Below are 72,089 nucleotides of genomic sequence, written 5' to 3' on the forward strand. Positions count from 1 at the left end.
CACACCATACATAATTTTGTGCACCTCTATCAGGTCTCCCCTTTGCCTCCTTTTTCCCATGGTAACAAATCCCAGCAGTTGACCCTTCCCTCATAGGAAAGATGCTCCAGTCCCTTGATCATTTTAGTTGCCCTTTTCTGCATTTTTCCAGCTCTATAAAATCCTTTTTAGGTGTGGTGAACAGAACTGTACGCAGCATTCTAAGTGCAGCTGCACAATAGATTTGTATAAAGGCAATATGATACTGGCAGTTTTGTTCTTAATTCCTTTTCTAATTATGCCTAACATGAAGTTTGCCTTCTTTACAGTGGGTGCACACTGGACTGACATTTTCATCGAGCTCTCCACCACAACCCCAAGATCTCTTTCTTGGTTGGTCACCACCAGTTCATATCCCATCAGGTTATACTTAAAGTTGGGGTTTTTTGTCCCAATGTGCATCACTTTACACTTGCTAACATTGAACTGCATCTGCCATTTTGAGATGGGCAAAAGGGGTGGGAAGAAGCATTTCAACATTTTTAGAATGGGGAAAAAACTGCACAAAAGAAGAGAAAACACCAAACAATTGGTAGTTGGGGAAAGGGATTTGAAGTTCCCCACCCCTGCAATACACCATATTGCCTGTAACAAATTCACATGTACTTGCTGTGACATGAGAGCCAACTCTCCATGGTGCAATCCATGCAGTGTTATGAACTATGCAGGCAGGGGCAATGTGGGGCTTCTTCCCACATAAACATTACCAAGGAAAAAGGGCAACTTTTGCACGGGGAAGAAGTTTTTTCTGGCTCCACCCACATAGACACATTCCTAGAATTATGTAGGATCACACAGCTAGGAAGTGGATCCAACTTTGTTGTGGCTATGTATGAACTGACCTTGAGACAAGCACTGATCCCCTATAAAACCAGAATTAACTGACTGAACAGTACCAGTACCTGGCAGATTAATTCACAAAATGTACACAACTTTCTGAGGTGCAATTATCACATGTGTGACAGCGCCTCGCCTCGGAGAGGACTGATGTCCAAGGAAGCTTATCTTTGCCAGAAAAGGTCACATCACCTTGTGAAAAGAATTTTCTTATCCTGCAATAAATCTACACACAGCAGCTCAAAATAGTGAACACAACTTTAAATGTTACATCTCCACAATTGAAGGCATCCACTGGAAACACAGTTTTAAAATACTATTTTTTTTAATTTGATCAATCTAAATCAATTAAATTTGCAGCTTTAAAAAGAAGATGGGAATACCAAGTACTTGGCCTTTGGGATCGGAAAATATTGTGAAGAACAAAGCATAGCTTGTTTCAAGTTTTTAAAGGGCTATTAGTGGTTAGTGTATTTTGATGGACTGAAAATCTAGCACAATACATCTTTGTGAAACACCCTATGTAGCTTACTTTGAATATTTCTACATATATGGTTGTCATTTTCTTTATGACAATACTCTTAGGTTAACAACTGCATGATAGCTAGCAGAGATTCAGTAGATGAAGTTTTTACTTTCAAGATGATGCGATGGGAAAAGCTTCCTTTTAGAGATCTGTCATACTTCTCAGAGGATCTGCCAAAGAAAAGAAAGCTGGCAACAACCATAGTATAAACTTTGGGTGCAACAGAACCATTAAACCTACCAGAAATTTGCCATTGATTTCAATGGGATTATTGCATAATTAAATATAGGCATTTCCTTCTTGCTTAGTTATTTTGGACTGTAAGGGAAAAAGCATACATGTAGTTGCCTTGGTTTTGCATATTTATTTTTAGTTATTATTTTAATTGCTACTTTTCATGGTTGCTTAGTTTTGATAGTCTATTGATAGGCTCAAACGATTAAATTGTAATAACCAATATTATATGTTGGTTAACATTGTAATTATAACCTGGATGATTGTTATCCTAGTTACTCTTTTTTGTAGCACTTTTGCTGGCTAGTGGCAAGCTCGCGACGGGTATGTTATTGTCTCATCTGTTTGCGAATGGCCCATGCGGCTAATATGCAATGAAGTTATTTTCAATACTTTTTTAATGTATATTTATTTTGAAATGTATCATTTCCCTCTTTTTTGTAAGTCACTCTGCCTACAAGAATAAGATTTGGCTGGATTAGGCATTTATCTGCACATTCCTACTCCACTTAAATCCTAATTCTACATTGGCCAGGCATTAAAAACAATAAAACATTGCCACTTTTTAACATGGCAAAAATAGGTGGTCCAACAAATCCACTGTTGGAGGCAAAATGAGTAGGGCACTAAGAGGCTCAGCGCAACCATGAAGACTCATTACAGGCATCTAATATTAAACTTAGGGCACAATCCCATGCACGTTTATACTGAAAAAAGTCCTACAGTTCTCAGCATGTCCTAACCAGTCGTGCTGATTGGGCATGCTACGAGTTCAAGCACTTTTTTCTGTATAAACATGCCTAGAATTGCACCTATGGTAATTAAAGCAGCAGTCCTATGCAGATTTCCTAAGGAGCTGCACAAAATGCAAAGATAGCCACGTTGGCCAGAAGCAAAATCCAGAAATCTCTATTAGGATAATACCTTTATTAGGCGAACCAAAAGGCCACAAAAATCGCAGTGAACCCTGTTCTTCAGTGGGACTTATTTCCAATCCTAGCTACAGCTGACTTTCCTGTGTAGCTATTTCAGTTAGCAGTGTGGGCATGACATACAAAATACTATCTATATGTGTATGTATTATATACACACGCGCGCGTATATATACGTGAACCACTCTTTCCTATTTCTAAGCATAGTTGCTGTTGTTCTTTGCCGCCCACAGAAGGCCTCATTTTTGAAACTGGAGGAAGACATTTCTTTTATTACCCGAGAGAGAGAGAGAGAGAGAGAAGGAAGGGAGGAGGCGTCGCCGCGTTTTCTGCTGATTAGAAGTAGCAAAACAGAAATAATCTTCGCCTTCCCACAAGCGCAGCAGGGGTTGGCAGGAGGTGGACTGTCAGGATCCCAGGCGAGATCGACCAGGCCCACACAGTGGGAGCAACGCCTTCGGGAGTGGAGCCAAAGCTCCGGCTCCTCCTCAAAGCTGCCCCTCCGGACGCCCCGGCTTTCCCTGCAGCCTCCGCGGCTCGGCGGAAGCTGCTTTGGCCCGCGTCAGGTGTCCTCGTCGCCAAACCGAGCCCACTGCCGGCTTAGAGGATGCGCGGAAGGCGGAGACTGGCAGCCAGGGGAGGGAGAAGATGGCGGTGTCTGAGTGAGTAGAGAGCCGGGGAAGCTGGCGGCGCGGGCGGGATAGAGAAGCGAAAGAGGCGGGCGTGGGGCTTGGGAGTGGGGCTGGCCAAGTGCGTGCAGGGGCGGGGGGCGGGATGGAGTCGAGGCCCGGGTTTGGGTAGGGCGAGGCAGCCTCGGCGTCGCCGCTGGGTCGGATGCAGCAGCAGCAGCTGGGGTAAGGGCTACGGCTGTGGGGCTCCGTGACAGAGGGGACTGGCCTCCTTCCTTTTCCGGCTTATGGGGCAGGAGTCGAGCAACTCCTAAAGCGAAATTCAGGGGAGTAATTATCATGCCATTGTCTAGACTAGCACTTTTCCAAGTATGCCCCGGGCTTTCTAGCTGTGAGTCACGGCCGCTGCGGCGAAGCAGGAGACAGTATGACTACTTATTTTTTATATTAACATCCCGCCTTTACACCAAGGAGCTCAAAGTGGCATACAGGGTGCCCTGCACCTTTATCCTCATAACAACCCTGTGAGGTAGGTAGGCGGAGAGATAGTGACTAGCCCGAGGTCACCCAGTCAGCTTCGTGGCTGAACAGGGCTTTGAATCTGGGCCTGGTCCAACATTTTAACTACTACGCCACACTGAGCTGCATACCAGACCAACCCTCTTCCAGTAAGACTGTTGAGGCACCTTTAGTTTCACTATCAGTACTTATTAGATCTATTTTACACTGTACATGTTTCCAATGACTTATATGTATTCTCTCATATAGTCAGTATGGGTAATATCTGAAAAACTATAATTACAATTTTGAGAGAGTCAAGCTTGTTTAAAATTATATTTGCAGTCGGCATCCACTTATTGTCACCAATGGACTTATGAAATTGACAATTTTCCATAGAAAAACTCCAATTTGGAAAATTTTCCATGGAAAGTTTTCCACTCCACATCACTAGGTGGAAGCATATTTAAGGAATTCTGCTCAGACAGCCATTGGCCATATGAAAAGGGCTTAAAAACATAATGTACAGCAGATCTGTCAATAAGAACATAGGAAGAGCTATGCTGGAGCAGGCCAAGGGTCCATCTAATCCAGCATTCTGTTCACACAGACAGACTTGTTTTTTGTCATCTGGATTTTGTTAAAACTGTCACTATGTTTACAAATGTGTAATAAAGCATTCTGCATAGAAATAGGAAGGCATGGGGGCAAAACTAGGAAAATCCCAGAAAAAAATGGAAAAACATTTATTTTCCAGAAATCTCTGGGAAAAAGTTTTAATCCGCCCACCCATTTTTTTCTGTCTGCCCAGGGCTTCACATCTCTAATTCTGCATTCCAAATTGAGCATTTCTTTTAAGAATTCCTCCATTTTTCAAGGCCACGAGTTGTACAGTATTTTCACAATGCATCTTCACAATAGTTTTATTAATGCAGTAGATCTCTTCCTCACCTTACTTTGCCCATCTACTATAATATATGTGATACTAGTCCATTGTGCCTATGGATATTAATTTGCTAATGAACTTTTGGATCAGTGTCAATATATGTCTAATAAGCATGCTGTCACAGTGGCATATGAATTTTAATTACTTGGATTTCCTGGTTACCAGACGGTAACATGCAGCCAAGGGAATGGCTCACAAATGTTCATGTGCCACTCTGCTCCTGTGAAAAAGGTTAATGATGCATTTATATCGGGTTAGGCAAGCTTGACCAGCATGCAGTTTTTATGTTCTTTATGGATTTCTGTAGTCCTTTTCAGGAGATGAAGGCTTTATGGTGTTGTGTGTTTGAATTACTTAAGTTGGGGTAACCCTGCTTATATGCAAATACAAACGTACATTACAAATGTTTCTACACAAATGTTACTTTGCTGGTGACTTCCAGACAACCCTCAGAGAGAGCCCTCACAGGAATAGTTCTGTTGTATTGTGATACAATATCCCTTCCAGGATTTGTTGATTTATATGGGAACAGATGAAATATTTTTCCATAGCGCAAATGCTTTGTAGGTTATAGAGTATCCTTCCCCAACCTACTGCCCTCTAGATGTTTTGCGCTGTGACTCCTATTAGCCCAGCCAGCTTGGCCAGTGGTTAGGAATCCTGGGAGTTGTATTCCAAAACTTCTGGAGGGCACCAGGTTGGAGAATGAGCGCTATAGAGCAAAAGAACATCAGGGTCCCAGTCCATATGGTTGACTGCCCGATGCAATGGGCATCATTCTTCATATGCATTCAGAGGTAATCTCTATAAACTGGGGTTCCAGCTCTCATCATCCCCAGCCAGCGGCACAGGAGGATTCCTATAATTAGCAATGGCAGGGTGCATGGAGTATACCTAGCACAATGACAGGAAGCCAGACTAAAGGTTGAGATGCCTCCATTGGATGCCCAATGTTCTGTCCTTGGCACATGAGAGGATCCTGCAAACGTGAACAAAGGATCCTGCCCATTGTTTTTTTTTAAACTGTGGCATTTATATTCTACATAGAAATCACAAGATGTGGTGATGGCCACCAATTTGGATGGCTTTAAAAGGGGGTTGGATAAATTCTGTAGGAGAAGGGTATCAATGGCTGCTAGTCCTGATGGCTAAGTGCAACTTCCAGTATCAGAGGCAGTAAGCCTGTATACAGCAGTTGTTGGGGATCATGGGTGGAGGGTGTTGTTGCACCATGACCTGCTTGTGGTTCCCTGGTCGACAGCTGATTGGCCACTATGTGAACAGAGTGCTGGATTATATGGACCGTTGGTCTGATCTAGCATGGCTTTTCTTATGTTCTGTGCTGTTTGAAATTAACTGTTCATTGAACAAGAAGGCCTTATTCACACACATGAGGAAGTGGGGATGGTTTCAGTAACTACGGAGAGGGGATGGGTAATGGAACCTGGACAAGTGGGCCCGCCACACAACTGGGAACCATATGGCACGGTGTAGTTCTGCTACCTGTAGTTACCTGTAACTCCTCCGCATGGTTTAACCATGCATCCCAGCATCCTTCATGGCATGTCCAGGCTCCCAGCAGCCACACTGTTGTGAAAAAAAATGGCCATGCAGTTATAGAGAAAGTCTATGGATGGTTTTTTTGCCGGCAGAACAGAGCATTCTAACCACAGGAATCCCGTCAGATGACATGGGAACCACCCTAGAAGCCTGCTAACCAACTGCAAAAGTTGATAGTGGCCGTGGGTAGTTGAGCCACCATTGATTGTGTTTTTCAGCTGCCCACGGTGGCTTAGTGTTATGTCTGAACAGGCCCATAGTTGAGATACGAGGGTAGCAAGGCCTGAAATGTATCCTCTTCAGCAGTGTATTATAATGTAAGTTTATCATCACCAGGGTGGGGCAAAGCTTGAATAAACAGCGCATAACTTGGTTACCTAAGACACCCTGATTCCATTTTAAAAAGTTTACTGATCCTCATAGAATCATAGAATAATAGAGTTAGAAGGGGCCTATAAGTCCATCAAGTCCACCCCCCTGCTCAATGCAGGAATCCACCTTAAAGCGTACGTGACAGGTGGTTGTCTATGATTATAGAGATGGGGGAATGAAAACTAGCAAAGTCTGCTAAGACCTTGGCATGGTATAACGTTTGGGTTGATCAATGGATTCAAGTTATCAACTCCTGTCTCTTCTGGCGCACAGCTTTGGCATACATTTGTTTGCTGTCCTTGTTCTCTGCTGTCCTAGCCCTGCCTGCCAGTGAAGCAAACATGCAAATGTTGCAATTCATATGAATTACACAAAGAATGTAACCCTCCCTGCTGCACTCTCCTGGTTTAGAGGTACAGAATTACGTTGGGTAATTGCATTTAGCTGCTGCTGCTGCTTCTCCTTTTGTCTCATTATATATGGAAAGGGCAGAAACATGAAATGCAGCCTTGTTTATATCTGCTTTGGCCCTCAAAAGAAATGTAGTGTTGGTGAAAACGTGGCTTAGATTTCTGACGAGGAGTATTGAAATTGTTAGAATTTCTATATACTTGATTCTTGAGATTCTGTGATACATGACAGAATAGTTTGGATCCAGCCTACTCCTGATTTCCATGGTATTACCAAATCGATCCTAATTGTAGTGGGTTACAAACTGAGATAAATGTGAGTCACTTTCCTTTTTTCTTTCTAACAGAAGAGTAGAAGCTGAAATAAATACAGCTGCATCAGATTATTATCTCAGTGTGTCAGAGCTCACCTTTCAGGTAGGCTTGGATTAGCAGCCTATCTGCTGGTAATAAATGTTCCCGAAGAGAAACTTTAGAAGGCTATTGCCATTCCAGGTTTTTTCTCTTCCTCCTCACCCAAGTTAACTCGTCTTTTCATAAGTAGACAGTATACCCTCTAAGCAGGCTCAAGGCCAGTTTCTAGTTAGGAAGTGAAGGAATTGGGAATAACAATTTGGCAAGGCGTGTTCAGCAACCATATATAAATAAAGTATTAGGATCTTTAAAGCTAGACCAAAAATAATTTGAAATAAATACATGATTAATTTGCACTCATATCTAGAAGAGATACTTTTTATAAAGTGTTGTTTTCTCCCCCTTATCATTGGTGAGTGTGACTTTAAAAACTGGTTTTACATTTTAAAATGTTTTTGTGAAAGGTTTGTGATGTTAGTTGAGGTTTAAGATGTATTTCCTCAACATTCCTTCATACACTTATCACTATAGAAGGGTTAGGCGATCTGGTGTCCTCCAAATGTTTTGAGCTGCAGCACCCATCAGCTCTAGCCAGTGTGACCAATCATAAGAGATAATGGGAGTTGTAGTCCAAAACATCTAGAGATAGCTGCCCTTGGAATATAGCATGAAACTGGAAGCACAGAATATGCATAGGGGGGAAAACACTAAGTTATGCAGCTCCCCATACCCCCACCCCACCCCACCCCAAACTTTGAAAATCAAAAAGCTCTCTGTGCAATAGCATAATTCATGCCTCAAAGCTGCTACCCTCCATGGTAGAATAGAAAGGAAGTATTTCAGTATGTGTGTGCATGCGTACACATACTGTAGGGCTTAAAAGAGTATCAAAAGCACTTCCTAGAACTGACTTTTTGGATCAGACTAAAGATGTAGATATTTCCAACATCCTCTTTCCAACACTGGCTGTCCAGATGCCCTCAAGCGGGGCAGGAGAGGTAACAGCCACCACCACTGCCTCTCTTTTGTGCTCAGTATATGGTTCCAGCCCTTCAGAAAACAAAAGTTGTTGTGAATGTTCAGGTTTATTGTATACAGCTAAAATTTCTTGGCAGTTTTCACAGAGTTTCTAAGCTTAATTCTAACCACCTGCTTTCTTTGTTCTCAAAACCAGGAGAAGTCAGTTATGTGAGCCTCAGCCTGGCCACATAATATTGAAACTTGTATTTTGAAATCCTAAGCCTTCAAAAAGCATTGCTTCTTGCGTATCTTATTCCTCTTTTGTATTTTTCTTTCTTCAGTGCTTCCTTCTTCAAGTCTTTTCCCTCCATTCTCCCCATATTTCTTTCCTCAAGTCTTCCCAATCAATTGACTATAAATGCTCCAAAATGTCATTAGTAATATGTTCATAGTTGCAAGTGAAAGCTGGACTGCGAAAGAAGCCATTGAAAATGTTTTGACAATGGATGCATTCTTTCAGAACCTGCATGCTAGTCTGGCAACACCCATGTCACTCCGCCTATCAGCTCTCACATACATACCTGGTGCACAGAGATTCTAAAAAGATTCAGAGAAATTGTGCAGAGGCTTTCTGGGTTATGGATGGTGGTTGAAGATTATATGAAGCTGCTCTTAGCACAGGCAGATCTCATCTCTGAAGTACATAAATGCAGCCCGCAGAAGGCTGTAGCAGTTGCACTACTGACTGCAAGCTTGTTTGCTTTTTGCTGTGCTCATTTTGCAGTCCTGTTGATTGCGGAAGCGGCAGTGCTCAATAGCTGCAGACAGTTCAATGAGCATCTGCTGAGTAAGAGGAGGTGTAGGGGAAACAAGCAGTCTCTTGCTGCTACATCTCTTCCACTTGCTCATGAATAAGAACTATCAAAAGATGCAAACGATTGTCCGTCCGTCCCCCTTTAACGTTCCAGGTGACTAAGCTGTCAGTCAAAATACTTGTTATACACAATATGGCACTAAATCCATGTAAAACAAGGGTTTTGATTGGCAGGTTGGAAAAGAGGTGTCTGGGAAGGGAATTCTGCCATTCAGATCTAGATGGTGTGTAGGGAGAGCTGGAATTTTCTTGAGTACTTGGTATATCATATAGCCAAACTTGACCTATGGCTATCATGTGATTATTTGGATGGCTTTTTTAAAAAAAATCCCGGTATCCCCACCCTTGCAATTTATATAGGCTATGTTTGTAATTGGCCCAGACTGACCTTGCCATAGCAATTGCTTTTCTGGATAGGTTTTCCATAGTAGATCCTCATAACTTGCAGTTTTCTTCACAATTCAGCAGTCATGTATGCCTAGGTAACCACAGGCATATTGTGCTTCTTTGATATAAAGCCACAAATTGAGTTTTAAGATTGTACTACTGGCTTTTATAAGATTTTGTAGCATGTGGCCCCTGTTTACAATGGCCCCTGATTCTAGAACCTCACACAGTACCCATAGTTCAGAAATTTACGACAACCCAGAGTATGAGTTGAATTCTGGGTTGTTGAATTGTGGGTTTTTATTCCATATGAACCATGCAGTATGGTTTAACTATAGGTTGTTAACCACTAACAACCCTGAGTTCACAACTCCACAACAAACCATGGGTTGTCTTTCTGACCTGGTTTGTATGACATGGGCAGGTCATCATGTATTATTTAAACCATGATGAGCTGCAGTGTATGCCATTCGTGTCCAGCCACTATTTTCAATACACAACATCTGGTTGGAGGTTGCACTGTGTTGGGTGAACTTAAACATTGTTGGTTATTCGAGGGTTAAACTACCCTCATTAAACAACCTTTGCATAATGTTCACTTAGTGGTACAGTTATGTGAACGTTGTTTAACCCTTGAATCACCCATGATGGCTGGATTCACATGACACAGTGCAATCCCCTTTTGCCCCGATCAGGACTTCCATTTTTCAAAATGGCATCTACGCATCTGACATGAACTGACTATGTTGTTCGATTTGCTCCCCCTGCCCACCTACTGGGTTATTTGTGGTTAGCAACCTCTAGTTAAACCATAGTGCAGGATCTGCACGTAACAGCAATCCTCAGTTCAACAAAACCCCTCGATTCAACAACAGCCTATACTTTAGGTTGTCGTAACGTGAAACACACCATTGTCTCTAATTCCTTTTTAAAAATGTGTCATAACTTTGTGCGTGTGTGAAATTTATCATTTTACATAGTGCTCTAAGTGCTAAATACAGTTGTTCTTTTTATGCCTTACATCATTTTTTAAAAATGGTTGCTTTTGAGTTGGATGTTTTTGTTCCCTTGTAGGTGAGGGCTGCTTTTGTTAGACATTTTAAAACTGAACATGAATTCTTGAATGTATTTAGAGCTGTAGAATTTCCAGAATTATATTTTCGCTCTAACTCTGGAAAAAAATGGGAATTTGGGAGAAAATGGAATTCAATACAATATTTACTTCCTTATGAAACCTAATCTTCTTTTAGTACCTTAGAATGTTAAGGCTGCTATTCTATAGCCCCCCTGGGAGGGCAAAGCAGGGACCATGGGATATATCAGACATCCCTCTCTAGAAACGGCCCTTCATCAGAGGAGACTGACCTCAGATACTCCCTCCCAGCCCCTGCTGGAAGTTCTTTACCCCCCCCCCCCCCAATGTTGAAGCTCTAATAAGGCAGCTGGCTCATCTGGATGCTGGGAATAGGGCTAAAATGCTCATCCATGCCCCTTCCTCACATTAGTCCTACTCATGTGCAAGCCAATGCAGAACTAGAAATTTACTGTATTAAAATAAATGAAAATTGGGAATTCTTAGTGTCACAACTAAAGGCTTGTGTGTTGCACACAAGGAAATATAAAGTCACCATTGTCTTAAGTTGGTGCTACACGCATCCTTATATCTTTCTAAGATTATCTAAGGCAGGCGGAGGCAACCTAGTACCCTCCAGATGTTTTGAACTACAATTCCCATAAACTCCACCCAGCATCACCAATAGTCAGGGATTGTGGAAGTTGCAGTTGAAAACAACTGGTAGGTACCAGGTTGCCTACCCTAGCTCTATGAGTTGGTGAGTGAAACACGGATTACCAGGTTGTTAGCAGTATATTCCTAGTCAGCATCTTTAAAAACTGAAACGGGATGAATAGTAACAGAGGGCTGGATCCAGACTCAGTCATATTTAGACGAGACCCACTGTAATCAGTGTGACTTAAGCTAGTCATGAGAACCTCCATGCTGTTTTATTTTTAAGGAACATTTAAATATGTGTTATGTAATTATTACTTTCTTTTTTTGAATAGGATTTGGAGTACATCCTGAAATAAGAGGAATAGGATTGCTTCAACCTTCTTGCTCCTTCTCCTCCTTAGGCTCCAAATATCTGTGCTGAATGTTGCTGGAAGTACGTGAGGCCATGGCAGATGATGATGTGCAACCATCCATACCAAAAAAGTGTGGCCCATACATTTCTTCAGTTACCAGCCACGGCCTGAACTTGTTGCTCCGTGGGGTAGTCCTCTTTTTAATTGGAGTCTTCCTCGCATTAGTATTAAACTTGCTACAGATCCAGAGGAATGTCACCTTGTTTCCACCTGATGTGATTACAAGTATCTTCTCTTCAGCTTGGTGGGTGCCACTTGGCTGTGGAACAGCATCAGGTATGTCAGCAAACCTGGAGGATCATTAGGAAAAACGTTGTGGGCTCGATCAATCCACCAAGGACTTTAGGGCCTATGCACAGAGTCCCCATTCATCGTGTGTGTGTGTATGTGTGTGTGCGTGTATACCAGCAACGTATGTGGTGTGGCACATGCTCTATACCAGGTATTGTCACCCTGTCCTCTCTTTCTACTCAGCCAAGGAGCATGAGCTTGACTGAGAGACCAGGCTGGACACAAACATGGAAGGTGAACAGAGATCTCACATAACAGCCTGATGTGCTGAGAACTTGAACTGCACCTTGGAGGATGGATGGGGATTCCTCCACATGCACATGCTATACCCACAGTGGATTGGATTGGTAGTACTATTCCAGACCCACCCACCCCCCACCCCAATAACTACTGCTACTAGAGAACCCATGAAATCTTGATTGATATGATAGCACAGATTTTTTTCAGAGGAAGGGAAAAGATCTCCAGGCATATTCAGTTGTCACTATTAGTATGGAGCCAACTAGAAATGATGTTAATCACATGATTGGCCCTTGCCTGCTTATTTTTTCTTTACCAAATAGCAGCCACAAAGATTCCCAGTCCTAATGGGGATTGGGGGGAGAGAGCTTTAACACCTTGCTTCTGATCTAGATCCTGCGACTGTAATTCAGTAAAAAAAAAAAAAAAAAGCAAGCAAGGGCCAATCACAAGCTTGGCACATCTAATTTGGTCCTTAACATCTGTAGTTTTGTTGTATGTCAGTAATGAAAGTTCTTTCACTCTGGTTTTTAGATGCATAGTTTTAAAAGAAAGGTGTCCTATAAAAAGGTTAGATTATTGCCAGCCATGTTCATTGCTGGGCAAGCCTTGAACTCACCCACCCCCGCGCCCTAGGAAACAGCTGGATTGACTCTGCTCGATTGAGGAATCTTCATTAGTGAACTCAATTTACATACAATGCTCCAACTTCCATTTTAAATCTGATATGTAGTTAATATGGGTGCAAATCCCTAAATGGTGTGTTGCATTTCTTCTATGAGTGAAAATCATGGTATAATTAATCTCATCTTGTTTGAGGTAAATAGCTGTAAGTCGGTAAAGTAGCACAGGGGGAGGCAAACAACAGGCTTGCAGGATCTACTTGTTTTTTTACTAGAACCCCAAGGTCTACCAAATGGAGCCAGATGTAAAATAGTGTCTCAGGAGGGTAGGGAACATACTTTTAAAATTGAGGAACAAGGGTATTTCTGAGCACATGCTAAGCTCAGGGATTGGCTTTCAGTACCAGAACTGAGCTCACAGGCCAATTACATAAGAATCTAATCTTGTTTTTTCCACCAAGCTTTCTTCCATCTCAGTAGCCTAATTTAAGAGGTGAAGCGGGCCCTTTTTGTTGTGGCTGCTGCTGTTAAAAAAAATGGAAGTCAGAAATTGAAATCAAAGATCTACCAGTAGATCTCAATTTAATGTTAGTGATATATGGCAGAAATTTTAACGGAAAATTCTCCAGGCCTTAATTTTTCCATGGAAAAATGTTCCGTTTCATAAATTTATTAGTAACAATGAATGAATGCCATCTGCACATACAATATAAGGCAACCTTGGCAGTTTCAGAGTTGTATTTAATATTTTTCAGGTGGTTATCCGTAGGAAGTATGTGAGGGAAAACATATATGTCATTGAAATACCTATATGGAACTGATATTCACAGTGAAACTGAAGGTGTCCCAACAACCTCAGTGGGAGAGAGTTGAAGGTTCAGTTCACTCAACACTTTTCTCTACTCAGTGGGGAAAACTCCACTCAATGGTGGAGTTTGTAGGAGGCACTCACCACACAATATGTTTGTTTGTTTATTTATTACATTTATATACTGCCCCAGAGCTGAAGCTCTCTTAGCGGTTTACAAAAGTTAAAAACAGTAAACATTAAAAAGTATACAAAATTTAAAAACCATCAGAAACATAAAAACAACAGTATCCATTTAAAAATAACAGGTCTGGGGTCCGTTAGAAAACAAACATAGCGTTGTTAAATGCCTGAGAAAAGAGAAAAGTCTTGACTTTTCCAACTCCACCGTTGTGTAGGTGTGGCCTTCCATGGAGTGGAGTAAAATCAACGCAAGCATTTAACAGTTCCTCCGCTCTCTCTCCTCCCCCAATCCTCCCAATGGTATCCCATCAGCCATTGCTGAAAAAAACCCAACACCAATCCCAGCAGCTTTCCTATAGCAGTACTCTCTCCTTTCCCTGCTCTTGCCAGGGAACTGTATGGCCACTGGGAAACTCCACTCAAGTCTACAGGAAATTCCACGGAGCCCTCCAGACAACATGGAACACAATGATGGTGCAGGAACTCTCCTCTGCACAGTGTGGAGATTCAGGTTGGAGTGTTTTACCAAAAAAAACCTCCACCATGGGGTGCAGTTTTCCCTCCAGACAACATTTTTCTCTATGGTAGTGTAACAACTCTACAGTGGAGTTGTTACACCACTGTTGAGAAAAGTGTGCGAAATGAGCTGAACTCTGTTGAAGTAGATGAATGGTTGCAAGCAAATCATACACAGCTCTTTGGGTTGTTAAAATGAATTAGTATGTTAACAGTTTTCAGTAACCTTTGTTTTCTAAAATTTGAATAATTTAAGGGAGGTACATGCTTTTGACTGTACAATTTTTTTTACAAGTATTCCAATCAAAATGTATACATAATGTAACATTCAAATCATTTTAAATATGCCTTAATGTTTCCACCTCATTTATTTCAGGTCAAATGTTTGTGATAAAAATACATGGGGTCCTTTTTTAACTTTTGTTTACCAAATAAATTAAACATGTTAAATTCAATAACTCTCTAGGAAATCAAAACTTTCCAATGCAAATTACCCTAATTTGCATAGGAAATTTTTCCAGTTCAAAATTTTCTGGGAAACCCCATCGCTATCTAATATCTGCCCACTCTGAAGATAGGGTACAACCCTCTCCTCCCTTTGCACCCCCAACGAAAAAGAAGCAGCTTTAGCCAATATTTTAATTAATTTAATTGCTATATACAACCTTTTATCAGTAGGAATGAATGTCTTGGCAGTGGAGTCAGGGAATAGCACTGAGGGATAATTCTATTGAAAGTAAACCCGATAATAAGGCAATATTTTCTTTGTCAGGTTCTAGTACAGGTCAATAAGCCAATCTATTGTCTAGCAAACATCTTTTTTATTTTTTGCTATAGATAATCTTTAAGACTCGGTATCTTGCTTTATCTAATTCCTTCCCTTTATGTACCTTTTCATGGAGTTAATACTTCACAGATGTCACAGAGGACTTGGATTTGAAAGGAATTGCCTGCGTAACTTGTCTGAAGGTGTTAGTTTTTCTTTTCTCGTGGGGGTACACTTGGAATATTTTGGTCACAGCTATAGACACATTTCATCTCTAAACTGCCTGTCTATCATAATTCCCTTTTCCTGTAGCCAATCTTTCTTGAGTATACTACCCTGACTTTGCTTCAATTTTTGCTTCAATTTGCAGTTTTAGCAGTTCTTGTGGGTCTAGATTCACATGGTTTGATTGTTTCATGCATGCATCTCTCTCTCAACAAGCTATTAGTGCCAAACAAATGCCATTTCTGTCATGTATTATCTAAACAAAAACTATAAGGAAAGTACAGAGTATGCATACTTTGCTGTGCCCAATTGTAAGCAAATGCCAGCTGTATGACTTCTACGTTCTCGTAGAACATCACTTGACATGGTAGTAAGATTTACAACAGTGGTAATAGGAACCTGTGGCTATGGACACCCTTCCTAGCATTAGTTAATACTATTGTAATCCCCCCCCCAATAAAATGTATAATTAACTACAGTGTTGCTTGATTAGTTAATAGTACTAGTCTTATAACTGTGGTCAAATGATTGTCTATATGAGGCCGCTATGATAGCTGCATGTTCAGAGGTCAAGGAGAGGTAGAGAAAAGGGGAGATGCCCTGTAATGCAGGTTTTGGAGATGTTTGAACTGGAAGTTTCAGGGGGTGAAATCCAGTGCCATAAATTCTGGACCTCTTAAAATGTTTATTTTTAGTAAACAATATTTTAAAAAGTAGTATTAACATCTATAATAATTTGATGTGCTGTACAAATACTCGCTCCCCACAGCCAGAATTAGTTGAAATGAATATTTCATTAGGGGGGGAAATCAATTAAGCTCAATTAATGTGGTTTCAATTTTGTTTTCAAAGAAATTCAAACCTTTACTTAGTAATTATTTTTATTTGAATATTTGTAAATATTTTAAAACATGTCAGTTCAATAGCATACATTTCCCTTACAGTGCTTATATTTCAAGGGGGGAAATGAAAGCACTGAAAACAGTTAACGTACTAATTTTAGCATGCCTAAACTTTTGCCTGTTATTTTTTTAGATTCTTATTTAATTTATTATTCAAGTTTATATACCATTTTCCATAAAGGCATCAAAGTGGTGAGAATAAAATGCAGCATAAAATTACAGCTTTGAACTTTCCCTATATAATTGATTCTGTATTGGAAACCATTCATTACATTGGGCCTGTTCAGACATCACGCTAAGCCATGGTGAGGCCGCTAACTGTTTTGCAGCAAATGGTTAGTGAGTGTGTTTAAGCCATGGGTATATAAACACACTTCGGAATGGTTCACATGGCACACTAAGTCATTGTTCACACGGCACACTAAACCATAATGTTTAGCTCAAAATGCTTAAGCATCGTGGATTAGCTTGCCATCTGAACAGGGTCACAGCTAACTAATATTATGAATCTATGAATTTTTTGAAATGGACAACTTTCTGAAGAAAAATAGTACTGATGTACTTCAGTTCTTATAGGAGTATTTTCACATGGTATATAATTGCAGTGCACAGCTTAAGCTCCTTGCAGAAATAGTTCCCCTGTGGACTGAAAATTGACAGTATTGTAGGGCAACTCTTAGGAAATCCTATACATTTTCATGTGTATACATTTGCATTCCACCACTCCTTCGGGTTTCTCTTCCTGCAGAAAGGCCTGTTCATGTGCCTTTGAGTCCAGTGGAAGCAGTCACCATATGTCAATGGTGGCCAAAACGTGCCTGAAGGAAATTAAACAGCTGTAGAATAAGGATTAAGTCGTAAGGAAAGGGTAGGAATAAATGGACAATGGTAATAGTCAAAAAACAAGGTGGGGGGGCAGGGAGAGAGCGTCAAAAGATTACAGATAGGGGAATAAGTCCCATTAAAGTCAGCAGAATTTGCTTCTTTGTCAACTTGCATCAGATTGCACCATAAGAAAATTCTAAACTGGGAAGTTTAAATCCCTAGCAGACTAAAGAACTTCAGATTTCCCGAAATGATTTCTCCAAACCAGACAATAGCAAATAAAAAGAAAATCAATGTTCATTAAGTGCACCCCCGAAATCAATTTTGAATGACACATTTTGCAGATCTCTAATTGTATCTTTTGTTTGTTTGTTTGTTTTACAGCTGTGATTGGGTTATTGTACCCCTGCATGGATAGACATCTGGGAGAACCACATAAATTTAAGAGGGAATGGTCAAGTGTGATGCGATGTGTAGCGGTCTTTGTGGGTATAAATCATGCCAGTGCTGTATCCTTCTCTACAGTAATGAAGTTAAGGGTAGTATCTGAACTTCATATGATATCAAAAGTAAACAGCAGCTGCCCTACTCATTTTGTTGGTGTTGCACACATGGAGCATTTCCTGATGCGGCAGTAAATGTATTAATTGCTCTTCCATTGTTAACTCAGGGTGATCATATGAGCTGTGCTAAACCAGAGTAAAGGCCTACTAATCCAGCATTCCACAGCAGCCAGTCAGATGCCCATGGGAAGCTCAGAGTAGGATTATGAGCATACATAACACCCTCCTTCTTGCGTTCTCCAGCCACTGGTATATAGAGGCATGCTACCTCTGTTACTGGAGGTAATATATAGCCACCGTGGCTAGTAGCCATTGATAGCTTTATCCTCCATGAATTTTTCTAATCCCCATTTACAAATTGGCAGCCACCACTACATCTTGTAGCTATGTGTTGTGTGAAGAAGTGCTTACTTTTGTCTGTCCTGACAAATACGTAATAAACAATAAAAATGCAACACAGACTGGGACATGTTGGTCATAAATCAACACCCCAGCAATAAAATACTAAGAATTAAAATGCTTGTGAAACAAGAATTCATACTAATAGACTGTAAGCAGAAATAGTTGCTGTGATGTGGGTGTCCCTAGGGAAGCAATTTTACAAAATAAGCACCAACCTTGGATAATTCCATAGCCATTTTTTAAAAATAAATAAATAAATAATAATTATTATTAATAATAATAATACTGAAATGTTGCACTGCTGGTCTAGTCCTGAAAGTTCTGTGAATGGTTGATCAGGTGAGGACATCAGTTAACCTTGAATTATAGAGAGCTGAAGTGTCAGGAAAATCAGTGTTGGATAATGCTTGCTGGCTCACTCTTTTAGGTAAAACACCAAAACCAGTGTTTCACTGATCTTCTGAAACTGATCCTTAACAATACTCACAGAAAGTGGATTTTGCCAACAATATCCAGTTATCCCTCACACTTGCTGCGCTTTCAATTGGGCTATGGTGGACATTCGATAGATCTCGAAGTGGTTTTGGCCTGGGAATAGGAATTGCATTTCTAGCCACATTGGTGACTCAGCTTCTGGTCTACAATGGATTTTATCAGTAAGTGTGTTTTATGTAGAGTAAAATTACGTTTATTTAAATAAGGTATTAAAGGTGGTATCTGATATATAAAAATCTTTCGACCTCTTCTCAAGAATGGTGAAGCAAATATACATCTGATTGGGATGAATGTGAGTTAACTACGTGTAAGATTGCAACCCAGATGGGAGAAAGACATTGCATCTGTCGGTCTGTTGCCTTTGAGGCTGCATGCTTCTATGCTTACCTGCTATGTTTCAAATGGAAAGGAAAAAAGTGGAAGAGTAGTTCAAACACTATGGATAAAGCAGGGTTCCACGGTTTTGCCCCCAACTTTGTAGTTCGTGGGTCAGGATTGATCTTGCAATTGCCCTTTGAAGAAAGAAGCTTGGGAGGAAAGCTGTGCAGTTGTTTTGGAAGTTAAATTGCCAGCGAGCTCAAGAGTGCCTTGGCAGCATCAGTACAAAACAGTGAGCCCCCCCCACCTTAAGAACCTAAACCTTCCCATCTCCAACCTTGGAGCTAGGGAGGGAATCTTCCCTGACCTCACATGGGAGGGCAGGCTTCTAAGCGACCACACATTTTGGGCTGGTTTCCAAGGCTAGCTAAAAATGGTGGACTCCTGGACATAAGGTGTCTTGCACATCCCAACAGAACATCTGCCACTCATTCAGCTATGTTAGTTCTTCCCATCCCAGCCACTGCAGTACAAGTAGAAGCACTGCTTGTATACCATATGATGGATCTTCTGAAAAGCGGCAGTGTGCAATGAACTATGCTCCAATTTCCAGGAATGTGTTTCAGCTGCATTCGCACAAGTTGTTACTTTTATCAGTGTAGTTTTGAGTGAATTAATGGAATCAAGGTGCCGGAGACTTGTTACCACACGTCCTTTTTCACACATGTATATGAACTTGCATGTGTATGCATGTCACAACAAACAGAAGAATGATGTGCACACGGTTTGATGAAGGAGGGGGAAAGCTTCTTTAAGTGGGGGAAATTATTTCAGAATCAACTGTTTAGAGTAAATATTACGTGCTTTAATTGATCACAAATAACTTAACAGAAGAGAAGAACGTTAGTTTACAAACCCTTTAGCACATGAAACAGTACACTAGTTCTAATAGTCCTAACAAAGATGGAGGCAGGGGACTTGTATTTGCCAAATAAGGAGTGAGGAGCGAGCTATGAAAATAGCAAGGCAGGGTTTGGAAGGGAGCTCAGGTGTTGGTGACATGGATTGGGTTTGTACGACACAACAAGCCACCCTGGCAAATAAGCCATGCACTGTAGTTTGTCATCAGAATATTCCACAAAGTCTGACAGACAAATCAGGCTGACCATGGGATCTCCTCCTCCTCTTCCTCCTCTCTCGTTCCTCCTGCCAGCTCCTATAGGTATCCCAGGGGACTTGGCAGCAGAACCCATCTTGTCTGCCAGGGAAATGTGCCCCTGGTAACTGACATACAAGGTAACTGACAAGATGAGATTGTATATAGGCTGATTTGACAGCCTTTGATAGTTGACAGGTGTGGGAAAAGGGTCAAGATCAAGGTGATTCCCAGGGTTTGTAAGTATTGTCCTGATCCTTGGGTTCAAATCCCCCCTTGCACCAGTATCCAGCTAGTCTTTTTCACATAGATCTACAAGCCAAGGCCATTTTCTCACCCATTCGAACTAACAACAGCTATCTTTGACAGCTCTCAAAGGTTTTTGCCATTAGCGCGGAAGGGAGCAAAGAGGAAATGGCGTGTAGATCTCTTTGTTCAGAGGATGCAGTTTCTGTAAGGCACCTAGCTTTGGTGGAACACCTCAATGAGCACCGATAGGTGGCCTATATGGAACCTTGTTGGAGAGAGACGATGGATGCCTTACCAGAGGGTGACGCTCTAGCTGGGTACAAAGCAACATAGCCACAAAGTGATTCAAGTCCGAGAGAGAAGAACTTTAGCCTTGGAAATATGGTAAAGGGACCATAGCAGGAAGAGTGTTGATCTTGGAATGGTGTGATGGAGCAAGAACAAGCTCTGAGCGACCAAGCTCAAGGGCAGTTATAGCCTTCAAAACAAAGTGTACAGAGAGGTCATTGGCTTTGAGGCTGGGTGGGATAGAACAAAGGGATCGGTAGTTTGACTCTGGGGAATGAAAGGAAACCTCTGGCTACTTGATTAAATTCAAACTAGCTGCCTGGGCATCAGAAAAACCATGCCTCTGGCAGACAGGTAGAAGTATACAGAATAAGTGGTGTTACAGGAGGTGGTTTAACCAGCAAATCTATCTTGAGGTCGGAACACTTCAGGATTGCCCAAAGTAATGACTTGGCAGTCAGGTAGGCTTTTGTGTGTATCTGGAGTCCATGGGAATAAGTCCTTTTGATGTAGAGGACATCTGATTTAGCAGACTGCCTGACTTACTATGAAACTCTCTGGGTATTAAGATCTGCGGGAGAGGCCCTTTTGAGGGTGCCATTACCTACAGAGGCCTTTTTGTTGGTCATGCGCAAAAAGGCTTTCTCCTATGTTGCACTCAAAACTATGGAATGTTTCTTATGCATTGTGTCAAGCCTAATAAATAAGACTCTTATCTCTTCCTAGATACACATATCCTGACTTTCTTTACGTGCGTTCCTGGTTACCCTGTATATTTTTTGCTGGTGGAATAACTATGGGAAACATTGGCAGGCAGTTGGCAATGGTAAGGTAGTTTATAGTACTGTGTTTGTTGTGTACTTGTGAATAATTTAGCCTGTTCTTAGGTCCACAACACTTTCTTCATGGGCCATATTCAGATAATTGTATTGCTAGTCAGGAAGCTCAACTTATGATAGCATAAATGGTCTCCACTCCTGTCAAAAGTGTTCTCCAGTTACTTGATGTAATTCATCACTTCATGCAGTAAAAAGCTCAGTGCCTGAAGACAAACCAGCCGAATCTTGAATAACCTCTTGGCTTACTAAAAACTAAGCATGTTCAAAGCATTTCTCATGCATACATAATCCTTTAACAGGAGTGGGGAACCTCCGGCTCGTGTGACCTGCCCAACCAAGCCATGGCTTGGCCTTGCCTCCCTCCCCCATGCAGCAGTTAGGCTTCTTCAAAACAAAACAAAAACAAAAACTTGTTGTGCAGAGATGGGGAGATTTTGGGGGAGGGTCACAGCTGTGGAGCAATGGGTTAACCCTTTCCATTTGCTTTGACCTCTTCCTGTACATTGCAGTGACCTCCCCCTGTTTGGCAATTAGGGCTTCAAATGGGAGGCTTTTTCCCCATATATTTCCTGGGAGGCTACTTCAGTGAGGGCATGCTGGGGGCTGATTTGGGGGGATCTGTATGGCTCCAGTGGGAGGCTTCTTTTGGTAGCATAATTGCTGTATGGGGGAAGACTTAATTATCTTTCCATGTGTGGCGACCCTGCCATTTTTTCTTTAACCCTAATTACTTTTTGCTTTGGCACACATTGGGCCTCCAAAGGTTAGTCAGAAGAGAATGCAGCTATGGGTTGAAAAAGGTTTCCCACCATAATTTTATTTGTACTATTATGAACATCCCTTTCAGAAGTATGTAGTGTGATTTGCCTTTGTTCATGGGAACACATTGTAGGAGCTTTCTCTCCTATGCCACCCTCCTCTTTGCATAATGTTCCCGTGCCAAACCAGACTTATTTTTTTAACCCTTCCCTTCTGGCTGCATTTCTTTCTTTTTTTTGTTTACTTTGACAATTTGAGGAATTTGGTGTCTTAGATTGTCTGAGGTATAATAGCTATTCACTCCATATTCCTGTACAGCACAGGTGGGCAGATTTCAGGTTTGTGGGCGCTAGAGTGAGGTTCGCTAAGCACATGAACTTTCTGAACTAAGCCAGTCCAAACTGTGCTGTTAGATCATGCTCAGCAAAGGAGTGTACATTTAAAATTAAGTAACAGGATGCCTTTGAGCACATACTGTATCCTTTCATACACAAACATCTACTCCTTTAAGTCAGTTCATCTTTACCCCAAGGCCATGACCTGGGGTTCCTAAGCAGTCTCCCATCCAAGCACTGACCAGACCTGAACCTGCTTAGCTGTGGCACAGTGGCTGCAGTGTGTGCCATTACACCATGCTCTGGCATCTTCTTGTCTGCTCCTCCCGCCTCCTGCCAGCCCTTCACAACTTTCTTCTTTTCATCAGCTTAATTTTAGTAAGGGATGGGGCTTTTCTGATATTATTTTTAGACATCCAGGAATTAGAAACTCTTGCTGATCTACTGCAAATTTACTAGTAAATCTGCCTTCTGCCACTTCTGCTGTACAGATTACACATAGGTCGCCTACCAGTTCTAAAGTTCATAGAGGTATTGTTCATAGGAATAATGTGAAGAGCTGGCCTTTTGGAAAAAGGGAAGCTGAGCTGCTCAGCCCATCTATTTGCAATGCTTCACAATTTTACGGTTTTGTGTTCATGTTTGCATATCAATCTCAAAGACACTTATGCTTAATTTCTCTGTTTATTTTGTAGTATGAATGCAAAGTTATTGCAGAAAAGTCTCATCAAGACTGAAAAGAGCAAAGCCTACCTTTCTCACAGAAGGATAAATGACAGACGGGGAAGAGCGCACACCAAGGAGTACTTGATTATAAATTGCCAAACAGCCATCTCCCTTTCCTGTTTCTTCTTCTGCTCTCATCCCTATACCCATGGCCTGTTCAATCTGCAAAAGGCACACTGTTTACTGCAATCTGTGATTGCTTCATCTGTAGGTCACTTGAAAATCTTGGCATCTTAGGATGCGATCAGTGTGAAAGTGCATTAAAATGCAATGTGCTGGACAGGATGCTGGCTTATGGATAGGAGCCTTTACTTTCTGAACTAAGCTAGGGTTGCCCTATGCCACCCTCCTCTTTGCATAATGTTCCCGTGCCAAACCAGACTTTTTTTTTTAACCCTTCCCTTCTGGCTGCATTTCTTTTTTTTTGTTTACTTTGACAATTTGAGGAATTTGGTGTTCTTAGATTGTCACCACGTTATTAGTTTTCTGGCCAGAGTGATGTAGAAGTGGCCTGAAATTAAATTAAATGAAAAATATAATCCCATGCTGCGACTACAGTAGGTAAACAATAAATAAATCCACAGGTCAGTTGCACATTAGGTACAGCCAGCTTGAACTGTCATGGCACACTTGCATCGTGGGTTGATTGCACATTGGATGTAAAACCAACTTGCAATGTCTTTGCCTGCAGTGTGTTAAGGGTGGTGCGCCTCTGTAAATAGGTACATCCTGTTGTAGGACTCTATTCTACACCAGCCTCAATAGAGCTGTGATTGCAAATATGACCTGAATGAAGTGCTAAGTCATTTGTGGATGATATAGCCTCATTCTGAAAATAGGAAATCCAAACTTCTTTAAGTTTGTTGAAATAAGCCTCAATCTATTTGTATCAAGTTTCACTCTTAATCCATACACATAAGCTTGGGTATTTGCATGCATTCTGATGACAGAAGGCACAATCTGTTGTGATGTTCTCCTATATAGGCCCCATGGAAACGAATAAATGGGAGTGTTCTTGTAGAATTGCCATATGAATAAGAGAGGATCTCAGTGGATTATGCGTGGTCAAACAGACTAAGACCAGATTATGATGTGGCCTCAACACACTATTATATAGCTGACTCTTGAGACTGGGGGATCATTGGGTTGAGGTGAGAGGGAATAGCTTCCTGGTGATGAAGCCCAGGAATTGCTGATATAAATAGAAGCATAAGTTGAATCTATTCTAAAATTGGCCAATTTCATTGCATCTATCGTGTTCATTTAGCCCAAGTAAGCTACTGCTTTTCTTTTAAAAACATAATTCCTTTTTATAAAAGATTCTGTGAGATGTTTTAGAAAATATGCTACATTCAGTTGAAGAGGCTGAAGTTGGTCCAAAGAACAAATATGTTTAGATAAACTGTTTTATTTTTCTTTAGTAATGTATATGTTGTGTTCATTTAAAAGTGGAACAGGCAAGCTAAACAGCATTTTTGAGGCTTGCACACTAATACATGAAGAATATGCAATGAAAGATTTCAACAAAAAAGCTTTTAGAAGGAAAATGTGCAATCAGTAAGGCTTAAAAAAGCAAATAATATGCAAAATGCCAGTAGCTCCAACTTTCCACTACCTGTTGAAACAGTGTACCATTGCACTGCAATGTTTCGAACCTGGTTGTAATGTTATTAGACTGAATATTAGAAATCACTTAAGTATTAGTGGGTCTCCTGATATGTCCCTCCCCTCAGTGAAATGCATAGCACAATGTATATGTAGATGGTTTAATTTTAAAACATCTCCTTTAATAGAGTGAATGTCATCTAATGTCACTCCATAAAGCATATGGAGATGCTTTAAAATTAAACAGAACTAAGTATTCTGGTTCTGATTCAGCATAGCTCATAACTATATCTCTGATTCTGCTGATTCATATTTATGAGTCAACCTAATTGTTTAAAGTATTTGTCTGAGCTTATTCAAATTGTAGCTTGAGAATATTTTGGAGGCTTGGATCTGGCAATTTGGCCCTCACACAAGAATTTAGGGATTAAATCAGAGCACTACTGTGAAAAGGACAAATAAAGGTGTATGTGTGTAAAGGTAAAAGAGCTGCACTGGAGATTGCTAACTTACCATTTTCAGGGCATTGATTGTGTCCTCCACGGCCTTCTCATTTGATGGGTAGGGCTTGAAATGAATCATCAAAGAGCTAGTGTGTGAAGTTATAAAAGATACCATCTTCAGCTTTGTGTTTCTAGCGTAGGCAACTCTTGTGGTAGCAAGCTGCTTTAGAGTGAATCAGGCTTCTGATTTGCTCCAGAGTTTACTGGATCTAGTTGGCATGCAATGTGAATGGAATCATGAAGTCAAGAGGGCCGTTGGCAGCTCAGCTTATAGTGTGGCATATCTTAGCTGTGATGATGGCTGCCCATGGTTTTGGTAATTGAAAGTTATGAATACCACTGTATTCTGTAACAGACTCAGTAAACTTTGGGGGACTTGACTGATTGCCATTTCAAGACTGACTTGCTTTTGTATCGCATGGTCTTTGCACCCAATTGTAAAGAAGGGCTTCGTTGATCTTGCTGAAGGAGTCCAAGACAGTTTAAATGTCATGCTAAATCTTAAACACATGAAGACATAGCTCTCAACCTTTGCATATTAACTTGAAGATGGAGATTGACACCTTTGTATATTAATCTACTCACCGGGCATCATTGTGAGCTGTGTTTTGCTGTGCATCAGTGGTAACACATGGTCGTTTTAAAAATGCCACTTAGAATATTCTGTATGACTCTTCAATTTTTAAGTCAATGATGCAAAGTCTATCTATCATTCCAAAGTCATTTTGGTTATCTACTGTTTTCTGTTAAGTTGTTTTTATTTAAGAAAACTTGCGTTGATTTTATGTATCTACCAGCCAGTACTGGAAGCTTGAGAGGAGAGCTTTGTAATGGGAATGCCTTAATTACAGTGGTGGGAAGAGGCAGCTACTGTATAATGTGTAATTATAATATTAGACTGTCTTCAAAATGTTCTATAGAGGATGAATAAGGTATATTTTAGATAAAACTTTATAAGCACTATAAACTCTTCACTAGTTGTGAATTGTAAAGGTTGATGATGTTTACTTCTTCAAATTGCTGTTAAAAGCAAAATATGTATTAAATATAATTATAACATTGAACTGGTTTCTCTTTCATTTTCCAAGGAGCAATATTTCATAATTATATCATAGTGATCCTATTTCAAAGATCAAATTAGAATGTTGGCTGTTGAGCCACATAATGGCCATGGAACACCTGTAAAAATGTTATAAGAAAACAAACCTATTATTACTCATAAATCAGCAATTGCAGTGAGTCAAAATGATTTTGGCAGGACTGAGCTCTTAAGATCTGAATCTTCCATCTACAGATAGGGTAGAGGGCTGGAGAGAGTAAAACCAAAATAAAAACTTGAAAAGGGATATTTTTATTCTTCCCTTCTGAAAGCAGCAGGGGCTGTGATTCAGTTAACTGAATCACTACTTCCTCATGGCATTGGTGCCACTACTCATCCGTGTAGCTCCTACACACCACTTCACTAACTCGGGAAAATGTTATGCTGCTTAAAATATTGATGGCAGTTATAGCCTTATACCTCATTCTCCATATGGAAGTGCCATGATGCCACGTTGGTTGCATGCACCAGTCCTGTTAGCTTAAAGCTCCATGTTATCTACATGTGTCTGGCTGTCTGAAGCAAGCTATGAACTGGCTTTAGTTGCTAATACAGCTAAAAGCGAACAACATTACCATTCTGGCTGATATTGAACTTGAAAGATTGCATATCTCTTTACCAGTGGCCCGTTAGACAATGTTTTTGCATACCTGAAGGCCAGTGCCATTCTGGCACAACATCTTAGTAGGGGTGCTTTTGAGAAATGATTTCCATAATGGAACGGATGTGGAAATAGCACATCAGAATTCAAAATGTGATCCATCCACAATGGCTTCCTTAGTGGCTGCTTCCTGAAGTGAGCATCCACACAGGTGGATGCTATTGGCCTGCCCAGTGTTGGGAAATAGCTGGGTACAACCAGCGGCAGAAAAGGGGAACTAAAATGATCAAGCGGCTGGAACATCTTCCCTGTGACGGAAGTTTACAACAAGGTGGGGTTCTTTAGTTTGGAAAAAAGGAGGCTAAATACACCTTATTAGAGGTGTATGAAATTATGCATGGTGTGGAGAAGGAGACACTTAATACTAGAACCTGGGGTCATCCCATGAAGCTGATTGGTGGGAGATTAAAAACAAAGTACTTCTTCAAACACCGCATAATTAAACAAATTGGACACCACAAGATGTAGTGATGGCCACCAATTTGGATGGATTTAAAGGGGGATTAGATAAATTCTTGGAGGAGAAGGCTCTCAACCGCTGCTATTTATTTATTACATTTCTATACCGCCCAATAGCCGAAGCTCTCTGGGCGGTTCACAAAAGTTAAAACCATAATAAAACAACCAACGTGTTAAAAGCACAATTACAAAATACAGTATAAAAAGCACAACCAGGATAAAACCACGCAACAAAATAGATATAAGATTAAAATAGAGTTAGAACAGTAAAATTGAAATTTAAGTTAAAATTAAGTTTAAAATACTGAGAGAATAAAAAGGTCTTCAGCTGGCGACAAAAGAAGTACAGTGTAGGCGCCAGGCGGATCTCTCTGGGGAGTTCATTCCACAACCCGGGTGCCACAGCGGAGAAAGCCCTCCTAGTAGCCACCTGCCTCACTTCCTTTGGCAGGGGCTCACGGAGAAGGGCTCCTGTAGATGATCTTAAGGTCCGGGCAGGTACATATGGGAGGAGGCGTTCCTTCAAATAACCTGGCCCCAAACCGTTTAGGGCTTTAAACGTCAATACCAGCACTTTGAATCGGAGCTGGACTGGCAGCCAATGAAGCTGGAAAAGGACTGGCGTAATGTGATCTCGCCGGCCGGTCTCTGTTAGTAAACGGGCTGCCCTGTTTTGTACCAGCTGAAGCTTCCAGACCGTTTTCAAAGGCAGCCCCACGTATAACGCATTGCAGTAATCCAAACGAGAGGTTATCAGAGCATGGATAACTAGCTAGGCTATCTCTGTCCAGATAAGGGCGTAGTTGGTATATCAACCTAAGCTGATAAAAGGTGCTCTTTGCCACTGAGTTCACCTGTGCCTGTAGTTGTTAACATCCTCCGGGTCCAGGTTAGGCTTCTTCAGGAGTGGTCTAATTACCACCTCTTTTAAAGAGGCCGGCACCACTCCCTCTCTCAAGGAGGCATTTACAACCTCCTGGAACCAGCTGGTGATACCCTCCTTATTTGATGTAATGAGCCACGAAGGGCAAGGGTCAAGAACACAGATGGTCGACCGGACTTGGCCAAGCACCTTGTCCACATCCTCGGGCCTCAATAATGAAACTCATCTAATAAAACTGAACCGGACAGCGCTCTGAACGCCTCTACTAGAGGAGCTGCATTAAGTGTGGTGTCCAATTCATGACGAATCTGAGCGACTTTATCTTCAAAGTGCTGTGCAAATTCGTCACAGCGTGCTACCAAGGGTTCAACTATCTCATGCCCTGGCCCAGAGTGTAACAGGCTGTGAACCACCCGGAAAAGCTCCGTCGGATGACACTGAGAAGATGCAATGCTGGTGGAAAAGAACTGTCTCTTTGCCACCCTCACCGCCACAGAGTAGGCTCGATAGTGAGCTCTAACCCGTGTTCGATCAGACCCAGCACGAGTTTTCCTCCACCTGTGTTCTAGCCGTCTCCCCTCTTGCTTCATTGCCCTCAGCTCAGGTGTATACCAAGGAGCTGACCGGGATCTGCGTGTTGCCGAGGCGCCGCCTCTGGCCGGCTGGAGCTTTACCTGTAAGCAAGGCAGGGCACTGGTCAGCAGATGTTCAACAGGTGGGAGAAAGAGACTGCAGAGACCAGGGTCCTGCAGCCCCAGGTCTCCTATCCCTAGTCATTGTACTACCTCTAGTATCAGAAATGACAAGCCTATGTACAGTTGTTGGGTAAAATGGGTGGAAGGGTGCTATTGCAGCTGTGTCTTGCTTGTGGGTTCCTGGTCAACAGCTGGTTGACTACTGTGTGAGTGCTGGACTAGATGGACCCTTGGTCTGATCCAGCATGGCTCTGCTTATGTTTTTAAGTCCAGGTGGTGGGGAGGAAAATGATAGCGGTGCAGGAAAAAGAATATGGAGAATTTATCTCACATTTTTGCAGGGTAACAAGAGGATGGAGCAGAGAATTGAGCTTCAGGGAAATGTGCAAACAAGGGAGGGGGTTCAGCCCGTGTTCCAGGCTACAGACAGCAGATGAGACTGGGTAGGGTATGCCTGAAGGCTTAAAATGCATTGGGAGTGAAGGAAAAGCAGAGTCAAAAGACACTCAAACCCTTACCCCATCCCTGTCCCCGCTATTAAGTATGGAGCCTGCAAACACGTCCTGTTCTTCCTCCATGGGCTGTATCCAGCATGCTATACAGTGCATAACCAATTGGAAGATATTTTCTGTGGGGAAGGGATCACTAACAATTCTCTTCCAAATCTTGAAAAACACAGCTCAAAACCAGTCTAATAGTAATTTTTAATGTATTTCTAGTGCTTTTCACTCCTGCAAAATAGGTCAATATCATCACTCCTTGTCGTAGTTTTAAGGCAGAGTGAGGCAACCACCTCAGGAGACAGATGCTGGAGGGCAGCAACATTTTCCTGGTTACTCCTAAATCACCATCACCATCACTATTCCCCTGTGTTGGGAGACAGTTGTCTGTGCCCTGTCCCAATACCTTAAATTTGGCTGCTGCCCTCAGGTGTGGTAAAGGATGCTATTCCCTCAACAGTATTGAAGTAGGATTCAACTGGCAGTCTAGTTAGCTTCTGTATGTGAAGTGGGGGAAGGGAACCTTCTTGTCCTCAAGCATTAAGAGGTCTTCGGCCAGCCTGGGGTGCAGCTGATGACTAAGACCATCTCATGAGTTCATGGCTGAGACAACATTTGCACCCCAGCTGCTTTCTGAGCCATTTAGCTGTTATATTACAGCTCTGTCTTTCTCGAACAGCTCTCGATGAATCTCATGTTGTAGTATACCAGCTAAAGTCACAGCAACTTTTGGCAATCTGCCGGAAGAACATATTCTCTAAGGCTTATATGGCAACAGCTGCAATTGTTTCCATTCTTTAAAGGGTCTGTAAAATTACTGTGCTAGCAAGTTGAGGCAAATTCTACAAACTTATGTTTTTGCCTTCTTTAATCTGAAGGAAAGGTCTGCTTTGTCTGTGATTTACACTGCACAAATACATAGTGGTACCAAGTTGTTAGCAACAGATGTGATTGCAGCTCCTTTTAATAATGTTGAGATCACCAAGAGGAAACTATGGCTTCATCTGCTGTCATAACATATTGGGGGATGTTTGTGCAATATCTTACTACAAGTGAATTCTTTCTGGGAAATAATGCTTGCTTAACCAGGCAGCTTGGATGCGATTTCAGTCAAAGATCTTGGCTGTTCTCACAAACGCTGCTTAAATCAGCTTTTACATTTCTATGTAAGATAATTCACATATAGAGCCTACCTTGTTATAGTTGATTTTTAAAAATCAATCTTTTCTACTGACTCCCTTACACCTTCATGAGTGAAGGATACTACGGTAAAAGACACAGAGAAAGTGAGATCCTAACATCACATGTACAGATGCCCTTTCTCCCCTGAAGTACCATAACTATAACGGGGAGACCATGGTAGAATGAAGCCATGGGAATAGAACCATTAAGAATCCAAAAGAATTAAATAGGTAGTGAATGGCATATTGCCATCTTTAAAATGTATTCCTCTACAGCAGTATATTCTGGTGACAGGGATACCTAATGCTGCCATAAAGTCTGTGAATTCTCAGGGGTAGGAGCTGTTCATGGTAAAAAGTTTTCCTCATGAAACTTCTACAGAGTCTGAGACAGTGTGCAATAAATTATGGTCAAGGAAGAGAAAATTCTCTCGGGATACAAGAAACTGGCATGTAGCTTTGGGCGAAGAAATATTTCTTTGTGTGACTTTGCTCTGAGGCACAGTCTGTTTCTGTGGCATTTTTCATGCTGCTATCGGGGGGGGGGGGGGGGCGGAATTCTTAAGGACAGCTGTCCAAAAGTAAGGAATAATAATTCAGATGTGTTACAGCTCTGTAGCCCACGCAGTATGGGGAATGATAATAGAATTTCTGAAGATATGTTTTGTTAAACTGACCATACTTGTTTAAAATTAAAGATTTGGAAACTTTCAACTACATAAATAAGCTAGTAGTACACAAATAAGCATGAAATGAAATGATATTGTTTCTGATCAATTTTGCTGTCCTATTACCTCATGACACAGAAAACGGTTCAAAGACCGTGTTAAGAAAAAGAAAAAGAAAGGATACTTATTATAGGTCTTCTTAGCTTCTTCCCAAGTGTTGCTTGCTTTCTGGAACTATATAGATGTGTGGAACAGATTTTGTTCTGTATGGTCAGGCAGCTCTGTAATTATTCTTCCCGACTTTTTTAAAAAAATAATTAAATGCATTCATCAGAGTCTGAAATTGGAGGCAGAAGGGCTCTTTTTCCTGCTTTTGGACTGCTCAAAATTGCATTCTCCAGCTGCTTTTTCCCACACAAAGAAAAAAATCGGTATCTTTTATCCCTTGGGTGGAAAAATAGTAAGGAGTCCTTGTGCTGGTCCTATTTCTGGTCTCAGCTTCCTGCAGCTGAGCAAAGAATCAAAACACTATCAAAAACCACTGGAAAGAATCATAACATTGATCCTAGGACCATAGATTTGGAAGGAAACTTGGAGATCTAGTCTTAAGCCCTGTTCAATTCAGGTAGGTTTGTCAGAAAAATCTGCAATGGATTCAAACGTATACGGATTTCTATGAATATGACCTTTGGATTGTGCAGCAGAATGGCTTTTTCTAAGTCACATGGATTCTCGGACTTCTGGACCATTTGGTGGGGGGTGCTAAAAGCTAGGATATAAATATAAAATAAATAGGAAGCATGGATTTATGCAATGGTGTCCATCTGCCATCAGAATAGAAACAATTACAGAGCACGGCCACCCTCTCCTTGCAGCCCCTGTGCACCCCCCCCCCCCCGCGCCAAATCTGCTTCAGAGTGTTGGTGGGTTCTCCAGAGCAGATTTGGGTGTAGGGCAGACAGCAAGGAGAACTCTGGTCACATGACGTTGGATGTAGCTCAAGAAGTCTGAACTGTCAAATCTTTCACAATAAATGAGAAGGGGCATCTTAGTTTCAATAGTTGTAGTGGGTTTGCTGTGGCCTAAAAGGATTATAGCTGCAATCTGATCTGCACTTACTTAGGGAGTAAGTCTCCTTGAACTAAGTGGGAATTACTTCCAAATAAACTGGCATGGATCTGGGCTTCATGGTGGTTTAGATAACAATTCTATAATGAAATAGATTTGTTGTTTAGGTTGTAAATGATGTAAAACAAGTCCCCAAAGGTCACAATATTCTCACTCCTCTTCGATAAACCCTAAAGAAGTGGTTTCTATTCAATGCCGTCTTGCCAACATGACAAGCCCAGTTGCTGTTTGACATTTTAGCTGCTGTTAAACAACAGTCTTGCTTCTGTCACAACCAATGTTCACTTGAAAACAAGCTCGTTTGTTCCTTTTCAACTCATATGTTCAGGCAGATAATTGCCCAGACTTGACAAATGATTTCTTCTATTTGCCCAAAGTATTTTTCTTTTAAAATCCTGTTTATTTCTAAACTGTTTTTGGTAAATCAGAAAGTTAAGGAAACATGACACTTTGTTTCACATAGTAGTGCTATACACTTATTGTAGAAATATCTAAAAACCCAAAAAAGGGGGGAGGAGAAAAAGAGGAAGACCTAGATTTCTGCCCTGCCACCCACAACAATCAGGACCAAACTAAATGTTATGAAAAGTATGTGACCCTATTTGGGGTGGGGAGCTCTCAGTGAAGGTGGTGTGCTAGAAGCGATCATCAACCTTTGTCCCCACAAAATATCCCTCCCCCGTGAACATTGGAGTGCCTTCATAACACATTGAACATGAAAATATGGGATTCAGCACTACCATTTAAAATACTGCGAATAATTAAAATATTGTGTAAACTATGGTATGACTAAATATAATTATGATTTATTATTTGGAATACATTAACTTCTGGTTTTGTTTCTGATAAATTTAATTCCATGAAATTTAATTATGTGTATCTATTATTTAACAATCTAGCTGAAGAGGCTCGCCTGGCACCAACATTGTTAACTTTTCAGCGCCAGGTCAAGACTTTTCTCTTCTCCCAGGCATTTAACAGCATATGTTGAGTGTTTAACTGACCCCTGGATAGTTGGTATGTAGTCTTTTTATGCTTTTAAATTTTGTATATTACTTTTTAATTACTTTTTACAATGTTGAAGCATTGTAAACCACCTAGAGAGCTTCAGCTATGGGGTGGTATAAATGTAATAATAATAATTGTATAGATATAATTGTATATAATAATAATAATAATAATAATAATAATAATAATTTAAAACCCCACTGCCTCCAAATATCTATTTGCTCTGGGAGAGAAGCTGCCATTGTTAGCCTGATACTGAAGATCAGCTATTGGAAATCTCCTTGATTTCTTCATGTTATGCTCCTCCTCCTTAAAGTATAGGAGCAGAGTCTGTGAAGGAGTTGACAATACTATTGTTTAAGGAAATAAAAATGAAACACTCTAAGGGCACAGGACTCCGAAGCTGTCCCAAGAATGAGGCACAGTTGCTTCGTTCTTGAGTTAGGATCATTGTAGCAACATTGTGTACAGCGGGACCCACACAAATTGCCATAGAGAAATGACAGCTGAGTTGTCAGTGAAGTAGCTGCCATTTTTAGGACACTCAGGATCTGGGGCTGTTTTTAACCTTAATAAGCCTGGATTGATTTTGTAAATAAGAATCTCAGTTACTCTGTTTACAATAAAGAAGAAGTTTTATTGCTGCGCTACCAAAGATAATTGCACTCCTGTGCAGCAATATTGAGAGCTAAGCACCATCTGTCCTGGAGAATGTCTTCCCTTTATGAGCAAGACTTTCTCATGGAAATTAACTGAACAGCAGAAACCCCACATATTGTGTCTCAACTGCTTTCTTTAGCTAAAGGATCTGTGTCCTACAATGTGCCCCCCAAATTCACTCATCATAAATTCTAGTTCAGGTTCACACACAGACACACACTGGTTTTTGGTACCTTCTGTGAATTTTGCACAGAACAAGGAACTTTGAAAGCAAACAACCAGAATTTACCCACATGTGGAATTATCGCAAATCATCTGCTTGTGTCGTTTGCTTTCCAGAAAAGTGGAAGTAAATGAGTCATATCCACCTCTTCCCATTCATTACTATGCAAAAGATATGTGGGGGTGGGTAAGGAGATGATGATGATGATATATTTATTTCTTACCTGCCTCTCCCTCTGGATTGGGGCTGGGTAGAACACAAATACAAAACACCAAAAAATACATATAATTGATTAAAAACATATAAAATGAATACATTATTAAAAGGCAGCACATTTTTAAAAGGCATCTTAAAATTCAACTGGGTAGGCCTGCCAGAAGAGATCAGTCTTTATGGCTTTCTTAAATTCTGGAAGAAGTTGACGAATCTCTTCCAGCAGGCCATTCCACACTCGGGGAACAGCAAAAGAGAAGATCCTCTGGGCAATGGTTGTCAGCTTTTTGCTGACTGGAGTAAATTCTTCCCAGAGGTCCTGAGTGCGTGGGGCGGATTGTATGGGAGAAGGTGATCCTGCAGGTAACTTGGACTCAAACCATGTAGGCCTTTAAAGGTAGTAACCAGAACTTTATACTTCACCAGGAAACTAATTGGAAGCCAGTGTAGCGAGTTTAAAGCCGGTGTACCATCAGTCTGGGCATGGCCACACAAGAGCATCCCATGATTCAATGGACACTGTCTGTTTGAAAGGGCGTACAAAGTTCTGCGAGATGCCACCTTGCTCTCTGTGGATTACATGGGTTGTGCTGTCAAGAAGAAGAACTGGATGTGGGTAACATATCTGCATCAAAGAGGTTTAAAACATAAACACAGGCAAGATTAGCTAAGAATGTCCATACAGATAAATATGCGAACAGACCAGGCAGGACTCAAGGCAGGCAGATAATAATAATAATAATAATAATAATAATAATAATAATAATAATAATAATAATAATAATTCTTACCCATCTTTCCACTTGGATCGAGGCAGGGAACAACTATGAATATAAAACACATTAAAAACTGATTAAAAACATAACATACATGATTAATATATCCTTAAAACATCCTAAAAACATTTTAAAATTCCACTGGATAGGCCTGCCGGAATAGATCAGTCTTTACTGCTTTTTTAAATACTAAAAGACTTGGGATGGAACAGGGTAGAACAAGAAGAAGGAAACAGAGAAGCAAGAAGGAAAGTATAGGACCATCATAGCCAAGGAGCTCTGAGAACCAGCTAACTAACTTAAGCCAGGGGATCCAGGGAGCAGGCAGGGATGATCCCTCCATTTCCCCAGGTAACTGAGACCTGTATCTTCTGCCCTCCCAGGACTGGTGCCAGGTTTGAGGGGATCCTCCAGTACTCAAACCAAGTGGCTAAATTTCACCCTCAGCGAGCTGACCAATGAGGAGAAGTAGCAGTGCTGAAAGGAGCAAATGTAGTGTCATTTCAGAACACCACTATAGGCCTCTTTCAGTTCCTTTTCCCTCTGCCAACTTAGTGGCTACAAATACTGACAGTAGCCTCAAACCCTGCAGGTCCAAGGAGTGTGATTGCATCAGGCTGCTGTTTAGATCCTCCAGCCTGGTTCTGGCTTTGAGCCATGAAACAAAAACTGTGCCATGAAAAGCTATTGGCGTGAGCAGAGCATCACCAACAACTTTGCACCAAACGATGATTCTAGGAAAATTCATGTTCATGTTATCCTAGAATTTCCTTCTAAGTGTAGCCACTTAGACACCACCCAAAAAGGAGAAAATGTTTCATCGAGAGAGAGGGAGGTCTGCACAAAATATGCATGGGTTAATTTATAGGTATAGAGGCAAATTATTATATAATTTAAATATATTTTAAGTACATCTCTTCCTAGTGGGAAATACTGTGACCAGGTGACTTTCCTGCCTGCTCAGTGTGCTGCCTACGTTCTGTCTGTCCCTTCCCTCCTCTCCGTTGTGATGATTATTTCAAAACTAAACTTGGACTCTATAACCCTTTAAACTAGATCTTGCATGTGCAGGAATCCCTATTCCCCATATAGAAAGCCCTACAGGATTTACTGCTCCCATAAAATAAATCTCTATCTTCTGCCCTCCCAGCTTGGTCATTCTCATCTTAACGATCACAATATTGCACTCCCCCCCCCCGCTTTTTTTTACACTTGGCTGTTTCTTAATTAAGCCAGTAGCTAAAGCTGGTTTGCAAATCAGTTTGAAATCTGGTTTGCTATCTAAGAAGTGCTGCTTCCCAAGAGGTTACTAAATGTGCTTTTTACGAGAGGAAATACAATAAAAACAGAGTTAGCTGGGAAGGATATAATTTGATGCCCTGCATTAGGGAGCCAACAAAAGTTGATATGAGAGCCATTAATATTGAACACACTCAAGGAAGGCCTATCAAATAAGTATCAAGACCCAAGTGAGTTCCACATCTGGTTCCTTTCAGCTTCCCATGCTCTTGTCCTTTCCAGCTGTTAACACCTGCCGTTCTGTCAGATTCAATAATGAAACTTCAGGTGCTCCATAATAACATGAAAGCATTATTAATTTTTCATATGTACAGGCCCTTAGGGAAAACGATTTCAGTGAAAAACATATCTGTGAATGTTTATCAGTGATGCTTTAGAGCAACATGTACTTCTTTTCATTTCGTTTCTTCTGAGCCTCCACCACCAAAACCTCTGGATCAAATTTTAGAGAGATGATTGCAATCTGTTGCAATCATTTTAGGCAATACTCAAATATGTGAGGCACCTGGAAAGCAGCGTGCTACTTCTTGTTTATGTAGAAGCAAGGTTAAACATAGTTGCATTACGCTTGAAGAAATTAGCACATTCACACCAGTAGCATAGTGATTGCTCCTTTAAGATCAACTGTGATCTCTGCGCTCAGGTTGTGCTGCATTTGCAGATATACTGAGGGGTGGGGAATCACAGATCCCTAAGTCCTGCAAAAGAGAAAGGATCAAGTTCCATTGTCCTGCTATCCATAAAAATTAAGGAACTACAGTGCCAGTAAAACCCGACAGAGCAGATGAGTGTGGATATTTTGCACTTACTGGCCAACAAAGTAGTGGTAATCCACAGACTGCTTCCAGTTAGTCTTCTCTGCAGCAAATGAGTCAGTTTGCTGAATTGCTATTGCATAGGAACCTCTGCTCTGTTTTTGCTCCAAGAAGAGACAAACATTTTCCTATCCAATGAGAGAAAGTTTAATATCAGGGGTGGATAATCTTGTTTTCTGTCAAGGGCCACATTTCTTCAGGGGTCACATGTCAGGGCCCAGTGGGCAGGGCTTGTGGCAGTCATAGGAGGGCCAGACCCCCCTCTATCCCTTCCCATCCAGCAGACCATCAGGGCAACGACACATCATTCCTGCCAGAGATCTGAACCATCCCCACCTGCTTGAAATGAGTCCAAGGGCCACAGATTACCTACCCTAGCTCTAGCCACTGCTTTGTGGGAGGAAGTGATTGGGAGGTACAGCTCTAGATGGAGAAGATAAATCTGTTTGTACTTAGCCATAGCTTCCCAAGGGGCTAAAGGCAAGTTATGTCAGCATGTGTGTGCAACAGTGTCCTGGCACTTTCAGAGGAGAGAACTGAAAGCAAAGAAGTGGAAGGAATGGGGGGCTAAACAGGGGATTGCTTAGGGATAATTTGAAGCAGAGTAATGACAAGCAGAATTAACCTGCCTCCCCCTGCCTCTTCTATTTCAGTCCTCCTCTTCCAACACTGCCACTGGATGAGTGCCCTAAACCACAGATCCTTAAAGATACAGAACAAAGTGGGATGGACACAATGTGTAAGGATTCCTATGTGCCAAAGAAATGGCTGGCACTGGATTGTACAGCTCAAAAGGCAGAGTACGTTTAGGAGGGAGGGGGTGATTGTTCCAAACTTTTGAGAAATACTGACATGTGAAAATAGTGCTGGCTCCAGTTTTGTGGAAGCCCTTGGGCAAGACCCTCTATGCCCCCCTCCCTCAGTGAGTGTACCTTTTCTTCTTCATCATCATCATCATCATCATCTTCATCATCTGCTCTTGCTCCTCATCCTTTCTCTCATCCTTGCTACAATTTGCTTGCTTGGCAGGCAGAGAGCCAGTGAGGAAGCAGGCAGTGGCATCTACTCTTTCTCACCACCAGAGCAAGAGGCAGATAAACAAGCAGGTTGCAATAGTGGAGTGGAGGAGTAGGTCCCAGGGACTCTTGCCATTTGGGCGTTACTGAGATGTCGATCTTTGTCAAGCGCCCACCATACAAACACATATGCATACACTCTAAAAGGGTTCTTTCAAGATATGAGAGAGAGAGGGGGGGGATCTTTCCCTATTCAGTAGATCAGGCAGGGAATTCTATCTGGGGGGAAAGGGAAGAAAATAAGCAATAGGAACTTGTAAGTCAGGTAACCTGCTGGGTGTTGTAATATCCTGCAAGCCTGAAGGAAAGCACAGTCACCTCACACTGAAGCATTTTTGTATAATGTTGTGAAATGCCTGCTCATGCTTGGAAATAGCTTGTGAAGTCTTCCTTAGCTTCACTTGCCTAAGGGAGCCTTTCATTAATGATTATATTTCTAACCACAGCCAGAACAGAAGTGTGGTTCCCAGTGATGGAAATAGGGAGATTGAAGACTGGCTGGGATGATTCAGCTTGTCACGTTGCAGCACTGCAAAGAAAGGGAGAAGCTGAACCCGCCAAAACTCCCAGTGCTACATAACTATTTAAAATTGCAGGCATGCCATCTTTTACCTTTCTGAAACCTTACTTTGTTAGTTGTGCAATGACCACAGAGGTAATGCCCAAATTTACTTTCTAGGTTCATTACTTGGGTTTTAAAGCAGCTAATGGATTCAAACATGGTACGTACTTGTGTTTTGATCCTAAATATTGGTGTCCTAATCCCAGATGAGTAGAGACTTACTATGGCTCTTCAAGGGGTCAGGAAAAAACACAATCTGCACATGCTTAAAGGTAACTGTAAACTGATTGACAAAGTGCATATTTTCATTGTGTTTGCATAGGTACTACACAACTTTTGTCCCATTGACATATAGAATGTTATTCCATGTGTAGCTCTATCTGTATAACTATATATCTGGATGCTCTGGTGTTGATATTCAATTGATTTTGTTTTGTGCTAATTATCTTGCTTAGAGTAATATTGGCTGATAATAGCCAATTACTGATTGGAAAGCAGAATTTGAGCATAAGATAAAATGTGAATGTACAGTGATTACTAATGGTTAGCAACTGTGGCACTGGTCTCTGCAAAAAATTAAAAAAGATATTATTTTCCTTTCTCCATTCCAGGGCAGGGTTTCATTTGAATAACCAGGGCTTATACTGAAACTTGTTCTCCATCCCACACAAATGAAACAGTAAAACAAAGCCTGTCTTTAAGCATTGACTAGTCCCAAGTATACATCTAACTTTAGGAGGAAGTTCTTTCAATCTGAAGGGACAATTTCTAGCAGGCTTGAGTCCCATCTCTCAATTTAGACATTAAACAACATTATCTCCTCTTTCTTTCTCCCTTGGTTTCCTGTTTGGGTTGATCATTTATTTCCTAAATCATTTATTTTTTCAGTTAGGTCCAAATTTAGTGAATCATATATTTAATAATTATTTTGTTTATTTGTTGTTTCAACTGCCATAGTCATATCATTTATCAATACATAAACCAAAAATACATAGTTACAATATTTAATAATAGTAGACACAACTTTCATTCTGCAAGCGTAGATGGCTGTCACTGCTGTAATGCCTCTTCCTCCAATCCAACAATTGTTAAACATATGTGGAAGAGGAACTTCCACACACACCTCTCTCCGGACTTATGCAGAGCATGCTCCATTTCCAGACTTGCGTTGTTTGCTGCAAATTCCTCCTTCCACTTATTTGAGGCTACTTGAAAAGTATAAAAACTGAAACTCTTATGGATCAACTATCTTGTCCCATCTGACTGAACCTTCTTACTCAGTGTCATGAGTGCTGGTTATAAGACAGACTTTGTTTCAAGGCAGAAAGTAAAAATGATCCTGTACACAGGTCTTTCTTGTAATTGGGCTGCCTTGGATTTTTACACAACGTATTTCAAGTTTGTCTTTGTTATGATGTAACACAGTAGTTTAGTTGTTAATTATAACAACAGGTGAGTGAGACTAACGATTACAGATTGAGTGACAGATTGATAAATAGTTCCCCATAGGGTTAGCTTTAAAAACAAGGACAAGTTATTCAAAACCAAAGGCCTGAGCATTAAAAAGAAAGATTGTAGAGGCGACTAATATAACTATGGCCATGTCTACACCATGCATATATCCCGGAGTAGTCCTTGGATCGTCCCTGTGCATCCACATGATGCATAGGGGATCCTGGGAGCAACCAGGGACTAGCAAGGACTTACCCCGTGATATCAGGAACCACAGAAAACCTGACTTTTCCACAATTACAGGACCATCCCATGGAGTGCGGCTGTGTGGCCGCTGCTCCTGGGTTGTCCTGTCCTCCCCACAAGTAATGGCGACCATAAAATCAGGCTTATGGGGTGGGGAGCAGGGTCGTGGTTTTTTCCTTACCTTTCGTGCTGGAGTGTGAGTGTGCTCCTCTTGTTGTTGTTGTTTTTTAAAAAATGGCGGCCACGACGTCCTTCTGGACATTGTGCAGCCGTCTAGACACCCAGGGAGTATCATGGAAGCTGGTAAGACCGCAATCCTCCCCCTACACCCTTGGGATGTAGACATGCCCTATATACCTGTCCTTCTGTCTGAGTTCAACTCTGTCATCAAACAAGAAATCGTAATCTATAGCTCAGAGAGCAGAGAGAATTTTTTTGCTGTCCGATCCTAAATCTCTGTCCCCTCAGGTGGAGTGTGATGTTCTTGCCCAGGTTCCACCCTTCCTCAGTTTCTGCCTCAGGAAACAAACCCCCTCAGGAAGGCCTGTTTTCACTTGGATCAGTTGTCCCAACTGACAACCAAGCTTCAGCCCTTTTCTCTCTGTTAGTCTTACCCTACCCAGTGCCTGTTTACCCTACCCTGTGCCTGTTTGCTTTCTCTTCCCCTCCTTATTGTTTTATCATGGTTTTATTAGAATGTAAGCCTATGCGGCAGGGTCTCGCTATTTACTGTTTTACTATGTACAGCACCATGTACATTGATGGTGCTATATAAATAAATAAATAAATAAATAAATAATAATAATAATAATAATAATAGAGACGAGGAAGAGGCGTCCTTGCCAGCGCCGCCAGCACCGCCACCCACCTCCCTCCTCTACGGCTGGGACGGAGAGCTCGGCAGAAGAAGGCAGGGTGGAGAGCGGAAAGCTCTCCACCCCGCCTTCTTCTGCCGAGCTCTCCGAGCCGGCAGGCGAGGAGGGAGGTGGGTGGCGGCGCTGGCAAGGACGCCTCTTCCTCGTCTCTTTTACAGGCAAGTTACACGATCGCTTTGGGGTCGCACTGGGGGCGGATGGAAGTGCCCTGAGTACGCCGTGTGGAAGCGCCCTGGGTTCCAGAGACATCCAATATGCCTTGTTGGTTCCTTCAACCCACTGCAGGAGAAGTAAAAAGGAAATAGATTTAATAATGGTAGCAAAATAAGTCAGTCAACCCGTGGGAGTTTGTATTTTTTAAAACAATAAATAAAGATTTATGTAAAATCCAAAGAGATATTTATTAATATTAATCAATACGTGGTCCTAAGTTCCTTGCTTACTCTATACCTTCTAAAATCCTATACACAACCCCAGTAGCTAGATGTTGCTTCTTCAATCCTATCCATCTGACTAACTGTCAGATATATCCTTAGAATGCGCTCTCTCTCTCTCTCTCTCTCTCTCTCTCTCTCTCTCACACACACACACACACACACACACGTCGCTCCCACCTTTCACTCACTCTCTGACATACTATTAATCCTATCTTACCCGGGTTACACTTAACTATATAAGCATATACATAGCAATAACAGGCATATGTTACATGGATGCTCAAAGTGGCTATTCACTCAGGAAGAAAAAGCACTTTGTACATGCTTAAAAGTATCTTGAAGGAGCATAGTCTCAATATTTTGAAATGGTCTTAGCACTGCATATACATTCTGGGGTCGATGATTTGTAAGTCTTGGCTTAAATTGAGCTCTGATGAGCTCCTAAGATAAGGGAAAAATTACTAATTGAATCTGAGACCGCATTTACCTTAGACTAATAGCCGAGGAATTTGGAATAAATTCTTCCCTGAGAAAAGTGAGATAAATGATGTGGATGTGTCTATCCGGTGAAATATTTGATCACTTACCTTCTTAGTCATCATTGATCTTTAATCACTTATTATGTAACGTTTCACCCCCAATACAGATTGCAAAGGGAGGTTGGAGGGGGGGAAATAACAAGCACGCAGGCTATGGAAGCGAGAAAGTAATTTGTCTGCAACAGGAAGGTTGCTCTTTTCTGCACACTTCGTTTACAGCATCATTTATCATCTGTGAAAATCGCCAGGAGGCTGCAGGAACAAAGATCAGCTCAAGTCGCAAGAGAAAAAACTGTCTTATTAAAGTCTCATATAGTGATAGTAGCCAAATCCTCAGAACTGCCCAGGGCAAAGAAAACAGCAGACACAATGCCAAGGCGATAGTGTTGCTGAGGAGACTTGTAAGACTTATAAATGATAATAATAAAAAAGTCTTGGCCAGAACTGTGCGTACAGATTTGTAACTTCCCATGCTGTATCATACAGCTGTGTCTGCTGTTTTGAAGACATTCCATCTGTGGTGTTGGCAACCTCCACAGGATACTTGTGGCATCTTTAGAGAATTGTCACCATTTTACACAGTGGGGTTTCTTCTAAATATATCCACAAGTCTTTTTCCTATTTATTCCCACTGAAAACATTATTGGCATGCCTCATTTTTTATTTATTTATTATTACATTTACATCCTAGCTTTTTTCCTCTTGCAAGGAACCCAAGGCGGTCCGCATGGTCCTCCTCCTTTCCATTTTATCCTCAAACAACCCTGTGGTGTAGTCAGTGATTGGCTCAAGTATCCAGTGAGCTTCACAGCAGAGAACCCAGATCTCCTGAGTTCGAGTCCAACACTCTAACCACTGCACCACACTAGTTCTCTTAACTGTGCTTCCTCTTTCCAGTTCTTCAGCTAATCAACATTATAGCACCTTTATAGTGAATATATCCTACACATTTCAACAACTTGAAATAGAAGTTGCAATTACATTGCAGAAATCATCTTACGAGCCGTTTGTACAGAGAAAAGGAACCCAGCCACTGCCTCTGTTGGTTTGTTCATCCCTGCCAAGAAGCATTGCAAATACTGCTTAGATGACCTTCCAGGGCAAGGCCTAACTATTCCCACATACTTTTTCCCACAGTGGTCAACCAGATGCCATTTGGAAGCCCACAAGTTCAATAGGGCTGACTCCCAGATAGGTGGGTATCCAATTGCAGCCTTAAAGACCAATCCTTGGATGGTCTGAAGGCACATGATGCAGCAACACTGCTGTAGCTAAGTACAATGAGCCTAAGTACAATGAGTCAGGGCCTAGATGGGAGGCCACCTCAAAATACACTGACAGAAGAAAGGAAGGATAATTGTAATAAATGAATTCATGTTTACCCAGAAGTAAGTCCTATTGATTCCAATGATACTTGTATCAAGTAGGCATTCTTAGAATTACAGCCATCCATACCTCACAGTACATCAATTTGTGGGACTCCGTAGGAGAGGGAACCATGACAATTAAGACACTTGTAATGGAAACATAACCTAAGTTGGACTTCTTGAGAGTGACCAAAGGGAACAGAATTACTGTGTCTCCAGCTGGGCCTAGAGAAGCAGCATTTTTGTAGATGTCAGCTTTTCTGTCAGCTTTTGAATGCATGACATACATCTTGCAGAGATTTCTGCAGGCTGTTTTAATATGTTCCTCAAAGAAGGTCCCAAATAAAACTGGCCCAAAACTTCTTTGGCTTACATTGGAATAAAACAGTCATTTTTCCAGCATTCCAAGAGGTGGATTGTCTTCGTCGTTGTCAAGAGAGTCAGCATTTCGTAGATGTCGGTTTTCCTGTTCCAAAGTACCTGGGGAGAAAAATCTTTACAAAAATGTCAATTATTTTAAAGGCATTTAAGACTCAGCCCAGCAGTACGAGAGGAATAGAAGAGAGCTATCCTTTGATCTGATCCAGCAGGACTCTTGCTATGTTCTGAAAATTGTTGTGTGTGCTTTCACCCGCAAAGGTAAATAGTACTGTTTCATTGTGAGAAGTGGAAGAAGTCTAGCATAACCTTTTATTTTCCCCTCCATTTGTCTTTAACAGCAGCCCTTAAAATATAGAAATTAAACAGGTGATTCCCCCATCCCCATCACAAAGTCAACCTGTAACCTCCCCAGTTCCATTTGTGTACATTTTATGGAAATAGGTGTCACCATTTTGTTCTCTTTATTGGTGATATATTTCCTCTTCTTGGCAATTCACAAGTGGCCACCCTAAAAGATGGCTAAAGTATGAACTCTGGTCCCAAAACAGTTTCCCACTGTGCCATGGGAACTTTAGTTATTTTTAAGGTGTGACCCACTACTACAAATCTATGGATTTCTGCAAAGTCCATTCTGACAGTGTTTACAGGATTGTGAGGTGAATTTTGTTCCATCATCCACCCATGGATGGAAGCAGATTTTTTCAGATTCTGAATTTGTGCAAATTCACAATTGCGCAAATTTGCAAATTCCTCAAATGTGCAAATTCTCCCCAAATGCACATTTCCACACTTCAGCTTATTGGGGGAAATGCACATTTATGTCTGTTTTCTAAATTTTGCATATTTTTCTACAGTGAAATTTGTGCAAAATTCCCAAAGGTTTGGAAAATGGCCCACAAATCTGCAGACTCTGTTTGACAGGGGGAAAACCAGGCCACTGTGAAATCTGTGGGTCTGAGTCATAAAAAATTGAACTCATTTGGTTCCGTTGTAGATTTCCTGAACATCCCTACCCACTACTGAGGATTTTTTTTTTAAAAAAAAATTACAACGACGAACTATTACATTAAATTTAAATCTAATTCTACATTTAATGTTCTTCTCTTTATTTTACAAACAAAAGGGTAGGTGGAATCCATTGGCTACTTGGAAGTTTTCATAATGGTTCTTCATAATGGCATAATCCAGGTACCAGAACCCCCATTCTAAGGTCATAGCAGTGTCTATGACTTCAGAGGAGGGTCTCTGAAAAATCCTATAGTCCCTCCTGGGACCACAGCATTACTCTCTAAGTCAATTTTTCTGCCACAATTATTTGGCACATTTCCCTGTGCTAAGTGACCTACTACTGGGTTATTCCATCCTATTGCTCTTTACCTGACTGGTAGCAGCTCCTTGAGTGGGCAGAGAAGGTCTTTGTTTTTGCAGGTTTATTTGAGCTTCGTGATCTGAAAAAGATGACGATTGAATCTTGGAACTTACGCATGCAAAAAACGATGATGTGCCATTGAGCCATTTCCTTCTATATGAAGCATTTAAAGCTCTTCTGTCACAGTAATTCTCCCCACCCCCTTCCTTTCTTCCTGTGCTAATCCCCATATTTTCTTATTATAAAGGCCATCTTGGACCTTTGTAGATCATAAAACTTTATTTGTTGCATGCCTTGAATGATTTGTCCCCCTACAAACCAACTTTTCTCATACTTGTCGACTCTACTGCAGTCCAATGGTGTGTGTTTCAGCTGTAGCCCTATTATATTACACTGGCCGCACATTACAATCTCTTTTTTAAAAAGACACACACAAAAAAAAACCCAACCATATGGATTTGCTGAGGCAATGAAACTGGAATAAGAATGAACAAATTGGAGCAACTGCCGGGAGATCCTGCTATTGTTCTTGTCAATCATTCTGATTGATTAAATATGGTCGCACACGACATGATTCAAATGGAACACTCCTCCTGAATAAGACCTGGGCTGAGATGTTCAACCAGATTCGCTAAAAACGTTAGCCGTAGGTTTCTGAAACAGCATATGGGCAATGACTTGGAATGAACAAAAGCAGCAGAATTGCACTTAGTTCTGTGAGGAGAAGGACCTATGCTGCTTTGTCTTGCTTTGGCATAGAACAGGTCATGGCTGCCAGATTTGGGAGGTCTGCAGCTAGAGCAAAGACATTACTGTACTCTGTAACTATAACAGAAACTAGCTACTTGAGCCTATTGAATAGAAGATAGATAGATAGATAGATAGATAGATAGATAGATAGATAGATAGATACCTAGAGTTGGAGGAAGCCTCATAAGCCATCTAATCTAACCCTTTGATGTAGAAAATCCAGAGCCCGAGTCAGGGAAGGCTCCTATTTTAGTGGGGCAGTGAATCTGCTCTGGTTTTCTGTCAGAACTCTAATGGAACTGTCCAATGTGCTGAACCCATCCCTCAATATGCTGAACCCCATATGACTGAAACCCAGAGCAGATTCACTGCCCCACTAAAATAGGAGCCACCAGCCTCTGCTGGCTAGAGCATCCCCAACAATTGGCTGTCCAGTCTCTACTTGAAAAGCCTCCATTAGGGAGAGCCCACCAACCAGCTCTCTGGATAATTGGTTCCATTCTATGGAACTGTTAAGATGTTTCTTCTAATGTTCAACCAATCTATATATTATCCATCTATCTATCCGCCGATCTCTACAAACATATGAAACTAACTTATACTGAGTCCAATTATTTGTCCGGGACTCAGGCAGAGAAATCATACCACTGCTACTTAGACAGTTCAAGTAAGGGCTAAACTAGACCCTGTGTTAAATACATAGTGTGCAGCTTATCTCACTATTATTATTTTTTACCTCTAAGTAAGGATGTAGCACTCTGCTCTGGGTCAAGATCATTGCGGTCTTGATCCAAACAGGGAAGGTTTAAACCAACCACTCCCCACCCCTAAATTACCCCCCCCACACACACACACACAAATGGAGGCTTAAAAAAACAAAAAGGAAAACCCTCAATTGGTTAAATGGAGGTTTATCTTCCCTCTCTCTTTAGGTCCTATGGTGGCATGGAGGATTTAGTGGGAAAGTGTCTGGTGGAAAGGTTTAATTCTCCCCTACCCACAGTCAGTGGTCCCAATCTGGATCGGGGCCCTGTAGTATCATTGGCCTAATGTGCCCAATTATACTTACCATCCATATTTATATTGGGTTCTCAATAAATTGGAGAGAAGCTGGAGGGCGATTTAGAAAGAATGTGGATTTAAAGGTCAAGCAATGGATTTCCCACACACATCTCTTAGGCTAGTTCACAGCCCAATACTGCTTCTCTGACTGGCAGCAGCACTCCAGGGTCTAGCTAGAAGTCTTTCACACCACCTGCTACCTGTTCCTTTTAACTGGAAACACCAGGGGCTGAATCTGGGAACATCTGCTGGAAAAGCCTGTCTACCACTAAGCTAAATTGCTGGCCTGCGGTGACTGTCTTGGACCGTCTACTCATCTATGCCTTTGCGGGCATGGAAAGGAGCCTTTGTGCACCCAAAATGGATGGTCAGGAAACAGCCAGAAACCCACAGACTGTACTGCCTACATCTGTCCTGTAGTTTCTTTCTGCATGCCAAGGAAGGCATCCAGCTAGGAGCCAGTGAAATCGTTCTTATGAATATGCTGGCCATAAGAACCAAGTTAGAAGGATATGGGGGAAGTGTCTTGGCCCCTCGCCTATGTGCTACTGCGCCCTAGGTTGGCATGACATCCAACACAGCTGTCAACCAATGTTCTCCAGGAGGAGGAATGGAAAGAGATCTTTTCGACACCACCAGATGGATGCTTCCATATGCATGCCCTTGCAAGATTCACTCCTTTGGCCTCTCTACATGAGCTTCCTCTTGTGGAGAACTTTTAAAAAAGAGTTTGGAGGAAGTTCTCAAGGTTTTACATGACTTTAAAATGAAAAATGGCTTTACTAATGCACACTGTCTGTATAATAAAATGAATTATGAAAGGCTTTAACTCTGGCTATCAGCACTTTAGAGCTTTCTGACCAGCTTTCAGTGACTCTGTGGAATGTAATGAATTATGAAGACTTTAACAGACTGTGTCAGTAACTTTAGTGGTTTGAAGATTGGCTTGCATTGACAAGTTTTGGGGGTTTGCAAAAGTGGGTTTTCTATGAGCTGAAACCCTAGAAAACTGACTGCATTTATTTTCAAGAGACTCTCTCTCTCTCTCTTTCTCTCTCAGTCAAATTTTAGTTCACTTTAATCAAAATGGCAAAACCTTTTAAAGATAGAAAGGATATTATCCTAGGTTTAAATAAAGTTCAACTCATATATAGTATTTAGGTTTGGTTTGGTTTGGTTTGTTCAGCAAACAACTATTTGAAACATGACTGGGAGTCAATTGACACAATCAGTATAAGAACCAGTGTAGTATTATTGGTGAAGCTCACTGGGTGCATTTGGGCCAGTCACTGACTTTCAGCCTAACCTACCTCACAGGGTTGTTCTGAAGATAAAATTGAGAGGGAGAGGATCCTATATGGCTCATTGAAGGAAAATAACAAATAACATAAATAGGGTGACCATCTGGAAAGGAGGACAGGGCTCCTGTATCTTTAACAGTTGGGTAGAAAAGGGAATTCCAGCAGGTGACATTTGTATGCATGCAGCACCTGGTGAAATTCCCTCTTTGTCACAACAGTTAAAGCAGCAGGAGCCCTGCCCTCTTTTGTATGTGGTCAAAAGATGTGCTCCTGCAGCTTTAACCGTTGTAATGAAGAGGGAATTTCACCACGTGCTGCATGCATACAAATGTCACCTGCTGAAATTCCCTTTTCCATAGAAGTGTTAAAGATACAGGAGCCCTGTCCTCCATTCCATACAGACACCCTAAACATAAATCAATGTGCAGGGCTGGCTCCTTTTGCTATGCTGCATAGTTGTAGTAGGGAACTACCAAAGTTGTGAGCCCTTTAAAGTCGAAAGCATCCTCCAAATGGTATAGGGTGGCTTTCTCCAACATGGTACCCTCCAGATGTTTGGGGAAGTCTGGTGCAGGGAACCAAGGCCTTAGCTAGACCTTTACCCCGGGATTGTCCCAGGGTCGTCCGTGCCTGCTCCCGGGATATCCTGTGTGTCATTTACATGAACAGAAATGACCCCGGGGCGATCCTGGGATAAACCTTAGGTCTAGCTAAGGCCCAAGTGGCACTGGAGTGGTAGGTGGTGGTGAAGAGTCAACAAACATAAACTCTCCTTTTTTGTTCTAGCAATTCTAGTGAAGAGGTGATATGAATACTAAGAACTTTTTGCTTTAATTTTTTTAATGCCTGGCTTTTTTTATATGATCAAGATTATGTACTGTTATTATACTTCTCACTATTCTGAAACTATCACCCATACTTACGCTTTGCTCATTATGTAGCTGGCTAAAAATCACAGTCAAAATGTTTATGGACTTGCTCTTAAAACAATCCATAAGCCAGGCTAAGACCACCTGAGTGATAAACAGGTGCCAGTAGTTGAGTAGCTGACAAATTATGCTGATAATTTGAGCATTGTGACATTACATTGGCTCTTTTTCTTAATTCACGCTGTCCTCTCCCAACTGTGATTGATTGCAACCTATTACTTTCTGGCCTCCCCATACATCTCAGGTCTTCCTGTGCTTGAATAGGCCTGCTATTACAACTGCATTTGGTGGCTGCTAGAGAGCTCCAAGTCACAATGCCACCGACTTTGCTCAGCTACTTTTCAACTTGGATCTGATAGGGGGAAGCCTCACATGGAACCATAGTAGCAGCTGCTTCCAAGCCACGGTGGCTGTAGACCAGCCTGGGTGAACATGGCAGGTTCGTACTGAGTCCTTATTTCATGAAGGGCAGAGGGCTTCTCCACATACTGCAAGCTCTGCTCTACAGTAGGAATCCCAGAAATAAAACTCCACAAAACTTCCAACAGGCGTATGAAGAGAGCTTTCCTAGAGCTTATGAAATGTTTGGGTAAATAGAACCCTGTTTTTGCAACATTTCTGTTTGTCAAAAAAAGATTCTCCCTAACACAACACTGCACCTTGGAATAGGTGCCTTGCTTTCTCGTAAATTACCAGTTTCTAATCTTACACAAAGAGGATCAGCTCTCCGTAAAATATTACTTCAATGTTCATTCCATTGTTCGTACACCCCGAGGATGCTTCATTGCTCACCACCCTTCATTTCAATGGATACTGTCTTTCTATTTTGGAAAGAAACATGTTTTGAGGTCTATGACTATCTAGAAAGCTATGTTTGGGCTGGCATAAGTAACTGGCAAAGAGAGCAAGCTTAGGCCCAAAGCATGCCATCCCTGTTGTCTGTCCCAAAGCAGCCTTCAGTCATATTCTAGTAGTGCATGTCCCCCCTTTTTACAGGGAACTAGTCTAGATGCACACACATCCTTGCCCTTTCTCTTCCACCAAACACAAACCGAGTCTGATCCTAATACATGTGTGTGGACGGGGGGCAGTGGATCAGGTTGCTGCTGCTCCCTAGGTTTCCTGTAGCCCTCCAGCTCCTATTAAAACTGCCACCACTTCTACAGTTTACTCTAACCTAGGTAGAAATAAATAATTGGAGTGAGGAGCAAGGAATTCTGGCCTTTGAACCTGGAGGATGCTTGGAGGCTGTAGTACGTGACAGCTAGGCAAGGGAATGGAGGACAAGCCTATACTGACAGAAAAAACAACATGGGACGCTCTAAGAAACACACCATCCAGCTGCCTTTGATGGCTCCAATTCTATTTAGAAAGTGGGAGACAAGATCTGAATTCTCAACTTGGATTGGTACTCAGGTTTACGACTGTTTTCTGAATGTACTCATGCACACACTCAACTTTTCCAGGTAATCCTAGGGTTTTTCTACATGATGGTGTTAATCTGTTGTATCTACTTTTGGTTTTGTCGCAGATTTGAGATCCAAGGAGTGTTTTCTTTCCTGCCTTTCTGCTACATAATGTCTAGGTGGCACTGTGCTATAGTGGAGTAGCACAAATACACAAAGAGTAAATTGTGTTTTATTTCCTGTTCATGACTGAACACTGCATTTTCCCTTCCCTAAAAACTCAACTAAAGTGCTGGTTAGATGCAGAAGCAAAACTAGAGGTTCACAATGTCATTTACAGAACCTGTAAACAACTGTGAGTAGGGTATAAATGCCTCATGTAAAAAAAGTCCCTAAAGTCCCCCCCGCCCCAACTAGATGGCCTGAACCAAGTAATACTTCCTCAGCCACCCCTTCCCACAATATGGGGATAATAATTGGCCTGTTATTGTTTCAAGGATGACAAAATAATGCATATGAAGCACTTTGAATGCTCAGAAGCACTTATACAAATGTTAAGTATTATTATTATTATTTTTTATGTTTCTGGCAATTTAATAACAAAAAGATTGTTCAGCTCCTACTGGAGGAGTTAAAAGAGCAAATTGGGGGTGGGGATGGGATTGAAGTGTTTTAAAAACAGGAACAGAAAGTTGAAAGGTAGCTAGTGCAAGCTCTTGAAATACACAAAGCTGCTGGCCGTGGTATTTCTGTCGAAACTAATCTAGGTGGATTGAGACATTTTCAGCTGAATCTGGCTGAGTTTTGTTCTTCCTTGCTCACACAGAAATAGCTTATTTCTTCAGCAGAAGTAAAGCTCTTTACTTTATTTCTTGCATTTACACGAACAGACCTGTCCACCATACCCTATATGTATGAATAATTTCAAATAATTGTATTTTTACACATTTATTCTTTACTGAATGAAAGATTCTGCATTTCCGCACTGCTTTCTTCATTGACACCCAGTCATGCTAGCGAATTTCTGCCTTGCTGTTATGATAAATTTATCAATGGGCCTAGTCTTAATATGATCGATATTATCTCACAATTTCAGCTTCCCTAGTCTCTGCAAATGACTGAATGTTAGAAGGCGGTCTTCCTCAACATGATGCCTCCAGATCTGTTGGACTACAACTTCCATCATCACCAGACAGGGTGAATTCCCAAGATGGAAGCAATGGGTTTTGTAGTACCATATATTTGGAGGGCACTAGGTTGGGGAGGTCTGTTGGAAGTATCTTATCAATACATCTTATACTGGAGCATAAACATTGTAAACATAATACTACTGTTATAGAAATGCATTTCATAGTGTTTTGAGATAAGTTTTATATTGGAGCTGTTTGCACATAATTGTGGGAAATCATGGGCTAACGTATAATTTTCCATGATGCACACCAGGCGCATTCTGCAGCCTTTTTGAATATTCAATCCCTGATCGGCCAGAACATGGGTTGCAAGCTATGTGATGTCCAAACCTGGACACTACAGGTTAATCTTGGGTTAAACAATCTACAGACAGCTTAACTACTAACTTTAGGTAATCTGTGCATTGTTTAGCTTATGATTAACCTATAGTGTCTGGGTTCAGATGTCATAAAACAATACACCTGGCACATGCTGTGGCAAATCATGGGTTAATTAACTCCCAATTTACCACCATTATGTGTGAACAGGCTCATTGTCTTGAATCTGAAACAACCCACCAAAAGAACAGCTCCCGAGTAGTCAAGAGTAGGTTGAGACAAAAGCAAAGGGGATCTAGGCTATCTGCCCATAGAGAAACAGAGCTGCTAGTTGCTTACATGTGATCAGGCCTAACCTGGAAGCTTTTATAGGGTCCAGGTTGTGTTACTTGCCCCACACTTGCCAATTGGTGCAATGAGGCATTCTTAGTTGCTGCAATCCCATACATACGTACTTGGGCCTAAGTCCCTTTGAACTCATTGAGGCTTATAGTTTTCTTCCTTGGGCAGGGTAGGCTGCTGGTGCATAAGCTGTCTGGCTTTCCTCAAGACCTGCTGTGGCTTTCAAAGACAATCTGTTTTTCATACCACAAGGGGAAAAAATGTATGTGTCTTTTGTTCTTGGATAAACAGCAGCTTGGAGGGGGGAATTTGATGAGAAAAGTAGCCCCACAAGGAAAGGGAGAAATGCCCCCTGCCTTCCATGAAAACTGCTGACGTCTTTATTTATTAAATTCTTCTTAAACTTTCACAAAAGCTTAAAGCATTAAACAGTCAGCGAAATACAAAATAAGGTGTTATTTTAAACTGCTTACCTCATTGCACGCATGAAACGAATCACCTCGGAAGAAAATACAGCATCACTCACACATTTAACAAAACCAAAACATTTTGTCATATAACCCTTGCGGAAGGAGTGTAGAGAGGAAGATTATTTCCTTAACGCTTCTAAGAGGAGCTTCCACCGTTTGAAGGACTATCAATGAAAAGGCCTGACCTCCTAGGCATCACTATCCAAAGACCACACAGAAAGCAGGGCTGCAGGGCCAGCTCCAGGTTTTGGAGGACGCTTGGGCAAGCCATCATCAATGGGCACCCTCTCTCAGTGAGGGTACCTTCTCACCACCATTGCCACCAGCTCCCATTGCTCCTTCTCCCCTTGCTCATCATTGCTCCCACTTCCTTGTTTGACAGGCAGAGAGCCAAGGAGCAAGAAGGCAGTGGCGTCTACTGCTCCTTCTTCTCACTACCACTGCTATGGTTGGGGCCAGAGTGAGAGACAGGCGAAGAAGCAGGTTGCAGTGGTGAAGAGGAGGGACAAGTCCAGGCGGTTCTTGTCAGTGGGTCCCTGCTGCACTGAGAGCCCTTGGCCGGGACCCAAGCATGCCTACTTTTGACAACAGCCCTGCAGGGCTGACTGATCTTCTTGCGGCTTCCTGCAGCTACCTTGGGCCAAACCCAAAACAAACCCAAACAAAGAACACTCAGAGGAGCCATCCATGCTACTGAATATCATTTTCAACCTTACGGAATACCATCAGCAGTGTTCTAAACATTTGGCACACAACTTTATGATTGCCCGTTGACTGTACTTAAACAGACACTCAAACATCACAGGTAATGCCAGAGGAGGGGGAGGAATCTGGCCAATCAGGTTTCCTGTGCACCTGAAGGAGCCCTAAATGTGTGCATTAATGCCAAACACTGGGAAGAATGTCTAGAGGGCATGATCTCACTTCCCCCTTAAGCATTTACTGAACAACCCTTCTTGTCTGAACAGCTGATGTTTTGACTACAATTCCCATCAGCCCCAGCCAGGATGGCAGGGGTTATGGGAGTTGTGGTCCAACTCCCTTGGAGAGGGGGCTCATATGTCCCTGGCAGCTGAAAAATCCTTGTGGGGCATGGATGCACAACACAGAAGAGAACTGGAACAGCCTTGTTGAAGCAGTGTTTCACCAAATGGATTATTTATGGAATTAGGAGTCTGCAGTGTTGGCACTAGAAGCCTAGTGGTGGGTCTTATGCTGTGCTGCCATTGCTCAGACCACTGAGATGGTCTTCAATTAACTTGTGGTGTTCTGCGTTGCTCAAGCTGTGGTGATGGCCACTCGCTTAGATTGTTTTTTAAGAACAATTAGACAAATTGAAATTAGGATGTTTCTCTCAATGGCTATTCATCATAATAGCTAGCTGAAACTTTCAAGTCCACAAGCAGTATTCCCCTGCGAATAAAAAACCAAGGGAGGGCTGTTGCAGGAAAGAAATACTATTATTATTATTATTATTATTATTATTATTATTATCATCATCATCATCATCATCATCATCATCATCATCATCATCATCATGCCCTGGTTGTAATGTTCTCAGAGTCAGTGTGGTGTGGTTAAAGTCTTGGACTGGACTGGGAAATCTGGGTTCTAATCTTCATGAAGCTCACTGGGTGACTTTGGGTCAATCACGGACTCTCAGCCCAACCTACCTCACAGGGTTGTTGTTGTGCAGATAAAATGGAGAGGAGGAGGACTATGTAAACCGTCTTGGATTACTTGAAGAGGAAAAAGGGTGGGATAGAAATGTAATAATAAAATAAATAAACAAAAAAATTGTGGGGGGAAATGGATGGACCTTAGGTCTGATTAATCGTGATTCTTACTTCCTGTTCCATATCATTTTGCTAGTGAAACCCAGTGGGGGACTTTAGGGATTAGGCACATATGATCTTCAATGTGGGAGGGGAAATGGCTGGTAGTATCACAGACTACTCTACAAAGAAATAATCAATGAAAATTGATTTTGCCTTTTGTTTTCTGTAAAACACCAAGCCAGCTTCCTGGTAAGAAGAATGTCCTTGAACATTGCAACAGCTGGAGCTTATTGCATCCTATTTATCCAGGCTTTTGAATCCTGAACATCTGTTTGTGCATGTGTCTGATCATTAGGTGAGAATCTAAAGTAAGAAACACCTCATTTGTTATATTCCTGTGCCATAGCTTTTCAGTTTGCAGACAACATAACTAACCCCCTGGAACTGTCGAGCTGATAATCCTATAATCCAGGCTATCATGAGCGAGAAACATTAACCACACGGCACAACACTGCAATGGTTTGGCCTTACTAATTGCTGCTATTAAAAACCTTCAAGAAATGCAGATTTATATGTGCTTAGGGCCTCCTTAAAAGTGCATCACAAACCTTTATAACATCTGTTTCTCCTCTCAGCTTTCTGAAAAGAGATGGTTGCAATTTTTTTCCTTTTGGCTTTTGTTTTTAATTATGTAAAAGATTCTAAGCGTTGATTTATTACGCGTGGAACAAATTGTGTCTTTGGAACATGCTGCACTTCAATTACTTGGCTTAGCACCGTCGATACATATGCAGGGCCCAGCAGTCAATTCTGACTCTGAATAGATAATACACCAACAATGTATTACATTTAATGTAGATTAATGTGAGTTGCTTCCCTCTGCATGTATGTACACGGGTACAAATAATTAAGATTAATTTCCGCTAGATATAATGGCCTTCACTGTGCAGGGTGCCATAAAATTCTTCTTTAATAGCTGTTAATTGGATGTATTTGCTTTCACGGTGAAGTCCTGATTAGTCTTGTTACCTTACAACCTCCCCCCACCAACACCACCAGCAGGCTTTTGTACTTGGAGGAAGATTTACAGCAAGGGAGTTGCAGGCTATACTGCCTGGTAGCCAAAAAATCATTACAGGTATCTGTTCTTACGATGTAGGCGAGTGCCTGCATGTGGCACTCCTTGCCAAGCTATTAAAATGAAGGAGAGGGGCTTCCATGCTGTTTGCACAACATATTTTACCACGGGCAGCCTAATCCTATGGCTTACGCTGCAGCAGCTCAGTTCTCTGCAGGCTGCCAAGCCAACCGGCTGGCGGTGACCTGCTCCCCCCTCTCCCCTCTCTTTGGAATTCCTTCTGATTTCTTCCTAGTGACTTTTAGAAAAGGACCATCCGATATATCACGGAGGAGGCCTGTCAACGGCTATGAGCCACAATGGAACTTCCATGTTTAGAAGCAGTACACCTCTGAATTCCTGAAGCTGGTGACGTAAAGGGGAGGCATGGCTCATACACCTGGCTCATATGTTTTCCAGAAGCCAGAGTTGGAAAAAGAAAGCTGGATGAGTTGGGGCTTTGTCTGATCCAGCCAGGCTCTTCCTGTAGTCTAAAGTAGAATCCAGAGGATGGCAGAGTACATGGGGGGCGGGGGAAGAGAGATGATGTTGCGAACCGCCCAGAGAGCTTCAGCTATTGGGCGGTATAAAAATGAAATAAATAAATCATTTTGTGGCTAACTTTTAATGGATATGATCTTTACAACAAACCAGGCAACTGGAAACTGTTCATCTCTGTCTGACATTCTTTTCAATTGTCGTCTTCCACTTTTTCAGACCACCTACGTTGGTTTATTAAAGCTTGTATCCCTAGAGAAAGTTATACTCAAATGTTCATATCTCACTTGAGAAAATTAGCCCTGCCCTGCCCTGCCCACATGTTCGGTCTGACATCTGAAAAGGGATGCATGCAACTGTACATGCTCAGTCAGGGCTCCTCATTGTGTGAGAGTCCGTGAATATTCAGCTATATGCACATAGCCCCTCTTCAGCCTCAGCAATGGAAACATGTCCTTAAGCCTAACTCCAGGGCAATTCAGTCTGTGTGGTCAGTCTAGATGTGATATTAATTGTGTGAATACAATTAACATGTGCAGCATTATTATTATTATTATTATTATTATTATTATTATTATTATTATTATTATTATTATTACATAATACCAGCTCTAAAGAATCCTGACCAACAGTGATGGGATTAATTGCTATTACTGCTTCCTATTAGAAAGGCAGGTACCAGAGGGGGGGAAAGGAGAACAGAATGAGCATTTACCAGTCCCACATGCACAGAAAAGGCTAAATAAAAGAAGAAGAAAAGATCACATCTTTCTTTAGTGAAGGAAAGAAAACAGCTTTACTCACAAATATTCATGTGCAGATACAGAATAGGGTTTCCAAAGGAGTTTGTTCAACCAATTTCTTTGTGTTCTAGAGAGATGGGGGGGAAAGGGGGGAGAGAGAGCAGGAGGGGCAAGAGAGAGAGTGAGAGAGCACAAGCCACGTGCTCCCAGAAATGGGGGAAGGCGAGGAGGGGGGAGGAAGGGGAGGAGCAGAAAACCACTATAAGCTATAGAGATCCTAAGGCTGGCTATTCCCAAAATACACATGCATTCCCTGGCTAACTGCAATACTGCTCCCTTCCTGTAATTTGCAGATGAGGTTGCAATATTCCCAACACACAGGGGGTTGAGACTCAGAAGAGAGAGCTTTTTGTCAGGTCCACGGTGGCAGTGGTGTTGGTGGCAGTAGCACTGGTGGTAGCAGTGGCAGCAGCAGTAGCGGGGGGGGGGGTGTTGTGAGGAGGGAGGGTTAAATTCTACCACCCCACTCCCTATGGTACCAATGCAGCTCAGGTTCCTCTGGGGGGTGGGCAGCCCCCCTGAAATTTACATAACAAAAAACATTCACCTTAACTGCATTGCACAATAAATGTCACCTTAGCATGGCTTCAACATTGAGCGTCGTCGTGGTTCCCTACCATCATTTCTCCACCCCTGTTCCTGTCCCACTATACTTCCTCTTTCTTCCCTGAGAAGAAAGAGGAAGTAAACAATGACCACGTGTCCCATTCAGTGGCTATTTTTTTTTTATCACGCTACTTTTCCTGCACACAGCAGGAAATGCTGGCACATTCCATTTCCTAAAAAAAAGTCAGATTAAAAGGGGTCCAATTTGTAACGGAAAAAAGGCAAGAAGGAGTGGGAGGCGTGCAGGAGGTGGATGGCGGCATCTAAAGGACACGCGAAAAATCAAGAGTGGGCAGTAGCGAGCATTCGATAAAACACTTGTCTGATGAACCCCATTGATCAAAAAACATTCTTAACTAGACACCGGAAAGCTGTAATGCCAGAAGAGAAGTAAACACACAGATACACTATGCTGTGAACGTAAGCTCCCTGAAACAAATCTAAAGCTGCCCAATAATATCCTCAGTTTGGCGGGAAGTGGAAAGAATCGTTGGTTTTGTGGCATGCCCCTGCTAACATTGCTGTTCCCAACTATATATACACGAATATAGTCATGACGCCCACCGTCTGGAACACCCTGCCCCTCGTGGTTTGGGAAGCAGAACCTGTGGTGAGTCTTAAATGACTCGTAAAAACTTGTTGTTTACACAAGTTTGCCTTGGCTCATAATTGATCATGGAGCTGCTGTTCTGTTTTACTCTTTTTCAAAAGTTATAACTGTTCATTGTTATACTGTAATAGATACATATTTTATCTACCTTCATGTGTTTTTATGTATGCATTTTGTACATAAATCACATAGATATATTACGATATTAAGGGGTATCTAAGTATTATAAATAAATTAATAATATGAAATAGTAACATAAAGTGTATCTGCGGCTGTCCTTGACAAAAATGTATCACGGTGGCTTGGTAGGGGCACTTGGGGAAAATGGAAGGAAGGCCACGATTTCATCTGCATTGGATGAGTGGTGGAAAAATACATGCAGTGATTTAATTATTATTTATATTGATGAGAAGTCTATAAAACACATTCCATAGAACAAGGGACGGAAACCCCCAACTCATGGGTCTTATCTGGTCCATGGAGGTGCCCAGTGCACTCTATGAAGGGTTGGGCACCCTCCATGGGTCCCAGACTCTGTCCTTTCCATGCCCCTCCTCCTCTTTAAGCCCCTCCCTCTCTTCAACCCTGCCCCCAACTTGGAGGCTTGGGGAAGAGGTGGGGGAGAGGAATCCCCATGATATTGGAGATAACAAAGGGGTTCTCTTTGGTGCTGCTCAAACTGGAGGGCAAGTAGCATGGAGCAGAAGCCCTTTATCTCAGAGATTGGAGAGTCCCCCGCATGAGTTGACTGGGGCTTGCAGGACCCAGCTGATTCCCTTCCCACACTGCTTGCACCCCAGTTGGGATGCTCGATGCTAGTGGCATGGGAAGGGCGTGGCTGATTCTGCCAGTGCTTGCAGCTGGCTCCTGCAAGTGCCAGCCAAGTCCATGTGCCTCTCTCTGCATGGAGAGAGAAAAAAGGTGGGCAGGCTGGGCTTGGTGATGTCATGGGAGGGGGAGGAGCTTTGGTGCTGGGCACTGCTGCCCTAGGCATTGCACATCGTACGTTTTAAATCAGGAAAATAATACGATAAAATCTTAACATGCAATAATACAAAAGCTCACGCAATAATACAATTTGTAGAGCTAAAACCACCACCACCATAAATAAATACAGGAGCTAAAACAACAAAAGTGTCAGTGATTAAAATAACAGACATCTTAACATGTCTGGAAGAACAAAAACGTTTTAACATAATGTCAAATAGAAAACAATGGTGGTGCCAGACACGCTTCCCTGGAGGGAGCATTCCATAACCAGGGAGCCACCACTAAAAGGATCCTTTCTTTAGTAGCCACCCTCCAAACTTCAGAATGAGGGGGACAGTTAGTTGACCTTCAGACAATGGTAGGCACATAATGTTCTGTAGGAAGAAACACTGACAAATAAGGGGGGAAAGTAGGTCAGCATATACCTTGACGGAAGTTAGGAGACTCAGAGACCTGTAGTTTGAATGACTGTCTGATGACAAAAGGCTAGTAGCCGGTCTGTCCACCCGCACTATTGCCTTTAAAAATAAAAATCCTACCAACCAACCAAAAATCTCTTTTTTTCTACTTCTTCTTCTGTTGACCTAGTTCAACTCCTATGCCCATATCTTGTCAGTTCCTTTCAGCAGGTTCAGAGGCGTACTATTATACATTTTACCCTATTATAAATAATTAACCTGAGGGCCAGGAAAGAGGGCCTGCATGCCATAGAGGGAAGTTTCTTTCCTCATATTTGTAGAATAATAATAATAATAATAATAATAATAATAATAATAATAATAATAATAATAATAATAATAGAATTAATACAACAGTTAATTAAAAAGTGGTCAAGTAGGGTCAAGTAGCCCATGAAGCTGATCGGATTAGACCATGCAAATCAGCTTTGTTCTTGTTTGTTTGCTTGTTTTTAAATATAAATGCATTAACTCGATGTGTTCCACCTTGGATGATTCAGGAGCAACTACAGTGAGTTTTGTGGTGCAGCCAAGGCATTTTCCACAAACCCCATTTTCTGGCAATATATTTGTTAAGCCCTTATGTCAAGCCATTTTCTCTTCTTGGCAAAGAAAAAAGAGATATCAAACATGTGTTTCACCAACTGCGTGAAAGGAATGGGGGAGAGTAGGACTTAAGCTGAATGAATGAAAAATGACCTATATGATCCCATCAAGAAGTAATAGGGCCGGATGATTTGAAGGAGAGCAGAGGATGAGTATAAAGCAAGTGGATAATGCAACTAGAAGCACTTGGGATGTGTGCTGACAGATACAACTGGAGTACTGACAAGAACTCAGTGTCGAAATCAGGCATGCCATGGGCTAAATATAACATAATGCAGCAATGTCCTTTGTTAGAGAAGTAGCTCATATACAGACAGATAACTCTCACCAGAAAACAGCTGGGGAGTGTCTAAACGACACCACTTTGTATATTGATTCCCTCAAAACCCTGCAGCATCACTGCTGCGAGGTGGAATCGAGAAAGTTAGATGGCAGGAGGGAGCACGGGCTATCCAGCCAGGAGAAACTACAGCGCCAGCAGCCATTTGGCTTGCCAAGCCTGCCCCCTGCTCTGCCCTGCATTCCTGGGCTTCCCCTGCACTGAGATCCACCCCTAGGAACACCCAAAACTGAAGACACTAGAGACAGACAAAAGAAAGAATGGCAAAATGGAAAAGTCACGGTAAAATGAACCCACAAAAAAGCACAGTTTTGGGGGTAAAAGCACACTATGGCTGCAAGTTGGCAGCTGCGTCATGCAAACAACGCGGCACTACAGCACAGCAACAAAAGGGTTAATAGAGCATATAGATACCCTTCCCCCCATCCCGGATGTGCTTTAGAATAAATGCCCATGGAAAATGGAAGAGCCAAATTCAGATGGAGATGCTCAAGTATTGATGCTGCCCCATCAATACTTGGGGGGCAGCACTGTATGTCACATGCTCTGTTGATGAAGGGCCACTTCACACAGTGGGAGTGTGTGACATACAGCAGTGTATACAGGTACGTAACTGCATAGGTTCCTATGAACTGGTAACTGTCTCCATGATCATGGTTGCATTTCCGGAGATGACTACCAGTTTTGCACTGTAATGGCGTGGTTAAGCCTATTCTGTTTGCATGGAGACATGGATCTGAAATCTAGAACTACAGTGGAGAAATTCAGTGGTGTCAAATGGCCACTAGCAGACAAGGGCTATCATATGGCAGGAGGTGTATACTAAATAACTTTCTGTAAAATTAGCAGATGGAAACACTCCTCAATATGGCTCCTATTTAATATGCGTAATAATCACCAACACTATGAAGGCAATATGTCTGTCTCTGGCATATTGATAGTGCTGTAAGTTTAGTAATGGAGTTAACTTGTAAGGCAGGAAATAATAGTTAAAAATAGCAGGGGGCATATCACCTGCAGAGGATATAACAGCTGCATGTCACTTGGTGCAGCTTTGGGCATGTTGATACACAGGGGATCCTGAGGGCAGAGAGGGATTATTTATTATTTATTTATTTAGGGTGACCATATGAAAAGGAGGACAAGGCTCTTATATCTTTAACAGTTGCATAGAAAAGGGAATTTCAGGAGGTGTCATTTGTATATATGGAGAACCTGGTGAAATTCCCTTTTCATCTCAACAGTTAAAGGTGCAGGAGCTATACTAGAGTGCCCAGATTTAAAAGAGGGCAGGGCACCTGCGCCTGTTGTGATGAAGAGGAAATTTCACCAGGTTCTCCATGTATATACAAATGACACCTGCTGGAATTCCCTTTTCAATACAACTGTTAAAGATACAGGAGCCCTTTTCATATGGTCACCCTAATTTATTTAAAACATTTGTATCCCTCCCTATATCATTAAGATCTCAGGGCAATGTACAGATAAAAGCACACAGTATAAAACAATAAATATACAGAGCTAAAAACAAATTAAATCATGAACCAAGTTAAAACAATATATAATTTAAAAGCAGTGAATTATATATTGAATAATCCCTCTATTTCCCTGGGATAATGAGGATGGCTTTTAGCCTGATTTTCCCCACTGTCACAGGATAATCCCAAATAAATGCAAGTAAATGTGAGGAGGCAGGAACAGAGCTCTTCAGGCACTCCATGCCCATGGGGGTGGGTGGATCGGGATCAGTTTTTTTTTTTTTACAAAAATTTACATTGGTGTTGGATCGCATGTGCACTCATCATCTGTTAAAAATATATATGGCGGGACGACATCCCTCATTTCTCCCAGGATGTCACATGAGTGTCTGTCCAAAGGGGAGGATCTCACAAGCAGAATAACACAAGATCCTCCCCACTCACCAGTGAGGCAAGAGGCTCATTCTCTTTTCAGAAAAAAGGTAGCAACAGGGAGCCTAAAGAGAATGAAATGTCTGTGGAAGCATTAAAGGAATGCAGGGGACAGGTTCATTGGTGGTTGAATGGGCATGGCCAAGAAATTCCAGAAATAACAATGTTGCTGATTTAATTGCAAGGTCAACAATGCCACTGAAAGAACTAACAAGGCTATTACTCAGGATATCTGCAAGATAATTTCTCAAGCTCCTATGTGTGCCAGATGTAGAACATATGATCTGAATAAAAGTAGTTATCTGCTCTACCCCTAGCTTGGTAAGCAGATGATGATGAGAATTATATACATGTTGGCTTTACAGGCTCGTGTGAACATCTAGATCAGCCTTCTACAACCTGGCATGCTCCAGATATGTTGGACTACAAGCTCCATCTCTCCCAGTCAGCATTGGCCTAGCTGACTGGGGACTGTGGGAGTTGTAGTGCAACACACCTGGAGTGCACCAGGTTGGAGAAGACTAGTCTATATTGTCCTAACATTCCCCATCTTCTACTGATCAATGAGCTGAAAGTTTATACTAAACTCATTCATAACCATGGAGAAAGCCAATCGACATTTGCATGGCTTTGTATGTGCAGATTTTGACTCTTTTTATTGACCTGAATGGGAATGAGAGAGAGAGAGAGAGAGAGAGAGAGAGAGAGAGAGAGAGAGAGAGAGAGAGAGAGAAGAATTTGTCTGGTTGTCCAAAGGACCCCCCTAAAATCTCATGGTGGATGCATGTCTCACCTACTTCAGAATAGTGGTACTGAAGTAATTGGCATTACTTTGCAATCAGCAGTTTGAGGATAGTAATCTTTAAATGAATTTCCTGGCTGGCTGAAATTTTGTGGCAAAACCCACTTAAAGTCCAAAGTGATCTGGATTGCAGCGTTTGGATTTCCAGCTCTGGATGCCCTAAAATAACTGAGGGTGTCTCTACATTAAGAACCACCCACCAGCCCACATCCTCACTAGGTTTACTTTTTCTCGGGTCTTTCCGCATTCACTACAGGCTGCTTTAGATGACAACCAACAGTGATCACGTGATTTGTAATTGAAAATCCCCCTCTGGGCAATGTTCAATAAAGTTAATTGAAACAGCACCATCTAGCGGCAGCGGAATTCATCCCATGATTATTTTAAATATTGCACTATCTTTGTTTTTTTGAAAAGGTGAGATTACTGAAGAAAAGCATGGGAGACATCCTGGAGGTTGATAAGAGTCATGTAAAGGACCCACAAACTTTTGTGTGTGTCCAGTCACGATTGTGCAATAAATTGTTCATGTAAAGAAGCTCTGAATGGGTGGTACAGCAATATGCTGCTCTGAGTTTCACATGGGGGACACTTTCAGAGAAATGCCTTCTGATAAGAAGATGAGGTGGTATAGTACCTATATGAAGACTGTTACTTTCAGATTAATTATTCATATTTGACCTGGCCTAGGAAGCAGCTTTACAAGTTAAAACATCTCCTAGGTTATAAAATTCCATCCAAGTCCTGAATATCCTCTTTTCAGCCCTGTGAAGAGAATTTGTAAGAAGTGACCCCATGTTTCATTGCTGGGGTTAAGATTGTAACTGGATGAGGTTTTAATACTAATTTTGTGTCATCTGATTTTAATTCATGTTGTATATACTTGTAAAATTTAACCTGCCTTGAACCCTACAGATGAGGGCTCAAATCCCAAATGCATGTATAAATATCGTTTGCATACTTGCCTGTACATGATATTCCATGCAAACCCATTTATAGTAATTATAAAAGCACAAAATGCCAAGAGAAACAAACACAAATGCTATTACCTGCTTTTAGTGATTAAGAAAAGGCCATCCATAAATCCATGTAATTGAGCTGACAATTATTTTAATCATTATCTTCATCATCTTGCCATCCCCACGACTTCAAAATATTCCTCTCGTTCTTGACTGCATTTTCCTTTGGCCGCTCTCGGCACTGGGAGAGTTAAAACCAATATTTGTAGATAAAGAGGTAAACATATTTACATTCAGTTTTTCACACTTTATGCATATGTCATGCAGTGAATAGTTTTAGAGGTGTGTTTGTACTATCTCTCCAGAATTTTTACAGTCTGCAGGACACAAAATCTCTATAAAGTGACTTATTGAAATAGAGGCAGATTGGTAAAACCGTTCCTCTCATATGAACTGTGAAGAATGATCCTCTAAATGAAATCAGGAAGGAACTGGACAGAATCTTGTTTAATGGTGTGACAAAATGAATCACTACTATTCCAAGCATCCATCACTGCTAAAAAGGGACCACAAATGATCTGTGAACTACTATATATTGATTACTCATGTACTACAAGTGTCGGATTTAATGTTCACACACCATGGAAAGGCGGCAGGGACAGATGGTGCCTTAACTCTTCTTTGATAGATTTTAATGGTGAAATATTGATTTCTATCTGGCCAAGGCCTGCTGTTAGGGGCCAAAGTCATTTGTTGGGTATAGCTGGACACCCAGTCTGCGAGGGGTAATCAATCATTTTTGGCAAGGCAGGTGAAATTCTGAAGAGAAGCACCTTGGGCTCCCAAACTGATATCAAGATGCGGTGGAGAGACCAACAGACACACCGTCCAGACGCACACACAAAGAGACTCCCTGAAATTGGGCTTGTAAAGAATTATTAATGATAAGACATGTTTACTGAGGAGAGCCACAGCGAATCAGAGCTGACACGAAATAGGCTGGGAGCCTCAGTGAGAAAATGAGCTTCTCGCTAAAAGGGACTATATTTTATTTAAACATCCGTCTAGGGCTGGAAACGCAGGTAATCTGTTGTGTTACAAGCCACTGGCTGTTCTTGCCATCCAGAGAGATAACACTGAGGAGCTAATAGGAACACATCAATCACAATCAGCCTGCAATTCCAGTGGTGTCTTCTCTTCCTCGCTCCTTTTTAAGTTCCTTAATAACGATGATAACATAGTTCTGGGCTTGTGAGAGGGTTTCTTCCCTCAGAGGGTCGTATTCATAAAGTGAATAGCCTGCAGAGTCAGCATCTCACTCCTATGGAGAAGGTGCTCAGGGCGGAGAGGCAGCTGTGGGAAAAGAAAATGGAGGACGGGGGGTGGGGGGAGAGAAATGGACACAGCCCCATGATTGGTTTGTGCATGCGTGTACGAGCATGTGTGTATGCGCTCCTGCTCTGTAATAAAGGACTGACTTCCAACATTGCTTCTCTCTGTCCTTCTGGGAAAAATATGATGCTTGTTGGCCCCTTCATGCATCTCCAGGAAAGGTGCAATGTATATTCTTAGATTCAAAGCAAAGCAAATGGAAAACCATGTGAACCAGTGAGTCATTAAAGCAATGAAAGGGGATGTGGCTCAAGCCCTTATATCAGGCCAGGCCAGTGGTTCTATCTACTCCGCCTTGCAGCTCATGATCTCACTCAAGGGTCTTCTCCAATTTTGCTAGCTGAGGTTCTTTTTCAAAAAGACAAGAGATGGTGGGAATTGAACCTGGGACCTTTGGCATGCACAGTAGGTGATTTGAGTTATGTCTGCACCTCACTAGCACAAAGCTTCTTGAGCATCACATCCTTTGCCACATAAATGCTCTGCTCTAATCCTAGTATGGGGAATGAATGTGGCTACTACTCTGTGATAAGGAAAAGAGACTATTCACATGCTCAAAGACGTGTTCTAGATAGGGCTGTGTATCGTCTCAGGCTGAATCCCTGAAACCAAGGGAGGTGGGCTGATTTGGCCTGCCTTGGCCCAGATCCCAGTCAGTACCTGGTCAGGCTGAGGCACCCTGAGCCTGAAGCAGATCAGTACCAAAGACTCGGAGCATGTCAGGCCAATTTGAAGTGGTGCTGGGCCACTTGCTGCCTGCTGGCTCATCCAGGAAAGCCAGCGCAAGGCTGGGCATGAGTCCATTGGATTCACTGGACTCACTTCCCTTTCCATCCCTAGTCACCTCCCCTGGCACCACCACTGTCACCTGCTGCTGCAACTTACCTGTAAATTGCATCCTCTTCCCAGAGAGCTGAGCTGCAATTTAAATTTAAGGTCACAGCGGCTCTCTGTTTTTACTATATCAATGGATGTACACTACAGTGTCCATAAAGGGCTATTCCTCTTGGCATTCCATAAATGGGGTGCCACCACTGAAAAGACCCTCTCTCTTGTAGCCTCCACATAGCTACCTTCAGTGGGGGCACCCTGAAGGAGGGCCTTCAAAGATGATCCCAGGGTAGAGATGTTCTTTTAGAAACTCTGGATGGTCTGTGGGGTTTCCTATGCTTCTTTTCCACATCTGTAAAACTGAATGGATAATAAGAATAATAAATGGTGTTTCCTCACACACAGGCTAGTAAAGATGAAAGATTGTAGCACACTTAGCACAATTAAAGTGCTATATAAATAACCCTGATGCTACCTAGTTGTGCAGTTAGCATGGTGCCCCCCGAAATGGGAATGTGGTCAAGGTTGATTTTTCGTTTAGATTATCTTGCTTATCTAATGATTTTTGCTTCACTGCTCAGCTCGATTGTGTTCACTACGTCGGCAGGCTATTAAAATGTCAAGGCACATTGAATTGTTGTTATCAAGGAGAGAGACCTTTCCAATCAACCTGTGTTCTCTAGGTTGCATAAACGGGTAGCTAGCAAGGACGGGGGGGCGGGGGAGGTGGAGGGAGAGGAAAGAAAAGGATAGGGAGGGGGAGAGACAGATTCTCTTTAGGAAGGAGGCAAAAGATCCAGCTTTGTGTGTGTGCATGTAGGCTGATGCGGTGTAGTAATTAAAATGCCATCTTTTAGAACAGGCATTAGACATTTACAGGGCAGGGGGGTTGGGCTGGGGGCTGTGGAGGGGAGGGCAGCAACTTCTCTCCCTCCTGCGATTCACCACCACCACACCACGGTTGTAAAGAAAATGCAATGGGAAGAAAACCTGGGAGCGAGAATCGCTGGCCCTGCATACTAAGGAGCCTGCTGGGTTGAAGGAGAAAAACAAAAAGGCAAATGTCTCCACCAAGTCGACGCCTGCCTTAGGGTTTGATAAGAAAATAAGTTCAGTCTCCTGTAGGAATAAGCACTAGAGACACTCCAGTATCATAATATTGAACCAGGCCTGACAGGATGATACAAATTCAGTTTATTTGGAGACGGGGGAGAGGGGAGAAAGGGGAAAAAAAGGAATCCCTCACCTCTCTCTCCACCACCTTGTTCATATAATTGTAGGACAGTTTATTACACAGAGGTACGTCAGATATTGCCAGGAATCGATCTTTTCTTTTCTTCCCTCGTAAACTACACACTACATCATATCGGAGTAGGACGAGGGGTGTGGGGCGCGGCAGGCAATTCCCTGGATTTACTTCCCTTTTTCTGTTTTGTTTAAATCACTTCATAAATATTTTGCTTCTTTCCACTCAGGTCAGACTCACTCACTTTGGTTTAAAACAGATGGTTTTGTGGCTGATGGTGGTGCCGGGGTTGGCGCTTTTGCATGTTGCATAACTACATTTGCATCAAGGATCATTGACTGCTTGGGACATTATTGTTAGTATGAAATATTCATCATTGTCACCACTTAGAGCTCTCTCTCTCTCTCCTTCTCTCTCTCTCTCTCTCTCTCTCTCTCTCTCTCTCTCACACACACACACACACACACACACACACACACACAGAGGCACACCAGCGCAGCCTCAAGCTACTAGACCTATTTTCCTTGGGTCTGGGACACTCTAGGAGGCCAAGTAAATGCTGCAGCAAAGGCATAAAGAATTTCCAGCAACCCAACGTTCAGATACCTTTAAATCTCCCGATGCAGCAGGAGGTAAGGCAGCCAGGTGGTCAGGTGTCCTTTGAGAGGGATATCAGAGCACTATCCTGTTTTGAAGGCGGCCTCTATTTGACAGACTCTCCAGTCCAAGTCCAGAATTACAGATAAAGAACTCTCAGAAGGTAGAGCTGCCCATCGACAGCACCTGGACCACAGACTGAGCAAGGCAGACACACACAGGATATCTGGTCCCAGTCCTCCACACTATGCCGAGATGTACTGTATTTCTATTTAAATTATAATAATTATTTCAAAATTGTCAGCTATACATATAAATCAGCATATGAAAATTTTATGCAAAACAGTGTCCTCTTTTGTCCTTGTGTGTGTGTGTGTGTGTGTGTGATTGGCAAGTGGCCACCCCAGACCCTCACCTCCCTGGCCTTGCCCTTCATTCCCCTTGCTTGCTGTGTGTGGCATACATGGAGTCCTGATCAATTACAGCAGGTCAGGAAGAGGGTGGATAATAGGACCGAGAAGGGATCAGGCAAGGAAGCCCTGGCTCTCCTACACCCTGCCACATAGGGAGATTTAAAGGTATATGGCTTTGAATCTGGCAACACTCCATGATTTCTGTTGCAAGGTGAGCTGCCATGTTCTATAACAGCTGGAGCTTCCAAGCTCCAGCTGTCAATCCACCAACCACAACATACTGACTCTCCATTAGTGTAACATGTATTTATTTCCTAGCCCTTCCTGCTCTATAATATTTTCCCTTCTTCATTTTTCTCAGGCCTTGGCTTTGCAAGACACTGGGTGGGTCAACAAATGGACCTGCCGACATGCCACTGGTGTTTTGATGAAAAATTGAGGTGATTGCTAATGCTATTGATTAGAAAGGTGGTTTCTTTCCAGAAAGAAGCCCAGGTTCAGGGCCAAACTAGATGCGATAACAATTGCATGAATGTAATTAACAGGCAGTAGTTGTTGTTTTTTTAAAAAATGTAAATAGCAGCTGCAGGAGGGCCTGAGCAGCAGTGGGACTACAGGGCATGGTGGTGGTCCCCCTTGTATGGGCCTGACAAAACTGACCTCCATGAAGCTGTAATTTGTATCTGGAGGGAAGCCTCCATTGGCGCAAATTTGTGCATACTCCATTAAACGATCTGTCCTTCATTAGCATCTCTGGTCCAAACCTCACTTCATTTGGTTTGGACAAATATTATGCTGACTTTTTTTTTCAGGCCATGCACTTTCCCCATGTCCTCCTTATTGATTTCCAGAGTCCCTTTCTTTCCTCAAATTGTTCACGTTAAATTTGTGCCACTCCATCCTTGCACATGTTCACTTTTTTTCCGTCACTTGCTCCATTTAACAGAAGCTCCATCCGAGAGTTTCATGATCTTCGAATCTAACCATGTCAGGATTGAGACTCAGAGTCCTGACTCTTTTTTGGTGCACTGTGTCAACTTTATTGACATATGTATAGGTGAACTTATAATTCTTTATATACACCAAATTTCGATATGTGCATTTGTTCAGAAGATGTGCAAGGATAAGTACTGGGAGAGTGAGGGACACTGAACTGAACTGTGATTTCCTGGAAGTATCCTGAACCTTTCCAGCTTGAGTTTGGAAATCAAGTTATTAGAAGACTGCCATCTGATATGTGTCCAGACAACTGCTGGTATAGGGTTTTTAAAATAGACTTGTCTTGTTCTGGCCTTACTCTTCTTAGTTCCATTGTCCTGCCAACAAAACATCTTCCTGCTATTTTCAGGAAGTGTTTTGATAGCTCTATCTTTTTTTCACATTTGACTAGCCACTGGGCTAATAATGGGTTTATTGGTTATGAAGGATCGTCAACTCCATTATCTCCTTCAGCACTATTTCTCAAACTGGGGTGAGCAGCACTTGTCAAACTTGTCTTGTCCACTATCAGAAGCACCCCTAAATGCTCTCTGGCAAAGCCATCACCAAAACCATGTCCAGGCATTGCATCCTTTCCCCAATGGATAAAGAAGACTGGTTCATTCATTCTCATTCCCCACTTAGCCTTGGAGATCTCATCTGGAGGGATTTGAGAAGAGGAACATAATGAACTAATGAGTTGTCCTAAGAGGGAAGTAATGAATAGTCTGGAGAGAGTGACTCCAGCACTGGATTTCCCCACTGCCAGATGGGACACAAGAACACAAACCACACATGGACAACAAGACAGTATACATTTTGCTGGAGCCTTAGCTCCAGCTTCTTTGTTGTACCATTGTGAGCAGTATCTTGTCACTCATGGCAACAACATATGAAAGAGTAGTCAGGGCATGGCCAGCATTATCATTTGAGGTGGTGGGGAGGGACATAGTGCTTGTATTACAGAAGAGCCAGAGGGAACCTGATCCTATTACTTGCCCTTTTGCAGCTACTATTTTTAGAAGGCTATGAGATGTGTGCGCACCATGATTTGGTTAAAATTAGGAGTCAGTGGGTGTGACTTCCGGATGTTATTATTCCTATCTTTCTCCCCCATAACTTGAACACTGCAGAAAATGTTTGAAAAACTGAGATCACTCCAGTTGCTAGTTGGCATCCAAAAAGTATGGCTCAGAGAACAATCCCATGGTCCCTGGAAAACATCCCAGGAACCATAAGATTCTTCAGAGTCCCTGCTCCGAGGACGTAGACACCAATCTCTCCCCCTCCTTCTCCCCTTTGCAGAAGAACCACCATGGAAAGAACCACACTGGCTTTGGAGGACCTTGGAGAGGTCAGAAAGAAAGTACTGCGGTGGGTGGGGAGGAGAGGCCAGATTATGAAGAACCTTATGGCCCCTCAGCCACTGCCCCACTCCCAAAGCCTCTCTAGATGGGCTTAGAGGCCTGACTAGAAGGAAGAAGAAAAAATAACA

The 72,089-nt window shown here is 42.0% G+C and overlaps 1 protein-coding gene across 3 annotated transcripts; it reads left to right on the forward strand.

Annotated features, from left to right (window-relative positions):
• Positions 1 to 3,039: 3,039 nt before the first annotated feature.
• On the forward strand, positions 3,040 to 26,384 carry INSIG2 (insulin induced gene 2). 3 transcript variants are annotated; one of them, XM_063116626.1, is made up of 6 exons: positions 3,040 to 3,230; positions 11,623 to 11,979; positions 17,467 to 17,591; positions 18,537 to 18,703; positions 21,280 to 21,379; positions 23,182 to 26,384. In XM_063116626.1, the coding sequence occupies exons 2-6, from the start codon at positions 11,712 to 11,714 to the stop codon at positions 23,221 to 23,223; spliced, it is 702 nt and encodes a 233-aa protein (XP_062972696.1). In that variant the 5' UTR covers positions 3,040 to 3,230; positions 11,623 to 11,711; the 3' UTR covers positions 23,224 to 26,384. The 3 variants fall into 3 exon arrangements, with proteins under 3 accessions (XP_062972696.1, XP_062972698.1, XP_062972697.1); XM_063116628.1 differs by having other exon boundaries at positions 11,692 to 11,979; XM_063116627.1 differs by lacking the exon at positions 3,040 to 3,230 and adding an exon at positions 3,404 to 3,422.
• The last annotated feature ends 45,705 nt before the right edge of the window (positions 26,385 to 72,089 follow it).

Source organism: Elgaria multicarinata, chromosome 2 (assembly GCF_023053635.1).
Source record: "Elgaria multicarinata webbii isolate HBS135686 ecotype San Diego chromosome 2, rElgMul1.1.pri, whole genome shotgun sequence".
Taxonomy (NCBI): Eukaryota; Metazoa; Chordata; class Lepidosauria; order Squamata; family Anguidae; genus Elgaria; species Elgaria multicarinata.

Bases quoted from the DNA above. Each gene is read 5' to 3' on its own strand.
- INSIG2 (XM_063116626.1), top strand. From the start codon at position 11,712: ATGTTGCTGGAAGTACGTGAGGCCATGGCAGATGATGATGTGCAACCA. The intron at 11,980-17,466 runs GTATGTCAGCAA...TTTGTTTTACAG, and splicing joins TGGCTGTGGAACAGCATCAG to CTGTGATTGGGTTATTGTAC. The intron at 21,380-23,181 runs GTAAGGTAGTTT...TTTATTTTGTAG, and splicing joins TTGGCAGGCAGTTGGCAATG to TATGAATGCAAAGTTATTGC.